This window comes from Magnolia sinica, chromosome 3, assembly GCF_029962835.1.
Source record: "Magnolia sinica isolate HGM2019 chromosome 3, MsV1, whole genome shotgun sequence".
NCBI lineage: Eukaryota > Viridiplantae > Streptophyta > Magnoliopsida > Magnoliales > Magnoliaceae > Magnolia > Magnolia sinica.
In genome coordinates this window covers 87,826,721-87,898,809 of record NC_080575.1, presented here as the reverse complement: position 1 = coordinate 87,898,809, position 72,089 = coordinate 87,826,721, and the positions used below count along the sequence as shown (strand labels likewise).

Below are 72,089 nucleotides of genomic sequence, written 5' to 3'. Positions count from 1 at the left end.
TAATGGTGTTAACACTAAGGGACAGGTTACCAGTGCACAACGTGTCTTTAAAAGACTCATACGAGGCTGGGAGTGAATTCAATAAGATACAAGTCTGATCTTCATCCTTAATCACTTCCTTCATATCCAGTAATTTATAGATCTTGTTAAAATTGTTGATGTGGGTCTTAACATCTCATCCCTCTGCCATCTTGAAGCTAAATAACTATAGCTTCAAGTGTAGGTAATTTTTAAGGGACTTCTTCGCATAAACGTCCTTTAACTTCGCCCACAAATCCGCTGCAATTTTCTCCCTCTTGACATTGTAGAGAACTTCATCTGTTAAACATAACTAGATTGATGATTTTACTTTCTTATCTAATTTCTTTCATTTATCATTATCCATAGATTTTGGTCGCTTCTCAAGGACGTCATCCAATCCTTACTGAACCAAAAGGCCAATCATCTTGACCTTCCATGTAAGGCCCATATCCTAGACCATACCGTTCCTCTAACTCCCGCGATCCTCCTCGTTGAATTTCGATAACCCGCGACCTATAGTCAGCATTTGCGCGCAACCCTAAGTCGCATCCCATATATCTAAGTCGACTTGACCCGAAACTTGTATTATTGCACCCGCGCTGTCATCGTGGTCCCAATGCCGTGTCTTGCGCACCAATGCGATACTCAGCCTAGGAGTAGTTGGCTCGCGTATATTTTGAAGAAACACCACACGTTGCGAATCTCGAAAGAGGAATCTTTACCAACCTATCACATTAATTAATCAAATACAAACAATCTCAACCCATACCTAGCTCATCCCTCTCTTACCAACAAGGCATGACACCCATCCCTCTCTCACCAAAAGTTAACCCTCATCTCATCTTTCCTTACACCACCATACCTCTCATCCCATCCCTCTTAGAGACCCATCCGTCTCTCCTTATATCTCCCATCTTTCACCCATTCTCTACCATTTTTTCCTCGCAACCAAGAGAGAAAAAGACTAAGGAGAGAAAAGAGAAAGAACCCAAGATCAAGGCCCACTTTCCTACCCCAAATCTCACCATCCAACCTTTAATCTTCATCATCCTCTATCAAAGAGACAGCTTAGGAGGCACAGATTCCAATGAGCTAAGAAAGAGGACCATAGGTGGGTGTTTATAGGACTAGATGTGTGTTTTTTATGATCGGCCAAGTGGGGCCTACCAATTGATGGTATGGATCTTACATTGGACCCTAGGTGTGGCCGATGGCCTACCATGATTCATATGTTCATTCCATGATGGGGCCATTCTCCGTGACCCCCATCATGATGTTTATTTTTCCATTGTGAGAAGGTCATCTAAACCTTACATTTTTTGTGGAAAAAGGTTTCCACCGTTGATTTTTATTGGTGGGCCCACGAATATTGGGACCCATTTGATGTATGATTTATAATGCATGGAAGGGAGGGCTTATAGTGGCGGAGCCCTCCATTGCACGTCTATCTCTCTCTCTATCATGCTCTCTCTCTCTCTCTCTTCCCTATTAATGGCCCACCCACCTTGATGATGTATATGTTTTACTCCGCTGTCCCATTGTGGGACGCACCTTGCTGCACAAACCGAGGCCCACCTCGCCACCTTGTCCAGCTGACCCTTGTTGCCTGTTTTCGGGCCGGCCTGGACGAAGGAAATCACAAATATCAATTTAGTGCAGATTGTGTGGCCCACCCTAAGGCCTCCATCATGATGTATCTAATCCACATTGTCTAGCCCATCAAGGGCCAGTGGCTAGCTGGGCTAGCCGTCTAGTGGGCAGGGCCCACTGGGCTGTCTGTTTTAAATAGACCTGGATAAAGGAAATCCCAAATATCAGCTTGTATCCAGAGTTGTGGGCCACATGTGTAGACCCACCTTGGTTTCACATGTGGTGACTCCATCATCTAGCAGAGGATGGTGGGTCCCACCTGAGATATATGTTGTATCCACCCTGTCCATCCAGACCATGGGTCCCACGTGAGGTATGTGTTATACTCATACCATCCAGGTCATGGGTCCCCACCATGATATTTGTTTCATATCCACATTGGCCACCGCCCAGCATCCTGGACGGTGGGACCCACCTCGATATATATGTCTACCCACGCCGTCCATCTGGACGTGGGATCCACCTTGATATATATGTTTGTCCACACCGTCCATTTGGACATGGGACCCACCCTGATATATATGTCTGTCCACGCCATCCAAGCTGGGATGGTGGGGCCGACCATGACATGTGTATTCTATTTGTGTCGTTCAGCAGCAGTGGGGCCCACCTGATGTGTTTCATCCATGCCGTCTAGTGCCAACGGCCCCACTATGACGTATTTTATCCACGTTACCCAACAGATGTGGACCCCACCATGATGTGTTTTATCTACACCTTTTATCTGCAGGACACCTGGGCCAGGCTAGCAACCAGTTGGGCTGACCGCCTAGCCAACAAGCCCACCTGCCATATACAAGGCCTACTTGCTGTATGTGGGGCCCACTCACTGATGTGAGGCCCACCTGATGATGTGTAGGCCCACTTTGTGTTGCATAAGGCCCACCTTGATGTGTGTATTGTAAGCACACTGTCCATCTATTTGCTGGATCATGGGCTACCCCACGAGGCCCAATGTGATGTATATGAGGCCCTTGAATGAGGCCCATTGTGATGTATATGCAGCTCGTGTATGAGGCCCATTGTGATGTACATGCGGCCCGTGTATATGGCCCAATGTGATGTGTGTGAGGCCCATTATGATGTGTATGAGGCCCGTTGTGATGTGTTTGAGGCCCATAGATGTGGCCCATTGTGATGTATTTGAGGCCCATGGGATGTGGCCCATTGTGATGTATTTAAGGTTCATTGACGTGGCCCATTGTGATGTATGTGAGGCCCTTGTGTTCACTACAAGAAAAACGGACAAAGGCTACGGCCAAAAACCATAGCAAAATCCCTTTTGCTACGGATATGATCCGTAGCACGTCCATCGCTATTGGTGGGGTAGCTAAAGGTGTAGCTACAGATTATATCGGTAGCAATAGATACCAATAGCTACGGATTATATCCGTAGCAATAGATACCAATAGCTACAGACAATATCCGTAGCAATAGATACCAACATCTACGGATTACATCCATAGCAATAGATACCAATAGCTATAGATTAGATCCATAGCAATAGATACCAATAGCTACGGATTATAGCCATAGTAATAGATACCAATAGCTACTAATAACATCCGTAGCAATAAATACAAATAGCTACAGATTATATCCGTAGTAATAGATACCAATACCTACGGACAATATCCGTAGCAATTAGATACCAATAGCTACGGATTATATTCGTAGCTATTTTTAAAAAAATTGTAATAATATGACCTGTTTCCATTGTAAGAACCTGCTGTGATTGATAACTCATCTAAGCTTAATGCTGATAGAAATAGTACATAAAATGTAATCAGAAAAAAAACGATGCATTTATTGCAAATAGCAATCAAATCATATAATGCATCATACATTCACATTTCTAAATAAACAATACTTCACTTTGCTCAAGCTATTATAATAATTACGACTAAGGCATACCCTTATGTGTAAGAAACAAATACACTCCAACACAGTAAACACTCTCCATATGCATTCAATAATGCTCACGTTTTTACAGAATTTTCTTCCTTCAGACAGTCAATTTCAGCAAATGCAGAAGATAGAGCTTCTTCTTTCCTTGAAACTGCAGATGTAACTTCTGTGAACTTCGACACAAGATCACTTTCAAGTTCTGAAACCCTTCCCTTGAGAAAATGAATTTCATCCTCCACTGACTTCTTTAGCTTGTCAGCCTGTATAAAACAACATTTGTAGACACAATCAAACAAGCATGCCTTTGTACACATCTCAAAAGGAAGAAAGATAAAAAAAAACACTTATATATGAAGAAATCAAAAATATATCTACAAATCTTCTAAACTATGGTAAAATCCAACATGAGTAATGTGTTCAAACCTAGATTTAGGTTAAGGTTATAGGTTTAGGTTTAGGTTTAGGTTTTAGGTTTAGGTTAAGGTTATAGGTTTAGGTTAGGTTTAGGTTATAGGTTATAGGTTATAGCTTTAGGGAATTGAGAATAGGTTAAGGTTTAGGTTTAAGAAATCGGGTTCGGGTTCGGGATCGGGTTTAGGTTTGAGTTTTCAAGTTTAGGTTAGGGAGTTGAGATTAGGATTAGGTGTAGGTTTAGGTTTAGGGATTTAAGAATACATTTAGGTTTTAGGTTTAGGTTTAGGTTATAGGTTATAGGTTTTAGGTTTTAGGTTTAGGTTTAGGTTAAGGTTAGGTAATAGGTTATAAGTTTAGGTTATAGGTTATAGGTTTTGGTTTAGGTTAAGGTTATAGGCTATAGGTTAAAGCTTTAGGGAATTGAGAATAGATTAAGGTTTAGGTTTAGGAAATCGGGTTCGGGTTTGAGATCGGGTTTAGTTTGGATTTTCAAGTTTAAGTATAGGTTAAGGAGTTGAGATTAGGATTAGGTGTATATTTAGGTTTAAGGATTTGAGAATACATTTAGGTTTTAGGTTTAGGTTAAGGTTTTAGGTTTAGGTTTAGGTTAAGGTTAGTTTTGGTTAGGTTTAGGTGTAGGTTATAGGTTATAGGTTATGGGTTATAACTTTAGGGAATTGAGAATAGGTTAAGATTTAGGTTTAGGAAATTAGGTTCAGGTTCGAGATCGGGTTTAGGTTTGGATTTTCAAGTTTAGGTTTAGGTTTAGGTTAGGGAGTTGAGATTAGGATTAGGTGTAGGTTTAGGTTTAGGGATTTGAGAATACATATAGGTTTTAGGTTATAGGTTTAGGTTAAGGTTTTAGGTTTAGGTTAAGGTTAGGTTATAGGTTATCGGTTATAGGTTTAGGTTTAAGTTATAGGTTTTGGTTTAGATTAAGGTTATAGGTTTAAGTTTAAGTTAAGGTTTAGGTTTAGGTTATAGGTTTAGGTTTAGGTTTAGGTTATAGGTTATAGGTTAAAGCTTTAGGGAATTGAGAATAGGTTAAGGTGAATTGAGAATAGGTTAAGGTTTAGGTTTAGGTTTAGGAAATCGGGTTCGGGTTTGAGATCAAGTTTAGTTTGGATTTTCAAGTTTAGGTATAGGTTAAGGAGTTAAGATTAGGATTAGGTATAGGTTTAGGTTTAAGGATTTGAGAATACTTTTAGGTTTTAGGTTTAGGTTTAGGTTTTAGGTTTAGGTTAAGGTTAGTTTAGGTTAGGTTTAGGTGTAGTTATAAGTTATAGTTTATAGGTTATAGTTTTAGGGAATTGAGAATAGGTTAAAGTTTAGGTTTAGGAAATTAGGCTCGGGTTCGGGATCGAGTTTAGGTTTGGGTTTTCAAGTTTAGGTTTAGGTTTAGGTTAGGGAGTTGAGATTAGGATTAGGTATAGGTTTAGGTTTAGGGATTTGAGAATACATTTAGGTTATAGGTTTAGGTTTAAGTTTAGGTTATAGGTTATAGGTTTAGGTTTAGGTTTTAGGTTTAAGTTATGGTTAGGTTATAGGTTATAGGTTATAGGTTAAGGTTATAGGTTTAGGTTAAGGTTAAGGTTAAGGTTTAGGTTATAGGTTTAGGTTAAGGTTTAGGTTATAGGTTAAGCTTTAGGGAATTGAGAATAAGTTAAGGTTTAGGTTTAGGAAATCGGGTTCGGGTTTGAGATCAGATTTAGTTTGGATTTTCAAGTTTAGGTATAGGTTAAGGAGTTGAGATTAGGATTAAGTGTAGGTTTAGGTTTAAGGATTTGAGAATACATTTAGGTTTTAGGTTTAGGTTTAAGTTTTAGGTTTAGGTTAAGGTTATCGGTTTAGGTGTAGGTTATAGGTTATAGGTTATAGGTTATAGTTTTAGGGAATTGAGAATAGGTTAAGGTTTAGGTTTAGGAAATCAGATTCAGGTTCGGGATCGGGTTTAAGTTTGGGTTTTCAAGTTTAGGTTTAGGTTTGGGTTAAGGAATTGAGATTAGAATTAGGTGTAGGTTTAGGTTTAGGGATTTGAGAATACATTTATGTTTTAGGTTTAGGTTTAGGTTTTAGGTTTAGATTAAGGTTAGGTTATTGGTTATAAGTTTAGGTTATAGGTTATAGGTTAATGTTTAGTTTATAGGTTTTGGTTTAGGTTAAGGTTATAGATTTAGGTTTAGGTTAAGGTTTAGGTTTAGGTTATAGGTTTAAGTTAAGATTTAAGTTTAGGTTATATGTTATAGATTATAGGTTATAGCTTTAAGGAATTGAGAATAGGTTAATGTTTAGGTTTAGGAAATCGGGTTCGGGTTCGGGATCGGGTTTAGGTTTGAGTTTTCAAGTTTAGGTTTAGGTTTAGATTAGAGAGTTGAGATGAAGATTAGGTGTAGGTTTAGATTTAGGGATTTGAGAATACGTTTAGGTTTTAGGTTTAGGTTTAGGTTTTAGTTTATATGTTTAGGTTATATGTTTAGGTTTAGGTTTTAGGTTTAGGTTAAGATTAGGTTATAGGTTATAAGTTTAGGTTATAGGTTATAGGTTATAGGTTTTGGTTTAGGTTAAGGTTATAGGTTTTGGTTTTGGTTTAGGTTTAGGTTTTAAGTTTAGGTTAGGTTTAGGTTAGGTTTAGGTTTAGGTTATAGGTTATAGCTTTAAGGAATTGAAAATAGGTTAAGGTTCAGGTTTATAAAATCGGGTTCAGGTTTAGGTTTGAGTTTTTAAGTTTAGGTTTTGGTTAAGTAGTTGAGATTAGGATTAGGTGTAGGTTTAGGTTTAGGGATTTGAGAATACATTTACGTTTTATGTTATAAGTTATAAGTTAAGGTTATAGGTTTAGGTTTAGGTTTAGGTTTAGGTTTAGGTTTAGGTTAATGTTATAGGTTTAGGTTATAGGTTTAGGTTATAGGTTATAAGTTATAGGTTATAGCTTTAGGAAATTGAGAATAGGTCAAGGTTTAGGTTTAGGAAATCGGGTTTGGGTTCCGGATCGGGTTTAGGATCAGGTTTTGGTTATAGGTTATAGGTTTAGGTTACAGGTTTAGGTTTAGGTTTAGGTTATAGGTTATAGGTTATAGGTTAAAGTTTAGGTTATAGGTTAAGGTTTAGGTTTAGGTTATAGGTTTAGGGTGTGGTTTAGGTTAAGGGTGTGGTCCCTGCAAATATAGATATAAACACGGCCTGTCCAAATGGCCAAGCCCCTCCAATGCTGTTCATAGGAAATGGACAGCTTCATCATGGTCATAACAACAGTTCCCACCTTCCAGGGACCCCCGCTCAACATCCGGATATCTCCGACGCACATCCGGATCTGCTTCATCAATTTCGAGATAATATATAAACATGGGCCTGTCCAAATGGCTAGGCCACCCATATTGCATAGAAAATGGACAGCTTCATCATGGTCATAACAGCGGTTCTCACCTTTCAGGGACCCTCGCTCAACATCTGGATAGCTCCAACGCACATCTGGATCTACTTCATCAATTTCGAGATAATATATAAACATAAGCTTGTCCAAATGGGCAAGCCACTTCATCAATGAATCATATAGTATGAAGGAAAGAAGACTCACCAATTTAGCAAGCAAGGAGAGAAAGTGTGAGTGCTTAGAATGTCGCACTTTCTTTGAATAATGGATGCATATTCCACAATGCAATTTGAGAATGAGTAAGTTTTTTAGTTTCTCTGACAATGCATATGGGCACAGATTTACAAATAAATAAAATAATAAATAAAATTTAAATCTGCCTTCTAAATTGTACGTACCAATTGTTGGAATTGTGGTAACAATCTCCCCCAGCTTGAGCTTGAGTCTGTTTTCTATTACAATTAGCGAAATCAATACGAACTTACAACAATAGGTATTGGGTCTTTGGTCCAGGGGTGATCCACAATAAAAGGTACCATTTACCATGAACTAAAACCATATATTATCCATACCTTAATGTGGACTACATAAGATGAAACAATGATTATTGAACGCCCATTCATTTTTGGGCTCATGACCCGCGATGATATGGAAAAATTGACATCTACACCCGATATTGCGAGATTATATCAATAAATGAACATGCAAAATCAAAGGAGGAACTGGATCTGCTTCAAAGTTGGTTGACTCAAGAGGACAATTAAGTGACAGGAGTGTGATTTTTGACGACCTTTCCAAGCTCATGTCACTCCTAAACTTGACTGTAGATTCTCATTCATTCACATGTTTCTATGGGTTTGTGTTTTTCATTTGCCGTGAAAATGGGCAAAAGAACATCGGTGTAAGAAGGGCTATAGCTGTGTGGAGATTAGTTTTGACAGGAAGGTTTTGACTTCTTAACCAATGGTGTGAATTTGTCGAGAAACATCATCGGCATAATATTTCTGAGGACACTTGGCAACAACTTCTACCATTTAGCAGATGCATACATGAGGATCTTGAAGGATATGACCCTAAAGGTGATTGGCCTCTTCTCATTGATGAATTTGTTGAGCATATGTACAGAATAACTCAATCCAATAGTTGCAGCACACGGAACATTTCTAGTGATTGTGGTGAAATGGAAACACAACCATGCATGCTTGGTTCATATGCTGGACTGAGAGTGCTTCCTTGTATGAAGAGGAAATCTCTTCCCACTGTCGATGGAAATGAAGCACTAAACTCTTGGAACTCGATGAAATCAGAGCAATTCTCAAAATGCCAGCGTAGCACACAGATTCCTATTTTTGATAAACAGGCCTTCCAGGAGACCAACTCATCAGATGATCATGTGGAAGTGAACAAACACAGTTAGCTAGGTCGCTCAAATAGTTTGTCGACAAATATCAAAGATGGGTGAGTGAACAGTTCTTGCTTAAAAAGGTTGGAGTTTTGTAGAAAGTTCAGCAGCATCAAATAAAATCAAATCAAATTAAATTCATCAGGGAATGGGTTTTATAGAATTCAACTTATAGGCATGGTACAAGTGGATGAGATCTGGAAATCATTCAAATGAACAACAGTAAATCATTCAAATGCAGTGGAACTGAGCCACAATACAACAACAGTAAATTTTGTTAGTGAAACTGAGCCACAATACAACAACAGTAAATTTTGTTAGTGAAACTGAGCCACAATACAACAATAAATCATTCAAATGTAGTGAAAATTTAAAACCCTACTTAAATCCACACTGCATTTTCTTAAACTTGGAAATCACATAATAAAATTTGTTATTTCTATGATCTTTTTAAAATTTTCCCATCAAAACAAATAAAACAGTAAAGATTCACATATGCTACCCTAAAAAAAGATTGAAAAATCAAAATATTCCATCAAAGAAGATCTAAAGCAAAATTCCAAGCTGAAACAGAGAAAAAGTACCCTAATTCCAGTGTGTAAATCAGATATTTTTGAACACAATCCTCTAAACTTGAATATAGATAAGTGGAGCTCACATGGACTGCATCAGAATTTAAGCTAAACCAGAATAGAGACGACAGTACTTGGCACTTCCTCCCAATCTCGATCCTCAAGATAAGTGGGGCTCACATGGACTGCATCAGAATTTTAGCTAAACCAAAAGAGAGAATACAAGCAAGAGATTACTACCTTGCCATGCATAACTTCTCCATTGATCCCACTAATGTTAATTCTAGTATAAAGGCATGCTTTGTAGTGAGAATCAACAATGTCTCATCCAAATGCCTTGTCAGCTCCGACACCACAATAGTATGACCCCTGCAGAAACTGACACACAGAGCCTCGGCTCTGGTAATATGAGAGATATCTAGATAGCAAAGATACACATTGGATGAGATCTTTTTTTAAAAAAAAAAAAACTATGGTTTGTGAAGTCAATGACATTTGGGACCATTTATGCAGATCCTGTTTCTCAAAAAACAAGAGACATGCTACTATTAAAGAACAAAAAATGAACCACATCTGATTGAAATGTGTTCTCCTATCCCCAATAAAATCCAATTAACAGAATAAGATGTAACTGTGTAGCCAAACCAGCAGATAAGACAAACATACCACCCCAGGCTGGAAAAGCATGAGCCTGTAAAAAGTAAAATGACAAATACACTTGCCTGTATCTATTTTCCATGCAAAGTAGCTAATTGCTCTAGTACCTTATCACGACATCTTCCACTAATTATTGCCATTGGGAAATAGTTTGCAACATCCCGCACGACTTCACGCATCTGTCAACAAGTTGCAACTAATTATGATGTGAAGAAAGCCTTTTAGCCCAACTTCAGCATAGAAAACTACCAAATGCAAGCTTTTTGAAAATGGCAGTCACAAATGTGTTAAAAGGAGAACAATAGCAAAATGTAGTTTGAGCATCCAAGTGTGGAATTCTTGTTGCACTGTGAAGTGCACCATATTTAGAATGCCTAATTGCACATGAAAATTTGTAGCCAAGTTCCCAGGGGGACACATGGCAGATAGGCACACGATTTGGACTGCCCATCATGTGCACTCCACTATTTGTGTACTAATAGCATTCCTCTATAATAAGATGCTTGTAAAGAGACCTAGCTGTAATTTTAACAATTTATTCTAACAAGCTGAAGGCATGGTGCTTGTGTCAAAGCACAAAAAGGAAAAGTAAGAAGGCATGACCGCTTCTGCATTAACCATGATCCCCGGATCTGAAGCTATCCATAGCATGTAGCGTCAAAATAGGTAGAAGTACAACTGGGCTACTGCGAACAAGTAGACCAAGGATGATCGGGCCAACCAAAGCATTCATGGATTGATGGACTATTTCTACCCATTGGAAATTCTCTTGGATACCGCAAGTCCTCTCCCAAACCTAAAGAAGGCTACTACAGAGGTGAAGGGTAGCTACTAGACAATTTGCCATTGCTGCCTCTAAAAAATAAAAATTTGTGGCCAGTCAATCAAAGACTCATGCCACAACCAAGTCCACATAACAACCCACTGGGCACTCTCACAAATAAAGACCTAGAAATTTGTTGCAGAAGAAAACATTCAAAGCAATTGCAGTCGTTCCAAGGTTCTCCAAGTCATGAAGATTTTGTTCAGGAAGTTGATCCAGAAGTCACCACTTCTCCAAAGTAGGATGAGTGTGAGACGATAATAACATTCAGAACCATGCCCCTTATCACCTTTAGTTGCAACATGGTGTTCATTCTCCCCATAGAATTCCAAGCATGAACAAGACAACCGGATCATATTGAGGGAGATATAGAAGAAACAAGGAAAGCATCCATAATATTTGATGTGGAAGCCTATGCACTCACCTAGTACAAGGAATGCAATGACCAATCTTTCGTCGCATAAGAGGAGAATTAGAAGGAATCGGATGTTACAACTCGGGATTCCTTTGACAAACAAGCATCATATGGCCCAAGGCTCCATCTACATCGAAGTTACTAGAGTGGAGAGAGTGGTATTCACTAGACCCCCCAAATAAGCTATCGAAACACCTTAAATCTTTGTACATTTCCATGCATGTTGATGGGTATCCTGTATCCTAGGTAATGATGACCAACAACGTCGTTATAAACATCATGCCAATGGTCATGGTTAAGAAGCTTAACAAGACGACCGATGACCTATTACCAAACGAAATCATAGTTTGTGGATTTGTAGGGGTAATTACAAACACTAAAGGGATACTCAAAATTGAGTTGCAGGTAGGCGATACCGAAGTCAAGGTGGCATTCTTCATTATCGCCATCCACAACACACTCCTCGAAAGGAATTAGATTTATGCCAATTGGTGTGTCCCATCTTCACTCCATCAATCCATAATCTCATGGGGAGAACTTAAAGTGAAAATTATTTTGGCTAACAAATTTAAAGTTGATTTAGATTTAGTTAAGGCGAAGTTTTACAATAAAAGGGTTGGCCCATTACGCCACATCGGGCGGGACAAGAATGGCCAACCAATAGGAGTGACTACTGTTGTAGAACCCATGGAGTAACTAGAGGCTCTCATCGCTACTAGTCCCACCCACGAATGGGATTCTCTCACAACAAAGGCTAATATGCTGGAACTAAGGCCGAATCAGATGCCCACGTAGGTAGAATCACCACCACACTGAAGGATCTCACTAGGACCAATTCTGATGCCAATTCTGAATTGGTCCCATCCTCCAGTCATAACAATATTGGAAGGTTGAATCTCAGAGCCAACCATTGTGGCCTTTGAGGAATCACCCAAAATTGTTGAGTTGTCGAATGCAATTACCCCATATTGGCTACAACCTCATTATTTTGTTGAAAATGTTCCTTAATTGAGTACAATAGTGAAGAAAAAAAGAAAGGCTAAAATCACAGCCATAATCAGTAGGCTCGAGGAATATATTACCACTATAGCCGAATGCCTCACCAAGAAGGATATAATGGCAGATGATGAAATAACATTTCATGAGCTTGAGCTGGCTCCTACCAAGATGGATGATGCCAAAGCTGATGTACAAGATTAAGGCTTACAACCAGAAGGTAAAGGAAAAGAGCTTTGTCGAGTAAGAGCTTGTATGGAAGGCAATTTCTAATTGGTGCAATAGATAGAGTATATGGAAAATGGAAGGCGACATGGGAAGGACCATTAAAAGCATTAAAAAAAGGGTCTTACACAATGGTGTTTATTTACTAGAAGATGTAAATGGTAGCGTAAGTAAAACTTCAATTAACGGCTGATATCTAAAAAAGCATCATCGAACCCTATGGGGATCTATAACTGAAGAATCAATTGTTAATCAAGCGACCCTAATCGAGGAATAAAATGGTAATAAAGATCGGCCCCATAAAATTCAGTGGTTGAGAAAGAGGCCGATCACAATTATAATATTCCGTCTTAATAATAGTAGCAAAGCTATTGAGCATAGTTTGTCAGCCATTGTGGGTGAAATAATTTATGTAAGGCCCGTATCCTAGTCTGTACCGTTCCGTTGGCTTCCATGGTCATTCCTTTCGAATTTTGACAATCCTTGACCCATATCTGACGTTTGTGCGAGATCCTAAGCCGGGTCCCACATACCAACGTCAGCTCGATTCAAAACTTGTACCTTAGCGATCGCACCGTCACCACGGTTTCAACGCCGTGACTCGCGCACCCAACCGATGCCCAGGCCAGGAGATGTGGGCTAGCGTTCGTTTCAAAGGAATGCCGCGTGTTGCGAATTTCAACGGAATCTCTACGTCATGTCCCATCAATTAATCAATATCAAGTACAACCATACCTCAAGTATAACCAACCCATCCCTCCTTTTCCCTTAAGTCAACTCTCTCTCCCCTCACCATCCCTCTTTTACAATTTTTCAAACAAACCCATCCTCTTTTTACAAAAAATTCAAACTCACCCATACTTCTTCATTACAACCACCAAATTACCCATCCCTTGAATATTTTTTTCTCTCTTTCCCTCATTCTATCTCTATTCTCCCAAGCTCCATACGTCCGAGCCTTCCCAAGTAATTCCAAGAGCAATAAGTGTGGCCCATTTTCCCACCCTCTCATCTCTCATCCCCACCATCAAAACCCATTAACCTCCATCAAAGAAGAAGGCAAGGAGCTTAAGAGCCTAAGGGAGCAAGGAGAAGGCCTAGAGGTGGGTGATCTTTGAGTTTCTACTGTTGATTTCATGATTTGAGGGCCCACTTATTGATGGGACCCATTTTGATGTATGTGTTGTATTAATGGAGGGCCTATAGTGGCGGGGTCCCTCCTCTCCATCACCGTCTCTCTCTATTACTCTCTCTCTCTCTCTCACTTTCATTGTTGATGGCCCACCCGATGATATATATATTGTATCCATGTTGTCCATTTAGTGGACCACACTACAACCCTCTGGTGGAGCCCACCTTGCTGTCCAAGCATGGATGAAGGAAAATACAAACATCAGTTGATCCAAACCTTGGTGGGCCGCCACGTGGACCCCACCATGGCAGTGCGTGGAGCCCACCATGATGCTTGTTTTATATCCATGCAGTCCAGCGTCTCTGGACGCTGGACGGGCGTGGCTAACATGGGGTGCATGTACTGACAGGGGTGTGTACTTACAAGCTAACAAAAAAAGGGTACATTTGGGGTGGGCCACATATGTAGGCCCCACCTTGATGTTTGTACATAATCCAAGCCGTTCATTCCATTCCCCAGCTTATTTTAGGCGTTGAGCCTAAAATTGAAGCTGATCCCATTTTTTGGCGGGCCATACCATAGGAAATAGTGGAGTCTACTGTTGAAAACCACTTGGATCTTTTTTCTCGCCAAAAACAGGCCGCATATTGGACTCCTTTGGTCGGTCTTAAGCCGCACGATTCAATGGTTGGGCTGGATTTCCTTGATGCGAGATCCACCTGTGAAAAACCACAGGAAAACGTGATTTAAAAAAAATAAAAGAAGGCAGCGCTGACGCTGCTGCTGCAGAACGCAGGCAGCACCTACGCCTAGCGGACGGACGGCCTGGCAGGGACCCATGGTCCCAACCATGGGCCCCACCATGATGAGTGTCAATCATCGACATCGTGCATTTGATAGGTCCCCTTCGGGATAATGGGCCTCCCAAAAATCAACCCCTCCAAGGACTCAGGTGGCGCATGCCACTGGGAACAGTGAGGATTGATGCCTACCATTGAGACCCTTTTTGGGGTCAGACGTTTTGGATCAATACGAAATTTGTTTTTTTCCTCCTCAATCCAGGTCCACGTGACCTTATGAATAGTTTAGATGGCCTATAAACATTATGGTGGGCCCCACGTGGAGCCACAGTGATGCACGTGTTTTCTTCATACATGATGGTGGGCCCCACGTGGAGCCACACTGCTGTGGACGGTGGAGCCCACCTAGATGTATGTGTTTTATCTATGCCGTCCAGCCGTTTTAGATGGCTGCTGGACTGCAGGGAGACCCCACCATGAGGTATATGTTTCATCCATGTCGTCCATCTATATGGGACCCACCCCCCACGTGTGGGGGGCTGCTCCTTGTGTGTGTGTGCACGTATATATATGTATATGTATATATATATATATATTATATTATATATAATATTATATATATATATTACATATTATATTATATATATACATATATATATATATATGATGGTGGGCCTTTATGGGCCCTACCATGATGCATGTGTTGCATCCAAGCTGTCCAACCATTTGGAAAGCTCATTTTATGGCATGAGCTAAAGACTGAGCCGAATCTAGGATCAAGTGGACCACCCAGTAAAAGGCAGTGGGGATTGAGCTTCTGCCATTAAAATCCTTGTTGTCATACGAGTTTGGATCATTAAGAAATTTATTTTCCTCTTAATCCAAGTCTGTGTGACCTCACGACTAGATTAGATAGAAAATAAATGTTATGGTGGGCCTTAAGAATTTTCATGGTGGAAATCATGGTCACCACTGTTATTTGGAGTGTGGTCCAGTTGATCCTTTGATATAGATACATATGAGGCCCATGTGATTAGGCCCATCTTGGTGTAGTTGTGGCCCGTTGCTGAGGCCCACTTTGATACATATCAGACCTATGGTATGAGGCCCATTTGACGTATTGGAGGCCCATGGGTCGTGGCCCAATGAGATATACATAAGGCCCATTGCAATGTGCGATTCCACCATGGTTTATGTGATGATGCCCTGGGAGTAATGTTGGTTTGACGTCCACATTGTAGGATGATGCTGGTTAGATGTCCGCATTGTCACTCTCCCTAGGGCCCATTGTTAGGCCCATACTGGTAGTGTAGGCCGTCTAGGCCCATCTTCGTTATGCACAGAGCCCATCACTATATAACATGCTTAGTATAGATCCATGATTCATGATCATACGCATCATATGTATGCTTGATATGAGGAGTGACTGATCATAGCATATGCCCTCGGGCAGATTATTTATGGGCTCCCTGATATGCAGAGTTGCCCTTCATGAGCGTACAGTATGCACAGGATTTGTTGCATGTCTATTAGAGTGATTCATGTACTTGCATTTGTGTGATTATGATTATTGTATGCCTTAGCGACATCAGGGCCATAGCCTCCACAGACACATCGTGGATGGTTGGAATGGATACCGAAAATACTGTTCCTAGCATTGGGGCGTCATAGATGTCCCTGGGTGAAATACCTAAACCCGATGGTACCAGAGGATGACTCCAACGTCGAGACCGAGTGGATGCACGAGCACGCAAGGGTAGTATACCAGTAGGCCGCATCTCCCACTGTGTCGTGGTCGGTTGAAAAGGGGTGTGACCTTACCCGCCTGCGTGAGGGGGCAATTTTTAGGTTGAGTTTGACCAGCTTGAGGAATCCGTCAGCTATCGACAAGTCGGGCCTGATATTGACAGGCAGATAGTAAGGTCTCTTTCACTCTCCCAGTTGTGGGTCCGGATAGGGGCGACAAGCTGGCGTAAAGTGTACTATACCCCGGTGATTATCCAGAATGAGAACTGTACTGATACATGATAAGGATTGGCATGCTTGAGTTGCATCTCGCATCGCATGGCCGTGATATGGCCGATAGCACTCATATCTTACATCGCATAGCCATGGTATGACTGATTGCATTCATGTACTCATCACCATGATTCCTCATTACTGTGACCTTGCATTCTAAACACGCTTATATTACGCACACACTTACACCACCCTCTAAGCTTTCTATAAGCTTATGCACGATTGATGCATACAGGTGACGTTAGGATGCAGCCGTAGCCTCGTCAGAGTTGGAGCATGTAGTCGAGCTTTTGGAGTTCCTATTATTATCAGCATCTTGTATTTTCCTTTTATACGCACTGTATTCAAAGTTTTTGATCATAGTAAATTTTGTGATGGTGTTCTTGTGGTTATTGTTCATGGGTTATGTTTTGGTTATGCTTATTATGAATCAAATTGATATTAGGAATCCTCCTTGTAGGATCCCAGGATCGGAACCTGGTAAATGGGTGTCGAGAGCCAAGAATGGGGTTCTACGGAGGTTATCGGCGCCAGATTCGGCGATTGAGAATTTTGTGAGCCTGGTTTCCAAGTTCAGGGCGTGACAGAAGTTAGTATCAGAGCATAACTTGGAAATAACCGAGAACAACATCAAATGTTTGTTATGAGTCTAGGTTCTGAGTGCATAACCTTTCGGTTGAATTTCCTAACGTACGATTCTCAAGATTGATTGGCATCCTTATTTCTTCCTATAGGACATGCTGAGCAGGAGAGTGACCCGATCGACTCCCGCTCCACCACCTGAGGCTCCAGCTTTACCACCTGCACCTCCCGTTCCACCGCCAGAGATCCCTGCTCCCCAGCTTGAGGATGACGTTCCTCCACCTGATGCCGGTGCGGATCTGACCAAGCCTATGAGTGCCTTGCAGTTACAGCAGATGCTGCAGGCTATGACTGCTGCGCTTCAGGGACAGGGCAGGCGCCCAGTTGTTTCGCTAGCACAGGCAGAGCAGAAGCGCGTGAGCACCCTTCTTCGTGAGTTCAGACAGCTCGATCTTCCGCGTTTCTAGGGCGAGCCAGATCCGACTACAGCTGAGAGATGGCACTCCGATGTGGAGAAGATTTTTGATACTATGTCATGTACGACCCAGCAGCGAGTCTGGTTGGCTGTATTCCTTCTCCAGGGTGAGGCAGAGCATTGGTGGACCTCTGTCACCCGCGTTGTAGGACCTGATTATGTATAGACATGGGAGAACTTTATCGACCGATTCGAGGAGCAGTACTTCCCTGACTACATTCGACGTCAGAGAGCACTGGAGTTTTAGACTTTGGTGTGGGGGGACATGACCGTGATGCAGTACACAGCCTGTTTTGTAGCGCTATCGAGGTTCATGCCATATATGATTGATGATGAGGGACGGAAGGCCCACCGTTTCGAGAACGGCTTACATTATGGCCTTTGAGGCCATGTGATTGGGCACAAGCTCCCCACTTTTTAGGCAGTAGTGCAGAGCGCCCAGATTTATGAGGCCGAGTGGACCGGCACGCAAGCCAATCGAGATCAGAGGAGGGGACGAAAGAGGCAGGCTTCCTCTAGTAGTTCCTAACAGCATCAACGATTGCAGAGGTACAGGAGCCACCCATCCGCCAGGGCACCAGCAGCCCCATTGGCACCTCCAGCCGCACCACCTCAGAGACAGCTTTCTGATACCTGTTATGGATGTGGTGGAATAGGACACCATAGGTGGGAGTGTCCTCGACCGCAGTAGCAGTAGCCGAGAGTACCACAGCAGCCTCCGCAGCAGTCGAGAGCACCGCAGCAGCAGCGACAGCAGATTCCACCATCGAGGCCCCCTTAGCAGTAGCATCAGCACTAGTCTCCGAGACTGTAGTAGGAGAGGGAGCAGTTTCAAGCGCCTCATCGACATCAGCAGCAACAGCATCCTCCGAGGGGACTGGCACCACCCCAGCCAGCTCAGGCTAGATTATATGCAGCTCAGCAGAACTCGCAGTCATCCGGAGTAGTCGTTGAGGGTATACTTCCAGTCTCTACATGCATCGCCCGAGTATTATTTGATTCTAGTGCTTCGCACTCATTCATGTCTAAGGATTTCTACAGGTCGACTGGTTTGCCGACAGAGTCTACTAGTAAGGGATTAACCGTATTGACGCCCTTGAGGACTGCAGTATTAGGCCATTTTTATTCGTCTTGCCCTGTTCTGGTCGGTGAGATCTTTTTGCCCGCTGACTTATTCGTGTTGCCGATGTCAGATTTTGACGTTATCTTGGGCATGGATTGGCTTGCCCGAGTATCACACCATCTTGGACTGTTCCGTGAGGACAGTCACATTCTGCAGACCTAGCTTGCCACAGTTTCAGTTTGTCACCGAGCCTAGAGGAGAGCCGTTGTCATGTTTAATGTCCTGCGTAGTCGAGGAGCCCGTTGCCTTGTGTACCGATCAATTGCCGGTGGTTTGTGATTTTCCCGACGTGTTTCAGGAGATTCTGGGATTGCCGCCGCATCGGCATATTGAGTTCCAGATTGATCTTGTGCCCGCTACCGTGTCTATCTTGAAGGCCCCGTATCGTATGGCACCGATGGAGCTGCATGAGCTGCAGCGGCAGTTGGACGAGTTACGTGAGTTGGGATTCATTTGTATGAGCAGTTCACCTTGGGGAGCGGCGGTACTCTTCGTTAGGAAGAAAGATGGCTCATTGAGGCTATACGTGGACTACTGCGAGCTCAACCGGGTCACGATCAATAACAAGTACCCGCTCCCGAGGATAGATAACTTATTTGATCAGTTACAGGGTGCACAGTTCTTTTTAAAAATTGACCCGCGTTTCGGTTATCATCAGATTCGAGTTCGAGAGGAGGACATCCCAAAGACAGCTTTCAGGACGCGTTATGGTCATTTTGAGTTTCAGGTCATGTCCTTCGGATTGACCAATGCACCCGCGATCTTCATGCAGCTGATGAACGAGGTCTTCCGTCCGTATCTCGATCAGTTTGTCATGGTATTGATCGACGATATTCTGATCTATTCGAGGACCCGTGAGGAGCATGAACAACATCTGGAGATCACTTTGCAGACCCTCTGTGCCCACCAGTTGTATATGAAGCTGGAGAAGTATGAGTTTTGGCAGAATGAGGTGAAGTTCCTCGGTCACATGGTGACGAGGGAGGGTGTCACAGTGGACCCCTCGAAGGTTGAGGTAGTGCGTCAGTGGGGTCAGCCCACCACTGCATCCGAGATTCATAGTTTCCTTGGTTTAGTGGGATACTATCGGTATTTTATTTAGGGCTTCTCCCATATTGCAGCCCCGTTGACCAGGTTGACTCGGAAGGGCATAGATTTTGTTTGGACTGACGCATGTGAGCAGGCATTTATGGAGCTGAAGGACCGTCTGACATCCACTCCTGTCCTCACTCTTCCCTCTGGGAGTGATGGATTTGTTATATTTACCGATGTCTCACGTATTGGTTTAGGTATTGTCCTGATGCAGCACGGCAGGCCTGTAGCCTTCGCGTCTCGTCAGCTCAAGGTTCATAAGCTGAACTACCCCACGCATGATTTGGAGCTGGCGCCAGTTGTCTTCGCACTGAAGGTGTGGAGACACTATCTCTATGGGGTTAGGTTCGAGCTCTTCTCCGACCACAAGAGCTTGAAGTATCTATTTCTCAGTCTGAGCTGAACATGAGGCAGAGACGCTGGATTGAGCTTCTGAAGGACTATGATTTTGACCTCCAGTACCACACAAGTAAGGCGAATGTGGTGGCGAATGCCCTCAGCGGTCAGCCACGAGGACTTGTGGCACATATGATGATTCAGGAGTGGAGGATGCTAAAGGAAATAGCACAGTATGACTTCGATTTTGGTCTGTAGTCTTCTATTGTTCAGCTATCGAGCATGTCGATTCAACCCTCTCTTGTCGCAAGGGTGATCGAGGCTCAGCAGACAGATGAGTCGTTATAAGATTATTGAACAGAGGCAACATCTGAGAGATTGACAGATTGACAGATTGGTGCTGATTGTGGACTTCGCTTCAGAGGCCGATTGTGTGTCCCGGATATTCCTGAGTTGCACAGAGAACTTATGACTGAGGCACATCGATCGCGATTTTCTATCCACCCTGGCTCGACGAAGATGTATCGTGATATGAGGAGACAGTATTTTTGGGCGGGGATGAAGCACCAGATCGTCAGTTTTGTGGCTGAGTGTGACACATGCCAGCGTGTCAAGGCCGATCATCAGAGACCCCCTGGTCTATTGCAGCCATTGAGTGTCTTGACGTGGAAGTGGGAGCACGTATATACCAATTTTATCATGAATTTACCGAGGACTCAGCGTGGTCATGACGCCATCTGGGTTGTCGTGGACCGTCTGACGGAGTTGGTACATTTCCTTGTGATTCGTGCGACTTGGCCTTTAGACCGGCTTGCGTGGTTATTTATTGAGGAGATTGCGAGACTGCACGGCGTTCTAGTCTCGATCGTTTCTGACCGAGACTCAAGGTTCATGTTTCAGTTCTGAAAGAGCTTTCAGAGAGCTATGGGCACTGATTTGCAGCTGAGCATCGCGTACCATCCACAAACCGATGGCCAAACCGAGAGGGTCAACCAGATCCTTGAGGATATGCTTCGGGCCTGTGTGATTGACTTCGGGGGTAGCTGGGATGAGCATCTGTGATTGGCTGAGTTCGCATACAACAACAGCTATCAGGCGACCATTGGCATGGCTCCTTTTGAGGCATTGTATGGCAGACCGTGTAGATCTTCAAGTTGTTGGACTGTGGTCGGAGAGCGGCGTCTCCTAGGTCCCGAGCTTGTGCAACAGACGTCAGAGGTTATCGAATCATCAGGAAGATGATGCGCACAGCTCAGAGCCGACAGAAGAGTTTTGCTGATCGCCGACGTCGTCCCTTGGAGTTTGATGTAAGAGACCACGTGTATCTCAAGGTCTCTCCCATGAATGGCGTAGTTTGATTTGGAGTGAAGGACAAGCTTGCTCCGAGATTCATAAGACATTTCGAGATCACTGAGCGCATTGGTGCTATGGCTTATCGGCTTGCCTTGCCATCTCAGTTGTCTAGCATCCACAAAATCTTCCACGTCTCTATATTGAGGAAGTGTGGGTCAAACATCGTTCCTGTTATTGATTGGCAGCCGTTGGAGGTTCATGAGGACGCTTCTTATATTGAGCAGCCAGTTCGTATCCTTGATCAAAAGAAGCAGGTCCTGGACCAAGATCATTCCCTTGGTGAAAGTTCAGTGGGGTCATCATTCTGTTGATGAGGCATCATGGGAGTGCGAGGCTGAGATTCGAGAGCGTTATCCGCATCTCTTTGATGATTGATGATATGTTGTATCTTGTATGTTGTCTCCAGTTTTATATGATGATACCATATTTTCTCTTTCTTTTTGAGTTATGTTTGCTTGCAATAAGTGTGTAAATTTCGAGGATAAAATTTTTATTTAGAGGGGAGAGTTGTAAGGCCCGTATCCTAGTCCGTACCATTCGGTTAGCTTCCTCGGTCCTTCCGGTCGAATTTCAACAATCATCGACCCATATCCGATGTTTGCGCACGATCTTAAGATGGGTCCCACATACCTACGTCGGCTAGATTCAAAACTTGTACCTTAGCGACCGCGCCGTCGCCGCAGTTCCAACGTCGTGACTCACCCACCGAACCGATGCCCAGGCTAGGAGATGTGGGCCAGCGTTCGTTCCGAAGAAACGTCGCTTGTTGCGAACTTCGACAGAATCTCTACGTCATGTCCCATCAATCAATCAATCAATCAATGTCAAGTACAACCATACCTTAAGTACAACCAACCCATCCCTCCTTTTCTCTTAAGTCAACTCTCTATCCCCTCACCATCCCTCTTTTACAATTTTTCAAACAAACCCATCTCCTTTTTACAAAAAATTCAAACTCACCCATACTTCTTTATTACAACCACCACATCACCCATCCCTTTAATATATATTTTCTCTCTTTCCCTCATTCTATCTCTATTTTCCCAAGCTCCATACATCCAAGTCTTCCCAAGCAATTCCAAGAGCAACAAGTGTGGCCCATTTTCTCACCCTCTCATCTCTCATCCCCACCGTCAAAACCCCATCAACCTCCATAAAAAATGAAGGCAAGGAGCTTAAGAGCCTAAGGGAGCAAGGAAAAGGCCTAGAGGTGGGTGATCTTTGAGTTTCTACCGTTGATTTCATAATTTGAGGGCCCACTTGTTGATGGGACCCATTTTGATGTATGTGTTGTATTAATAGAGGGCCCATAGTGGTGGTGTCCCTCCTCTCCATCACCGTCTCTCTCTATTACTCTCTCTCTCTCACTCTCACTTTCATTATTGATGGCCCACCCGATAATATATATATATTGTATCCATGCTGTCCATTTAGTGGACCACACCACAACCCTCTGGTGGAGCCCACCTTGCTGTCCAAGCATAGATGAAGGAAAATACAAACATCAGTTGATCCAAACCTTGGTGGGCCGCCACGTGGACCCCACCATGGCAGTGCGTGGAGCCCACCATGATGCTTATTTTATATCCATGCAGTCCAGCATCTCTGGACGCTGGACGAGCATGGCTAACATGGGGTGCGTATACTGACAGGGGTGTGTACTTACAAGGTAACAAAAAAAGGGTACTTTTGGGGTGGGCCACTCATGTAGGCCCCACCTTGATGTTTGTATATAATCCAAGCCGTCCATTCCGTTCCTCAGCTTATTTTAGGCGTTGAGCCTAAAAATGAAGCTGATCCCATTTTTTGGCAGGCCATACCATAGGAAATAGTGGTGTCTACTGTTGAAAACCACCTGGATCTTTTTTCTCGCCAAAAATAGGCCGCATATTATTGGACTCCTTTGGTCAGTCTTAAGCTGCACGATTCAATGGTTGGGCCGGATTTCCTTGATGCGGGACCCACCTGTGAAAAACCACAGGAAAACGTGATTTAAAAAAAAAGAAGGCAGTGCTGACGCTGCTGCTGCAGAACGCAGGTAGCGCCTACAACTGGCGGACGGACGGCCTGGCAGGGACCCACGGTCACTGTGCATTTGATAGGTCCCTTTCGGGACATGGGCCCCCCAAAAATCAGCCCCTCCAAGAACTCAGGTGGCCCACGCCACTGGGAACAATGAGGATTGACGCCTACCATTGAGACCCTTTTTGGGGTCAGAAGTTTTGGATCAATACGAAATTTGTTTTTTTCCTCCTCAATCCAGGTCCACGTGACCTTATGAACAGTTTGGAGGGCTTATAAACATTATGGTGGGCCCCACGTGGAGCCACAGTGATGCACATGTTTTCTTCATACCGTCCACTGCCGTGGACAGTGGAGCCCACCTAGATGTATGTGTTTTATCTATGCCGTCCAGCCGTTTCAGATGGCTGCTGGACTGCAGGGAGACCCCACCATGAGGTATATGTTTCATCCATGTGTCCATCTATATGGGACCCACCCCCCACGTGCCCACCCCCCACTTGTGGGAGGCTGCTCCTCATGTGTGTGTGCACTGCTATATCTATATATATATATATATATATATATATATATATATATATATATATATGATGGTGGGCCTTTATGGGCCCTACCATGATGCATGTGTGGCATCCAAGCTGTCCAACCATTTTGGAAGCCCATTTTATGGCATGAGCTAAAGACTAAGCCGGATCTAGGATCAAGTGGACCACCTAGCAAAAGGTAGTGGGGATTAAGCTTCTGCCATTGAAACTCCTTGTTGTCACAAGAGTTTGGATCATTAAGAAATTTGTTTTCCTCTCAATCCAAGTCTGTGTGACGTCACGAGTAGATTGGATAGAAAATAAATGTTACGATGGGCCTTAAGAATTTTCATGGTGGAAATCATGGTCACCACTGTTATTTGGAGTGTGGTCCAGTTGATCCTTTGATATAGATACAAATGACGCCCATGTGATTAGGCCCATCTTGGTGTAGTTGTGGCCCGTTGCTGAGGCCCACTTTGATACATATGAGACCCAGGGTATGAGGCCCATTTGACGTATTGGAGGCCCAATGAGATGTACATAAGGCCCATTGCAATGTGTGATTCCACCATCGTTTATGTGATGATGCCCTAGGAGTAATGTTGGTTTGACGTCCACATTGTAGGATGATGTTGGTTAAATGTCCGCATTGTCACTCTCCCTAAGGCGCATTGTTAGGCCCATACTGGTAGTGTAGGCCGTCTAGGCCCATCTTCGTTATGCACAGAGCTCATCACTATTAACATGCTTATTATAGATCCATGATTCATGATCATACTCATCATATGTATGCTTAATATGAGGAGTGACTGATCATAGCATATGCCCTCGGGCAGATTATTTATGGGCTCCCTGATATGCGCAGTTGCCCTTCATGAGCCCGCGATATGCACAGGATTTATTACATGTCTAGTGGAGTGATTCATGTACTTGCATTTGTGTGATTATGATTATTGTATGCCCTAGCGACATCAGGGCCATAGCCTCCACAGACACATCGTGGATGGCTGGAATGGATACCGAAAATACTGTTCCTAGCATCGGGGCGCCATAGATGTCTCTGGGTGAAAATTTCTAAATTCGATGGTACTAGAGGATGACTCCAACGTCGAGACCGAGTGAATGCACGAGCACGCGAGGGCTGTATACCAGTAGGCCGCATCTCCCACTGTGTCGTGGTCGGTTGAAAAGGGGTGTGACCTTACCCGCCTGAGTGAGGGGGTAATTTCTAGGTTGAGTTTGACCAGCTTGAGGAATCGGTCCACTATCGACGAGCCGGGCCCGATATTGGTAGGCAACTAGTAAGGTCTCTTCCACTCTCCTAGTTGTGCGTCCGGATAGGAGCGGCAAGCTGGCGTAACGTGTACTAGACCCCAGTGATTATCCAGAATGAAAACTGTACTGATACATGATGAGGATTGGCATGCTTAAGTTGCATCTTGCATCGCAGGGCCGTGTTATGGCCGATAACACTCATATCTTGCACTGCATGGCCTTGGTATGGCTGATTGCATTCATGTACTCATCACCATGATTCTGCATTACTGTAACCTTGCATTCTGAGCATGCTTATATTGTGCATACACTTACACCATCCTCTAAGCTTTCTATAAGCTTATGCATGATTGATGCGTACAGGTGATGCTAGGATGCAGCTGTAGCCTCGTCAGAGTTGGAGCATGCAGTCGAGCTTTAGGAGTTCCTGTTATTATCATCATCTTGTATTTTCCTTTTATACGCACTATATTCAAAATTTTTGATCATAGTGGATTTTGTGATGGTGTTCTTGTGGTTATTGTTCGTGGGTTATGCTTTGGTTATGCTCATTAGGGGTTCTACGGAGGTTGTAGGATCCCAGGATTGGAACCTGGTAAATGGGTACCGGGAGCCGAGAATGGGGTTCTACGGAGGTTGTCGGCGCCAGATTCGGCGATAGGAAATTTTGTGAGCCCGGTTTCCGAGTTCGGGGCATGACAATTTACGCATCTTCATTAAACCTCAATGTTAAATACTAATGTAGTCATACTAGGTGCCTAGATATTGAAGTGGTCGCGAAATTCTGACTATCTTGTGTCCCATTACATCTCCCTATACAAAGGGACATGGGGGCATTGTTTACACTCATTTTCAATGCCTTGACTTGGCCCAATGAGAAAATGCCACGTGGTACCACTACCACTTGGAGTACACCAAAAGCATACTTGCATCCCAAGAGATATTCAGTTGATTTCTCTTTAGCATTATGTATTCCATTATTAATGCAGTGGCATAAATCCTTACAAATGCCTTTGGAAAGGTGAATTGAAACAAGCCATGTGGTCACCATTGACACACCATTTATGAGGAAACATGTCCAGTATGTCTATAAGAGACCCACCGAAGACCAAATCTATCATGAATTCAGCGATGATATTCTCAACGAGGTCGTTTCTCGCAGTCCTTCCAAAATGTGAGAGTTTTTTTAAAGACGTTTGGAAATGCAGTAGCAATCGACAAGGTTCAAACATCAGAGGGTTAAACTCGTGTTCAAGCCAACCTATTTTTGGTTTAAACTTAAGTTGGGGGAGATATTTTCATCAGGCAATCCTTGGCTGTCCATTGATTGGAACAAAGGCAGTGAGAGATTTGGATGAGAAGGCAAGAGTTAGTATTCCCAACAATTTGGAGATAGGAAGAGACAGCCAAATGCCCTATGAGTCACATCTCAGTTAGGAAATCGAGCAGTCGAGGTTCGATGGGTCATGTCAATCAATTGTTCCCAGCATCCAAAACTACACGAAAGTGAATGGTGAAAATGTTAGAGGAAGCTTGATTTAGACTATCCAATTCCTCTTGGTGACCTCTAGCTAAGACCATTCACCAAAACACCATTAGGGATGTGGAGTAGCCAAAATAGGTTTAGGTTCAGTCCTATACTTGGCAATCCTAATCAGAGGAATTTTGACAGATCTGTGCACATTCCATGATGGACCAAGGACACTCCATGACAGTTATGAGAGGCCAGGAAGTCCATATCTAACCAGGGTCCTTTCCCTCAATTCAATTTGACAGTTCTGGAGCAATTAAAGGGATTCCCATCTCCATAAGAGAGACGTGGGTGTGAAGGATTCATAAGCAACAAGGAAACCCTAACAAGGGTTTCACCGCCTCGACAATCCATAAAATGAACAATTGTAGAAGAGCTCAAAGACCTACGCCAAACACATCAGTCTATCTTTTATTTTTCTTTTCTTTTCTTAGCTTTGTTTAGCTACTGCTTGCAGTACCTTAAGAGTAAAACTAGTCTAGATCGCAATTCTTTCAAGTTCTGATTTGGTTAATCATGAAGTTGTATGGATAGTCTGATACAACACCAAACACTATGCGCGAAAGCTTGGCAGAGCTTAGAATTATGTTTAAGTCCTATAGGGGGGTAAATAGGACCACTTAAAAATGTGTCAATTAAAAATAATAAACACTTAGGCTTTCAAGCCAAGTGGGTCTAATACATAGACTACAAATTATTCAACTAATTGAGCAACTAGTCTATGAGAGAGATGTGAAAATACTAATTGTGTGGGTGTGTTCGATCAAGTGCATAGCATATAATCTATTCATGCATACATGTGAATTAAACAAATCCAATTAGAAGCATAATAGAATTGTAAACATCAACAATCACAAACACAATAATGTATAGTAGTTCGGCTACTTGCATACTCCACTGCCGACGGATGCACTCTCCTTGAGTGTACTAGATTTCACTATCTTAGGAGTTTTCAATAGATCCGCCCCTAACATTTATAACCTTACACAATAACCTAATGTATACTCTCATCGGAGCCTCCCTCAGAGACTTCAAAGGTTTTCTATTGGCTAATCAATAATCTCGGTCCTAATCCAAGGACCTACGTTTACTCCCACCAAAGGCTCCCACAAAGACTAACATGTACACACCCATGTTCAGTGAATTCAGTCCTTAATAAGAACCTGGGTCCTATAAAAGAACATATTCGTGTTCATATCACATACTCTATACTCATTCCTACACAATGAGATAGTATATGGACTCTAAAATAACAACCTTATATGTCGGATTGAGCCATGTTAATGCGCCTTGCTTGAGAGTGTTTTCACTTCTTGAATATGTTTCTCTTGTTCTCCCTCAAACTTTGATAACGATCGGCTTCAAATTATCAACTATCTTGAGGATGTACCTATGAAGTGCTAAGGTAGTAGGAGTTGAGTTGAATCTCCTACAACTAATGATATTAGTTGGTTCCTAGTAGGGATTCACCTAAATGGGTATTCTAGAAAATGTTTAGACAAGAATTTATCCATAGGTTTGTGTTTAATCATTAGAAAAGAGAAAAGTTCATCCACACCTTCATAACGGATCTTGGAATGCTCATTAGAGTGATTAATTATAAATAAATAAATAAATAAGTGATATGTATCTCTTTGGTTTAAAGTCTATGGATGGCTAATGAGTAGGGAATCACCTAGGCTTTACTTGAACCAAAAACTCATCATATTGCCCAAAGTCTGAATGCCATTTTATATAGAAAAAATTTGCAATTACTATAAAATGACTAGTTCAATGACAATGTCGATAGGATCGAAGGTCCTTCAATAAGATAAAATTGGCCTTTGATCCAATCAAGAAAATTCATAAATATGCATTTTGGTTTCTAGACGTTTTCTAACCATCATTCGATCAAATCGAGGTGACCTTCGATACTATCGAGTCCCATCGATGACATATCGATAGTATTGATATCCTATCGAAAATGCCCAGAGTTCTATTGTTTTGGGCTATGTGTTTTATAGCAGCTCTGCACCTCTGAAGTCTAACTTGTCATGATCAATAAAGACTCTTAAGGCTATGGGATGATCAAACAAATGTTTACCTATTAATAAATGGATTATCTAGAAGCTAAAATTATTTTGGACTTAATAGAGTCTAAGGTTAGGGTCACCAAGACACCTCAATTTACTTATTTATTTAAGCCTTGGTGCCTCAAGTCTTTGAGTCTTTAGTCTTCAATGTCTTCTTATGGAGGCTTAACTGACTCAAGATGCCCTAACACACGTAATTGATGAACAAGTGCATTAACAGACCACACCTGCCTCAATTCGACTATTCTAATAAGCGTTTTAGTTTTTTATTCCTTTTCATTTTATTCATTCATTTGGTTGTCTCAATAATTGTCGGTTGTAATAAACATTATTTAATAATATTTAGTGAAATTGACAACATTTAGCCTTTATTTAACTTGAATGTGTATTTTTGTTCATTTGAAAAGTGTTTTGGACTTTAAAATGTTTGTGAAAGAACGAGTCCTTAAGGTCATAGACCCAAATCTATTATCACAAGGCAAAAAAAAAAAAACTCATCCTGAAAAATTAGGCTCATTTCCTTTTACTAAACGTTTAAGCAGAGTGCAATTATGGTGGCCAAGAGGATTATGGACCTTTGATCCTATTGTCTAATATGTCCATCTTAGTGGAAGGGACAATAACAATTCAATCAACCCTTGAGTTAAGCTGAATCTGGCATACAGAGTGATTTAATTTGATTGAATTGGAGTGCAACAATATTAAAATGAAAAATGCATTACCCCAAGAGAAATGATTAGATGAGGCATGGGTAATTGTTTGATGGGTGAGGCCCCAACCATGGGGCCTACCTTGATGTATGTGTTGCGCATCAACACCATCCATCAAAAATTTTAGCTCATTTTATGACATGGTCCCAAAAGATGAAGCGAATTCAAGTCTTAATCGGATAACACCACAGGAAAGTGGTTGTTGATTTCCCACCATTAAAATTTTCCTAAAGCCCACCATAATGTTTATTTCTCATCCAACCTGTCGATAAGGTTACACAGACATAAACGAAGAGAAAACAAAAATATCAACCTGATTATATGGATTTTTTCACGTCCTTGTATACAGTTAGCCCACTAGATCGCTTCTCTTAAAATTCTCTAAATTTGACCAATCAATAATTTAAATAAGACACCATCATCATCTTTTAAACGGCTAGCATAGATATACCGATGCAATCTAGACTACCCCTCACAGTGGAAATGCTCACAGCGATCTAAAAATCCTAACCATTCAATTGTTGTTGACTTGAACAAGTGGTTAAAAAAGAGATCATAGTCAATAGAATTCAAAAAACACCAAATCAGATGTTTGAGATCATCAAATCAATGCTACAATATCAATGCATCATGTTTAGTTCTTTGAATGCATCTCTACGAAGAAGAGAATATCAGATTCAGTGCCTAAGAGCCTTCAGTTTTTCGTGCCAACACAATCTTCCATCATCCATAAACATAGTGGACCCATCTGTGGATGAGTGTAGATTAAAAGTCTAGTTGAAATATTATCTTAACCGTATGATCGGTTACCCAAAAATAAACAGTTCTGAGTGGAAAACTATCAAAGTCTAATTTCACATTCGTCCTCTCAGCTCGTTTTTCAGGATTAGCCATTTCCACGCATATATATTGTGGTACCGTCAATGAGATGGACATACCTTGGAATGTGCACTGTCCACACGTGTGTGGCTAGCCCATTTTGTCATACGACCTATTGAGAGGGTGTGGGACCCACCCACGTCTGATGTCGATGGAGTCCCACCACCCCGTTTTATAGCATTGGACGGTTAATGAGATATCACGTCCAACCAATTTTTGGCCCACTTTCGTCTCCTTTCAAGACATGAACCGTTCATCTTATAGCACTCGTGGATAACAGTTTGATTTTGTGGCCGATTTTTCGAGGTATTAATGGCCTTCTTTGAGAGATCTGAACCATCCATGATGTCTAACGCTTAAAGCTCTATAAAATAGTGGGGCCGTTCATTCAGATTGGGGCACAGATCGTGACAGAAGCAGACATTCAAGATTGACCATTCATTGACCGAACAATATCTCTTAATCTGTGGTCGGATGTGGATGAAATTCTATCTAAGTGGATTTTTCGATGTGCTCTTCAAGATGGTCTGGCCCGATTGGACAATTCCTATCCAGATGAGAACGTAGCAACTCAATCTTATTTTTAACGGATCTGATTCAATTCAGGTCAGATTAGACTGGAAATTGCTACCTAGTCAAATGGATACCCATCTAAGACATCTGACGGTTTATATTGACCAGATGACAGCCTAATCAAGAAGATCCAAGTTGTGAACATCCTAATCTATTGTACGACGATGGTTGATCTTAATTAGACGTCCATGCTTGTAGAACATGTGGGACCCACGTATTCTTAATGGATGGTGGCATCGTATGATCAGGCACGTGTCTTGTGTGATCCTCACTGTGTGAGCGTGCCTGTACGTAACACTTATCTAGATTAATGAGTGTGGTTTGATTGCTGACCCTATCTTCCAGTCGTTATAAGTCTGATTGGCCTGATATTACACAAGTGTTATTCCATCTAATATTCCTAGTTGATGGATGTGATTGACCATAGGTAGTCTAATCAGCCCATGATTAATCCGGAGCCGCTAAATCCACTTGGGATAGATCTTGTCCATTGGAGATCAAAGTGTACTGGAAATTGGCATATAACATCATGGTGATGTGTTAATCACATATAACGGTCCAGATTATCTAGTGGAAAGTCAAATCATGAGTTTTTGCTAGGTCAGACCCTGTAGTTTTTGCTAGGCATGATTACTTCACCCATTATTGCTTTGGGGCAGTGTGAGTCCTAAGCCGTAATAGGGACATTTCTCGGAGGACTTTACATCTTTGTGCCTAAAATATATTTCCTAGCACGAGACAGAAGATATTTCCTAGCAGGGGACAGAAGAGACACCTATACATCTAAAGAAAGAATTATGGCCATGCATATGTTGAAACTGAATGTTATTTATCTAGTTCTAAGCAGAGGTGGGCAGGATCCGACCCAACTCGTCGGATCCAACTCGACTGAACCGGTCAGATCCGATCCGACCCAAACCGAAAGCCAAGGTCGGGTCAGATTGAGTAGACCCACTCGGATCTGACACCAAACTGAGTCGAGTTCGGGTCATGTAGTAACTCGATCCGATTTGGTCGGATCCAGTCTAATCCGATCCGATTCGGACCAGAATCGAGTAGTATAAAATTGAATTTTACTCTCTTTTTTTACCTTTACCCTTCTTCTACCCGAACCCTAACCCTACCTACAGCCTGAGACGACTTCTTTTCCTTCCCTCCTTTCTCTCCTCCTCTCTCCCTCTTTTTCTCCTGATTTCCCTCCTCTCCTTCTCTCTCCTCCTTTCTCTCCCTCTCTCTCCCAATTTCTCTCCTCTCCTTCTTTCTCTACTCCTTTCTCTCCCTCTCCCTCTCGATTTCCCTCATGTTTCCTTCCTAACACCAGAGTCTCCGGCATAGCATGACTCAGCCCAGTCCGAATCGATCAAACAAACACAACTCGACCCAACTCAGTTTCCCTGACCGAGTCGGACTCGGTTCGGGTCAAGCCAGTAAGGAATCGGTTCGGATCGAGTCAGCCCTGCTGGACTCGGACCCGAATCAGATCGAGTTCGGGTCAGGTACTTGCAAAAACTGGATCGAGTCAAGTTGGACCTAATCCGGTCCGACTCAACTCGATGCCCACCTCTAGTTCTAAGACTATCACATCTGAAAAGCTCACTAGGAAAATCTTTATCAACTGATCACATTAGATCAAGTTCTCTATGCCATTCTCTAACAGCCTTCATTGCCCATGACCATAAGTATGATGATGAATCTCTGCCTGTCTTTACCGAGTATTTTAGATGGGTGAACAGACCCTAAAATGTACATTTTAGCCACCATATTTGATGTGCTCCACAATCAAATGATAAGCATGTTACTTGCTAGGACATCCACCTTTACCTAAAAAGAGTGTTAATGCCCAGGTAACTGCCCTTGAAGAAGAAGAAAAAAATTGTACAGTACAAGGCTTGGAGGTGGGTGCCTCTGTGAGTGAGCATATATTGAAAATGCTCAAGATTACTAGTGAACTAAAATACTCAAATATGGATGAAGCATGCATGTGTGTATTTGTGTCATTATGCATGAATATGTAACTTACTCCCTCCTGAAATTTCAGTGAAAAATTCCACCATCTTCCCTAATGTTTACATCAACCAGCGATACATTTTCAGGCATCACTGTAACATCAGTGATATTGATGCATGTTTCAATATCCCCAGCCAATGATACATGTTCCAATATTGAGATAATGAACACAATGTATAAGACATCAAAGACTAAAGCAATGAAAATAAAACAGCCTTTTTTCCACATTTCTTTGACACAATCTCTACATATAAGCACCTTAAAAGACCCAACCTGAAAACAAACTCAAATGTCCTAGTTGCACTAATAGTCAACTAGAAAGCTGTTGCCAGTTAAACCCAACTGTTAGTGGTCAGTTTTCAAAGTGCTTCAATGGATATAGTTCTTTCTTTTTTTCTTTCTTTTTAAAACAAAACAGTTACTTCCATTCCAGCTAGATTTTAAGGTGACCTGCCCCATTCTGGAGGCTGGTTCTGCTTCAAACATAGGGTCTGGTCCCGGCATTAAATCATTGTATAAATGAAATTAAATTAACTTCCTAGTAAAGCATTTAAATCAATTTCAAACTCAACTAACTAAACTATAACTCCATCTATTGCCATGAATATGGGCATGCAAATTAAAGGTTTAGATAGATTATAAACAACATAGAAAGGTGTTAGGAACAACTACAGTATGACTTTAGCTATTACCACAAATGCACAGAAATCCAAGTTTAGATGGGTTTTTAACATACATAAAAATAATAATAATAATAAGAGTTGAAAGCAACAGTCCAGATTTTCAAATCAATGGAATTTTCACCACATAGGCAGATGACTGGCCAGCTACTGCAGAGCTTCATTTTCAACAGTCAAAAAGGCGTCGCTAAGAGCTGTCTGGGACAGTAAAGAAGCCTTCAGAAGATTCAAAGCCTGCAACCCACAAAAATAATATGATAAGCATATGGTAATTCTACTTCTATAAATGCTTAGGTTCCAAGTTCAAATCCACCACCCGAAAATGAAAGATGGGGCTAAAGACTCAAGTTCTGAACAAGTTACTAATCATGTCATGGTTAAAAAAAGGAAAGTGTCCGTTTTGCATATGTCGCTACTTAGGATGACCAGCACCGTCCACATGCTAAAACAGTTTGGATGCTACTACACAGACCACCATAAGAAACAAACATTCTGGCCTACTACATACATATGTATGAGAAGTGCTCACAAACAAGTAGTTGTATATCCAACTAGTTGCCGTGTGGGGCCCACCATGGTGTTTGCATGGCATCTCACCTATCCAATAAGGTTGTCCCACCATTTTCATGGGATACCCCAAAAGTCAGATCAATCCAACTATCAAGTGGAGCACACCATAGAAAACAATGAACAGCCACCCAAAAGCTCATGAGGATGGTTTTGCTAATGTCCCCACCTTCATGGGGATGTTGGCAACATCTAAAGACATTATAAGCAGCACCTACGATGACCTATGCTGATCTGAACAATTCATTCATTCATACAACTAAGAGCAAACTATGGTGCACAGATCAACCCGATTGGGTAAAATCCCAACCCTTTGAATGGGGCCAGTTTCTTAAATCATCCATTATTTACGAGCCACAAATGACATGGTTAGAATCATCAAATCAAATTGTTACTATACAATCATAAGGAATACAAATCGGGATCTATCATTTTGGTGTTTTAAGATGATGATTGGACCTACTTTGTTTCTCTGGTCAATCTTAGTTATCCATATTCATGCTAATCATTGGAAGCTTAAGATCACCTAATTGGCATGATTTTTGCACCATTGCTTGCACATGATTGTATGAATGAATAAATGGTGGGGATCAACAATAGGTCATCCCGTGTGCCATTTAAAAGGTTTAGGATATTGCTATCATTCCCATTAGTAAAACCCACCCACCCAAACACACAGGGAAAAGGTACTATGAGATCAACTCCCATGAGGTCGAGCTTTGTGGGCCCCACCATGATGTGTCTAAGTTTTGGAATGGACTAGAATTTGGTGACCCCTCATCCAAGTGGGACACACATTATGAACAGTATGATGTCTGAGTGTGGACCACACCATAGACAGCAGTTGAGAGTGGATACCCATCCATAGAAACCTTCATGATCATTTATAAGGCCCACAAAGTTTGACATCATGGGAAGCTTCCCATGAGGTCAACCTCATTGTACCTTTTCCCTATGTACACACACAATGTTTTCAATGGCTTATGTTGACTCCAAAAATCAAAGATGAGGATTCTTCCTAAAGTCTGACTACTGAACCATACAAAGGGCTCCATTCATTGGACTATCTTTGCAAGTGGGCCCCCACAAGCTGACACATGTTGTCGATCTTGAGTAGCAGCATAGGCAAAACGAACTTAAAAGGAAATGTCATAACAGCCCTTATTAGGGCCTTTATAACAGCCTCTATGGTAAGTAAATCTATGCCAAAATTTCCATTTTCAAGCGAAAAATTGGAAACCAAAATTATGAAGGCATTAAAAAAAATAAATAGAGAACTGATCCTGTATGACTGACTGTATCCTAGACTCTTTTTTTTTTTTTCCTAATCTCTCGTTCAAAAGTTGGGCTGTCAACAGGCCGGGCCTAGTGTTGTCTTAGACCCAAATTATGGAATGTTCAGGCCGGTCTCTCGGGCCAAGCCTACTCCAACATTTTGCATTTGCTGAGCCCAAGCCTGGCCTTTTGACAGCCCCATGCAAAAGATGGAATGTTTTCAAAAGGGCAAAATGCTTGTAGAAAAGGTTTGGAGGTTTGAGTTCACCTACAACTGGTTCTAGGTAATGACTTTCTTTCTTTGCTGAAATCATTTATGGAATTTGAAAATCAATGATGGTGTAAATTGCAATGATGGTGTAAATTGCAAAGAGAGAGAGAGAGAGAGAGAGGAGAAGATGATGATGATTTGTTATGTTTATAAAATATAAACCATTACTTGGGGTATAGCTAATCACATCACCATCTATTCCAAGGATCTTGAGATGGTAATGCAGGGGCATTTTCACACCGGGCTCGAGTGAGGTTGCCTGTGGGATGCACGGGCACACTCGAGGTGGGCGGCCTCTGGGATGCAGGTAGCTCGTGTGAAGTAGGCCCCACCCGTGTGAGGCGGGTGGCTCGTGTGAAGCGGAACCCATGTGAAGTGGGGCTCAAGAGGGGGGTTCAGCCGAGGTCCTAAGCCATGCGATGTGGGGCCTGGGCTATGAGATAAAAGGATTGATTCGCCATGCTCTATCAGTTCGAGCTTTTAGAGCAAGCGGTTAATTGTCCTGCATCATATGGGATACGCCACCCCATAACTATATCATGGCGCTTCCTCTTGGGACGACGATATGTGACCGAATCGGTGTATCAAGAGGCAATACTTTCAATGGAATATAATGCTAGCTATATACCCTGAAATTGAAATAACCCACTTTACCTCTTCCTCCCCCACGTTTACAAATTGCTCCTTTAAGTCACTCATCGGCAAGTTGAATCTGTTGACAATGGAGATGCCTGCAATAACTGAAAGCGGCTCCACATGCAAATCATCTGTAACCATGAACCTTGTGGGTCCCTTCACAAACCCTCCACTCTTTATTTTGCCATCAAGATGCACTGGATTCATGGCACGTAATTGTACCGTCTCTCTCCCATGTGGGCATTTTCCAAAGTCAGGAGCTGTGCCAACAACAAAGCATCTATGACAATAGGAAATCAAGGGCTGAAATGGGGCCACTTCTGAAATCCGTAGTAGCTGGTTCTTGCAACCAAAGTAAGGGGGGAGCTTGGGGTCAAGTAGTAGGGCCTTGCACTGGTCAGATTTCATGTGATCCTTCAAATTTCCCACGCTCTTGTACAACTTATCTACACAACCCATGGAAGTATGCCCATTGAAGAATTTTGCAATGGATCCAAGAGGAAATGTGAGGAAGCTGAACAGAAGGTTGATGAAGTCTTCCCCGACTTCTGCATAAACTACCTTCTCCTTGGATTTGCGTCGCAGAAGCTTTATGCTTATCTTCTTACCATAAGTGTTCAACACATTCTTCATGTTGCTACACAATAGCTCTGTAACGGATCCAAGAAGAATGGCGAGGAAGGTAACGCAATCTTCCTGGTCTTTTGCATGAGATACCTTGTTGGATTTTCTCTGTTGAAGCTTCATACACATCTTCTCACCACCGGTGGTCATCTCTCTTTCACCTGGAGCTAGTACTTTTGGCTCCAAATCTACTTGGTCACCCTTGCCTCTCTCCGGTAAGAACACGTCGCTCAAAGGGGTCTTGGACAGTAACGACTGCTTGAGCAGATGCAGAACCTAAGTAAAGAAAGGCACAGAAAGAATCATTTATGTATGAGATGGCATTCCAAGGCAAGGTGGGCTAGACCCAATTGAGCTATGGGTTCAAGCCCTGTGTACTATGTGGGTGTGTAATTCTTCATAAAAAACAATCCTATAATATAAAATCTCAACAAGCAGATTATCCCCATTATCATGTCAAGAAATTATAGGAACCTCAGCCCAAGGCATTGCACATTTTTACTTGTGGAAAGCATGGTTTGGTAATTCAGACAATGTCTGATTCTCCTACCCTGCATGGAAGGTGTTTCAAAAGCCGCCCAGGTTGGATGGATCACATAATTAGTTCTTTTTCTTCTAAAATATCTAATTTCTGGGATATTTTTCAATAGAATGTGGACCATGTTGTATTTCTTTTCTAACCTTCTTTCTGTTGGTCACAAATCAAAAGGCTAGAATTTTCATATCAGGAGATTTTTGGGGCATGGTCCACTCATGACAGATGTGACAGGCCAGTTGTCTGGACTAACAAACCGTGGGTCCCACTTGTTGAACTAAAAACCGAAGTATAAGGTCAAAAGCCTTGGACAGGATCCTATTATTCCTCTTAATGATATCATGGATTTGCACCTTAATTAACTTTTCTTTTTTCGAAGACGCTGAATTTTATTAAAGAAAAAGGCATTCAAATTACAAGAGACGATGCCAAAGCAACTCATTCATTACTTCCCCATCAGCCACCATTGACATGTAGCACATGCAGCTTAAGATCAAATGAGATTCTTTCTTTAGATCTATTTAAAGATTCTCTTGCTGTACTTTTTAAATGAGAGATTCCCTCTTGGTTCATATCTCTCACGAGTCTATAGTTAGTAGAGAATATTTCCTTTCTTAAAATGTTACAACCTAAAATTAGCAAAACCACTTGGTATCACTTTGAGGAGTCCTTAATTAGTAAGTATTTTTGTTGAGAGATTTTCTTTTTCTTTTTTAGTTGAGCTTAGATTGAGGATATTATTATATTTGTTGTGGAAAAACACCCACACACAATCAATGCAAGCGAAGCAAAACTACAAAAGAAAAGGACCAAACCAAAATCCAAAAGCTAAAAAACAAGAATCCAGCCACAGAGATTTATGTAGTTCAACAGTATGCCTACATCCATATGGCAACAAAACAAAGCTTTCTACTTCACTAAAACAAGAGAAATCAAGAGTACAAGGCTTTCCTCTCTCTCCCACTCTTCCACTGTAGGATCTCTCACTAAGGAATCAAACTTCAAGAAGATCACCCTCACTCTACATGTGTTCCCCTTCTATTGACAGAGAGAGCATTCTTAAAGCCTAAGAAACTAGGCTTCATATGTATGAAAGGAGAGAGAATGGACATTTCCTACTAGGAATGTGTTCAACGTGTGATAGCAGCACTGCATTCTTAATTGTTTTTTGTTTTCCTCTTAAAACATGAGTTTTATCTCCATTCCAGCCTTCGGTTAAAGGTATTAATTCGATCTTTGAACAGGCGTGGATCGCCCGTTTTTTAAGGTATTTGCTCCATTGTTGCAGGATCCTTCTAACTAGGTGTTGCTCTTACTTCAAATCATGTTGCTCCCACTTCCTAGCTATTTATACTTTATAACGTTTTGAAATAGAAGCTTCCCCACCCCAAAAATTTGTTGTTGCTTCACTTGACGCTTTTGTGCAACTATATTTCGGTCACTCATTGTTTGTGTCGCTCGCAAGGGAGGAAACCTGATTGTCCCGCATTGAAGCTGGTCAAGGATTCTGGTCTTCTTCATGTCGTTTTTCCCACAACCATGCTCATCACGGATTAGTTGTCACTCGTTGGCAGATCTGCATCACTAATGCTCCGCACACACCACAACACTCCCACCATCTTGAAATATTCCAAGACCTTTTCATCCTTTGCCACCGCAACAAAAAATAAAGCATGATATGAAGACGCCAAACGAACATCATCCAGCCATGCACACAGCCAGAAGTGAACTGCAATTGGTGGTGTTAGGGAGAGGAATTCGGCTCTCCAGAGTGAATGATGGTGGAGGTTTGGGGAGGAGCCAAGTACACTCTGGAAGAAAGTTATTGGTGAAAAACATGGAATCTTTGAGGGAGGATGGATCAAGAGCATTTGTGGTAGATCAAATGGGTTTGTCAGTGGGCAATGCTAAAAGGGATATCAGAAGCATACTTGGAATGGAACTTGGTCAAGGCATTCGTTATCTACTTGATAAGGGTGATAATTAACTTTCTCACAAAGAAATGAGGATAGAAGATTCATGACACGAGCTGACTCGTAAAAATGTGCAAGAAAGCGGCTATGCTGATACACCAGGTGTCACCCACCATGAACACACCATGAATCAGATGCGCCAACATGTACATTGAATACATACCTTTGGTCATTTTTCCTTGTTCTGTCTATTTTGTTCAAACATCTAGCCAACCCAATGAGTAGTCCACCCCACTTGATAGATAGCATGGATCTAACTTACATTTACCAATGATATGGCATGCAGCCAACACATGGAAATCCAGTTGCAGGCCTTTCTCTACTGTAAGCCTAACATTCATATGGGGTGATTTCGACCACTCAAAATTTTGGCCCACAACCTCTATTCCATTGCAGCCTCCAAACAGACAGTTAAGAAATGAAATAGGCATTGGCCACATGCAACTTGTGAAGATCCACTGGTAGTCCCATTTAAATCATTCACTTGCACACTCATTGTTCATATATGGGCCGCATATTATGTAATTATGAAAAAGGAGACACGAACAGCACAAACAGCATTCATGTTCCTGCTATACACATGGCAAACATAATGATTGTGACCATTGATATGATGAGCCACCCCACACAAAATGCTAACTCCACAAGTCAGTGATCGAACAATCCTAAGCTTCTGACTATTTTGAGTTTTGCCCACTGAGCAATGGAACTCTTTCAATCTCTGAATAACATTTTGTAAACCAACAATTAAAAGCAACATCTTAGAGAGAAGTAAATGATCCGAGCACAGGCAAAGCAAAATTAAAATTTTGAGTGGGGCTGGCTTAGCATGCCTTTCCTGATCAGTTCCGGATCCAGGCACCCAAAAAAAAAAAAAGGATCAGCCCAGCCCATTAACAGCTCTAATACCACCAGCAAAAGGTCATGCAGTAGAAACGTTATACAGCAAAATAACAGAAAAGTTCACATTTAATACGGTTCGCGATACAAAATATAGTCAATTTTACAGTACAGAAACAGAGAGGTCAGTAATTTTTTGAAGGGGAAAAAAATAAGTGAAAAGAACAGGTACATTTTGCGTGCTCATACATGTGTAAATAGAAGGTTGAGAAATCCAAACATTGTAGTTGGGCTCCCCCAGATAAGGACCATGCTTGAAAAACGTTGACATATTTGGGCCATTCTCTTTACTTGGGCCTGACAAAGGCCACGAGCCTCTTATTTCTCTTTTATGAGTTCTCTTTTATTTTTGTTCATTGTTTACCCTTTTCTCCAAGGATAGTTTATGTAATTTTGCCATTCACTTAATATATAAAGAGAGAAGGCTGGACATCCAAGTTTCTCTCTAAGTTTCTTTTCTTCCCAAGTTCTTTCTTTCCTCTGACATAGCATCAAAGCCAGAAGGTCCATAAGGTTTCTTATATCTTGATTTCTTCCCCTTTTCTTCTAATCTCCTCTTCTTTCGACGTGATGTCTTGGAGATCTTGTTGAGTTTTTTTGCCGGAAATTTTAGACGGATTTGTCCCCTTCAGTTGGATCAAAAACAGGTTTGATTGATTTTGATTTTCTGAACTTTCATATTTCTTCAGATTTTTTTATTGTTTTTCTTCCCGGTTTACTAAAATTGGATTGTAGCAATAAGGGTTTGCTGGTCATTATTGTTTGGATTTCTTTTTTCTTTTTTTTTTGGTCATCTTTCTTCCAGATTTATAAGAATCTCCTCATGGTAACCCTAGATTTTCCCAAAAAATTTCAATTTGAAATTAACTTTAATTTGTGGCCACATGGTAAAGAAGAGAAATATACCAACACATTGAACTAAACAATGGCCAAGATGATAGCTATGATCTTCGAATTTGGAAACTTTTCAGGGATATGGTCCATCAACACCATGGAACAACAAAGTAGTGATTTGCATCATTGAACCATGAACCACAATTGTACAACCTCAAACTGCATGGTACAATTGTGTTTATCCTGGCGTTGATTATCATAGAATTGCTTAGATGTGGAGTGAATTTAATAGAAGAAGTTTAGGGTTCTCACCTAAAGCTTTACATACTATACTCGATTTCAGTCCTGATTAGTGGGACCCATGATTTGGTAGTCTATAAGGTCAATTGTGTCTCATTATGGATAGATCTTACCTTAGAGATCGACAACCCTAACCTTTTCCCCACAATTAGACAATTTAGAGAGAGAGAGAGAGAGAGAGAGAGAGAGAGAGAGAGAGTGTAATCCAAATGGTCAATTGTATCCCACTCTGGATGGATCTTGCCTAGAAAACCCTTCAATAGGATGTACCCTAACTTTTTCTAAAACCATCTTGCCTTTGTTGCGACCTAGGATCCAAGCATGTGACGTCTCACTATAGCCTACATGCTGGGATGGACCAATGATCAGAACCATTGTTTGAAGTATCCTCAATATTATTCATATCTCTAGCTTAGCGATATCAACAACATTGTTAGTGACACCGATAACACTGATAGTATCAAAAATTACAAGTATCAGCCATGTATTATTAAGTATCGCCAATGTATCGCCAATATTTTCGATTATGTAAATTCCAAGTGTTACTTGTATTGCTAATGTTTCAATATCACCAATGTATCGCCAATATTTTTTACTATGTAAATTCCAAGTGTTGCTTGTATTGCTAATGTATCGATATCACCAATGTATCGCCAATATTTCGACCGTGTAAATTCCAGGTATCGCTTGTATCGCCAATATTTTGATAATATCGCCAATGTATCGATATAGCCAAAATTTTGTTTATTAAAAAAAATCATTTCAAAATTTTTTATGGGCACATGGCCGTATGCAGTGTTCAATTTGTCTACGATAACAACGATAATATATGGGCGATATCAAGACCACAATCTTTCATTTCTTTTCCAGTTATCGACGATTTCTCAGCAAAATTGTAATCGATATTATGAAATATCGACGGATGTTTGCATGGATAGAAGGGATGGTTGGATAGATAGATGAGATGGATGAGATGGTTGGACTGATTTCTTACAACAACACATGCTTTTAGGCCCCCATTAAATAGAAACTTATTATATATGCTTTTTTTTTTTGTAATTTTTTGTTCCTAAATATACAAATACATGTATTTTAGCCTCTCCTAAAGTTTTACTAAAAAATTTCACCATTTTTGCCATATTTCACTAATGTTTCCATGCATTTTTTGTTATTGGCGATATCGATATTACTTGCGTATCCCCGTCCAACGAAACTTGTAACGATACCGATACATCAAACACTAATCAGAACCATCCATGTTTTGAATTTTGTCCTTTATAATCCACCATAAGAAAATCATGCAGATTGGATGGCACCGTCTGTCATTACCTATAGATGAACCTAAATCATTAAAAAGAATTTTCAATGGCTCACATTCAACTCCAAAAATTAATGGTCTAATCATCATTGAGGCAAGATTTTGAAATGATAGGTTGTTTATAGAACTACAGAGAAAATGGATAATCCAAATCATTGGACAATCACGCTATGTCGGCCCCAATGGAGCAATGCATGGAACTCCCCCATTAGAAATTGATAGTGGAGAGAGAGAGAGAGGGAGAGAGGGAGAGAGAGAGAGAGAGAGAGCATCCCTGGTGACAGTAACCAGCTCAAGCTTATGCCCAGGCCTAGGCCCAAGAGTTAGACCTAGGTCCAGGCCCATAACTTGCATGTAGCACAAATTCCTATGGACTATGAGATATCAAAGTCATTAAAGAGGCTGATTAGTTTGAGAAAGGTGAATGCATTAGAACTTATGTAGGAAGTTTTCCAATAACAAAGTAGCATTGCAAATTAATATAGTTGCATAGGATATTGAATTCATAACATAAGAAATAAGATTTTTCAAGAAAAATAACATAAAAAACAGAAAATAGTATATTTGGTAGATTACTATCAATTGTATGTACCTTCTTTACCAAGTTTTCTCTCCTATAAAATCCATGTACCAGCATGAAAATAAAAATTTTAGTGCTTGATTACTTCATGGTGTGAGTCCATCAATCCCTTTCAGAGATGTGATATCTCTAATCAATTGGTGTGTGCGTGGATCATAGCTCAGGTTGTGTTATTGAACCCATTATCCTTCTTTCTTATTCTTGACCTTTCCTTGACCTTTTATTTTCATTATAATGAACACCACAGAAACCCATCTTTACTTTTCCTTTACCAGTCCTAGAACCTTTTTTTTTTTTGGATGACATCAAGGTGTCCCCGCCCCATTTTGAGGCAAGACTATTCCTTGTTGATGCACGCAATCGCCTGCAAACCACGTGCAAACCAATCCTAGACCTTATCTAACCCCTAAAACCTAAAACTTCAACCACCCTCTAAATCTTTCATACATCCCCTGGACTCCTCCGTGAAATGCACAAGAAAAAAAGGGGGGGCACCTCCACAATGGAATCACATGCGATGGCCACATGTGTTGGAAATAGAATTATTTTTTTAAAGATATGACTGCATGCCTTCAGGGGTCGCTTGGAGATAGGAGTGGCAATGGTCAGTTTGGGTCATACCAAGCCCGACCTGTTTAGTAAACAGTCCAACAAGTCTAGCTCAAATCTAACCCATGACCCAACACCCTATGGCCCAGCCCAACCCACTTAAAATTCACATAACAAAAGCCCAACATGACCCAACCCATCTAACTGTACCAGCATAGGGTCGACTGACATGGCACGGCCCAACTCATGTTTAAGAAGGGAATACAGAGCAAAAGGTATGCCTAGCTCATTACACTACAATACGACATACATACATCATATCTATTTGTCTATACTAATCGACCATTTCCATTTTGGGCTGGGTAGGGTTGGGACGTCGGTTGGTCATTTGGCCCAGCCCATCGATAACCTATACGAGCAGGTCAGGCCGGGTAGCTTTGTGTTAGTCATCTGTCCCAGCCCATTGATAACCTACACAAGCGGGTCAGGTTTGGTAGGGTAGGGTTCAACCAAAGCCCAACACATTTACTTAAATAGGCCACATTTTCTAGCTCGAACCCATCCCACTACCCATTTAGCTTGGCCTGAACCCTTGTAAGTGTATCAAGCTAGTTGACCAACAGGCTCACCCAACCCACTGCCACCCCTATTTGGATGCAAGAAACTGAAAAGGGCCTAAAGTATTTGTTTCCAAGAAACAAAGACAATGAGAAGGAGATTATGTATGTTGTGTTTGGGTACTGGGAATGTAATTCTATATAAACCCGAATTTCAGTTGGGTACTAGGAAAGAATTGAAGCTATGTTATGCATATTCAAATAAGAGGGAATTTGAAAATATACCATCAGCAGTGCATTTGTTACCCTGGAATTTGCAAGTTTGCTCCTCCAAAGGAATTTCACAACATCACTTCCACTTTGGTGGAAACAGAGTCCAACAGGGAACCAATTCCAAGTACTTATCGGCCCAAATGCAACAATATGCATGTACTTATGGATTTCATTTTCATAAGTGTTTTAAATAGCTTCGCTATGTAGTGCATAATTCATGCTACGTAGCTCATGAAAATAGCTTAAGTCACACGTAGCCTACAATACATGCTAATTATGCAACGCTACATGCTATATAACCTATGGTGCATGCCAATGCATGCCAAGTATGACCTTAATTAAAAATCTAGAAGTAACATGTAATTTATGGTGCATGCTATATAGCTTAAGCCTCATGCTTCAAAGGAGTGAACACTACGCTACATGCAATTGCTATTTAAAACACTGTTCATAACCACATTCTACCCCTTAACAAAACTCCAACAGGCTCATAACTTCAAATTGCATAATATTTGACAGCATAATATTTGACAGGTGATGTACAATAAATATTCTTGGGTTTTTAAATTGACAAATGGGACCAATTATATAGTGATCCAAACCATTGATATGTGGATGCCAAAACTTGACGACAGTAATAAACAAGCCATCAAATCTTTGGCCTCTTTTGATTGAATGTTGGCTCATTGTTAATTTCTCTTCATAACAATCTATTTTCTGGCACCAAATTAAAGGGTTAGGATTTTCCCATCCAAGATATTGTTTTGTTGAATACCACTCATGTTGGGCCCAACCAAATCAACAGTTTGGATCACTGCACCACTAACCCCACCTGTACAAACCAAAAACCTGGGAAAGTTATATAATATATAATTATATATTAAAAAATATATATACTATAACATTGTTAGATAACCATGACTTACCACCACATCATTGACATACACCACCCTCTCTTCAAGTGCAATCCCCTCACTGATCCCAAGCTTCTTAAACAACGACAGACATGCCCTTGTAGAAAGGACCGATATCTTCAAATCATCACTTATCATGAACTTATGGCTTCCCTTAACAAACACTCCATCGGCAGCATCATCAGTGGCAACCCTGCTACATTTTGGCACTTCTTCTATCATTGGCCCCTCACATCTACATTTTGCATTTTTAACGGTGGTGATCAAGCGATGATTGTGGGTGGAACACTGGTACGTACGACATCTGTAGTACCTGGTGATCTCAGTGTCATCAATTACTACCGCCAGATTTTTGCATTCTTCTTCAGATGCACTTGTCGGATGCGTCAACATGTTCTTGCATGTCTCTGACTGGAGATGCATGATGTCGAGATCCTTTACACTCTTGTATAACATATCCATGCATCCAAGATCTGATTCCTTTGATTCCTTGCCAACAAGCCGAACAATAGTAGCCACCGGCATTGTTAGAAAGCTAAAGAGAATGTCGATGAAATCTTTATCAGATTCAGCAAAGACAATCCGATTTCTCTCATTGTCCACCAGGAGCTTCACCGTAACCTGTTTGGCAGCCATGATTCTGTTAGACAGATGCCTTTAAACAGCAATTCCTGCAACCACAAGACTGTGGGGCACACCTTTTTTTTTTTTGTTATATCCACTTTGTCCATCTATTTCACCAGCTCATTTTCCGGCATAAGCCCAAATAAGAAGGAGATCCAAAACTCAAGTGGGCCACACCATAGGAAACAGCGAGGATGGAAACGCTAGCCATTTGAAACCTTCTTGTGGGCCACAGAAGTTTTGAATCAGGCTGATATTTTTGTTTCCCCTTCATCCAGGCGGGAATCACCTGGTAAAGTGTTGGTGGCATATAAACATAAAGATGGGCCCCACAAAGGTTAACAATGGATCCCTGCTGGTTCCTAGGTGTGGCCCACTCCCTCTTCTTTGGGCTCATGTCCTAAACTGAGCTGACATAATACAAATGTCGCCTGGGCCCATAGTGCTTGGAGTTGCAGGAATCTCTGTAACGACAGTTGCAGGCGGTCACAGATTTCCTGTCAAAGCCTTTCCCAGGAAGTTCCTGCGCTGGGATGCTAGTTGGGGCCCGATGTGATGATTAGGTGAAATCCACCCCGTTCATCTATTTTTCGAACTCATTATAGGACATTCGACCAAAAATGAGATGGATCGAAAACTCAAATGGGCCACATGAGAGGAAACAGCGGGGATTCAATTACCACCATTGAAACATTTGTATGGCCATAAAAGTTTTGTAACAGGCTGAGTTTTTTGTGTTTTCACTTCATCCCAGTGGGAATGACCTTATAAACGGTTTGGATGGCATCTTTCCCCAGTTTCTCCTCTCGTGTGGCCCACTTGAGTTTTGAAGCGGCCTCATTTTTTCCTCGTCCTAAATTGAGAGGATGCGGATTGCGTTGTGAGTAGAGTAAACTCTATGAGGTCTACCATGTATTCTATCCGATTTGTCCATCCATTTTACCAGATAATTTTAGGGCTTGAGCCCAAAAAATGAGGCATATAAAATGTTCAAATGGACCACACCACAGGAAAGAGTTGAATTGAACGTCTGCCATTGAAAAATTCTTGGGGGCCACATAAGTTTTGGATCAAACTTATATTTGTGTTTTCCGTTCATCCATGTCTGTATGATCTTATGAACAGGTTGGATGACAAATAAACATCACTGTGGGGCCTAGAAAGGCTTCAACGGTGGAAATCATTATCCCTACTGTTTCCACTGTTATCTTCAATTTTGGGCTCAATCCCTTAAATTAGATGGAAAAGCGGATGGACGGCGTGGATAGACCACATACATTCAAGGTGCGGCCAACTGAGTTTACTCAGTACGATAAATTAGATGGAAAAGCGGATGGACGGCGTGGATAGACCACATACATTCAAGGTGGGCCCAACTGAGTTTACTCAGTACGCAATCCGATTTCAAATTGAGAGAACACAAACGTCGCGTGGGCCCACAGTTCCTGTAGTTGCAGGAATCTCTGCAACCGAGGTTGCAGGCAATCCGCGTCCTTACCGTTCAAAAAAAAAAAAAAAACAAAAATCAAAGTCTTTATCAACATGCAAAACGAAATAGGTGGAAGATCGTAACCATCGATTTCTTCGAACGACCCATCCTGTTTGTGCTTTTCCCCTTCATCGTGATCAGATCTCCGCCGTCAGTTTCTGTCGATCCGTCTCTCTTTGTAAATCGAGAATACCGGTTACTAAATCAATCTTCCTCGCTATTGAAGAAGACAAGCTGAGATCGGCTGTCCATTTTTCTTTCCAACGGATTGTTGAGAAGTCGCCATTAGAGGGAGCTGGCATGGAGTTTCCATCGCAAAAAGGAAAACGCCCGGGTACCTGGCGCTAGTACCTGCCGGGTTACTTCCTCTGCGGAGAAACGACTTAAAGTGCATGAAATCCACACCGTCCATCAGGTGTACCATCCACCTTTTGGTCTCGATGCCAAAAGTCAGGCGGATTCATCACTCATGTGGGCCACCCTGTAGAATCTCTACTGTTTAATGCCAGGAGTAATGGACATTTTTGCCCATGGAAATTTATTAGGGCATTAAATGAGATTTTCATTGTTACGTAGTTGTATTAATGAAATTTCGAAAATCTGCGTGTTTGTATTTTACTCATGTTTATCCGGACGCAGATTAGCTACTGCCAGGTTGACTAGTGAGACTGTCTACTTAAGTGACGTCACTAAGTTATGTGGGTCCCACCATAATGTATGTATTGTATCGGCACTGTCCATCCATTTGGAGAAATTATTTTAGGGCATGATCCAAAGAATGAGGCATATCCAAAGCTTTAGTGGACCCCACCACAGAAAACAGTGGGGAGAGTGATGCCACCGTTAAAAACTTCTAAAGGCCACACAAGTTTTCGATCAAACTGATATTTACGTTTTCCCTTCTTTAATGTCTTTGTTAACTTTTGAAGAAAGTGAATTTCTAAAAAAAAGTCATGGTGAACCTTAGGAAGATTTCAACGGTGGATATCAATCTCCCGGCTGATTTCTGTGGTGGGTCCACTAAAGCTTTGGATCCGCTCATTCTTTTGTTCATGCCTTAAAATAATATCTCTAAATGTACGGACGTTGTGGATACAACACATACATTACAGTGATGCCCACATAACTTGGTGACCTCACTTCAGTTGCCAGTCTCGCTGTCAATATCTAATCTGCGTCGTTTACTCATGTTTATCCAGCTTAGTTTCTAAGCATTGGCTCTGATTTGTAGGGGCGGATTAGGTGAGACACCGGATCCACCGAGGTAGGTAAGACCCCTGACTGTAGGGCCTTCTGTGATGTATGCCACTATATCTAGGTGGCCCATCCGTATTGAAAGCTCATTTTAAGACATGATCTGAAAAACTTTGTGGGCCAATTGACAGTTAAAAACTTCTTCTAGGCCACAAAAGCTCCGCATCAAGATGATATTTGTGTGATCTCTTCAATTGGGTTTTTGTGTAATTTATTTTCTTTTTTTCTTTATGCACGCACACACACCCTACGCACTCACGCCTTAGTGGAATTTCACTGCCTATGCGTACTCGAACCCTTGACCCGGTGTTGAAACTCCTGTTAGTCTACCACCCGAGCAAAAGTAAGGACTCAAGTTTGTGGCCTTATCAAGTGGTTGGATGGCAAATAAAGATTTCCGTGGAATAAATGAGGTGGAATCCATGAAGTTTTTAATGGTGGGGATTTAATCACCACTATTTCTTGTGGTGTGGACAATCTTAGATTTGAGTCATCTTCATTTTTGGGACCATGACATAAAATGAGCTTTCAAAATGGTTGGACGGTGTGACGGTGTGGATTTAAGGCACATACATCACTATGAACCCCATAGTCAGGGTCCCACTCACCTCCGTGGACGGGACTCACTTAATCCGCTCCCCTGCAACATCCATGTTTGTTTGCGTTTGTGGGTAGCCGCAAGATGATTATATATTATATATTATATAGTAAAAAGCTCCGTTTTAATGTACATGTGTTTCTACTTAATGTTAGGCAGTCAACCCAAACAAGTGTCATCTAAAGCTTGTGTGAGCTACAAAAAAGGAAAAGTGGGCTGGATTGACGACCGTCTTCTCACACTACGGCCTGTTTGATTTTTCAAATCCTCTATAGATACCATGTAAATAAGGAATTACTATTCTATCATCCGGTTTAAAAAGTAGCATGTATTTCTGCTTTGGAAATCGGTCAAAAAAACTTTTTTAAATGTGTAAGCACCACCATGATATATATGATATATCCGTTCCGTCCATCTATTTTAGTATGACATTTTGAGACATGAGTAGAAAAATTAGGCAAATCCAACACTCAAGTGGTCCGCACCAAAGGAAATAGGCAAATCCAAACTTGTTTAACTGTGTCGGTGTTTGATTCCCTTTTTCTTGTAGCGTGGTCCACTTGAGCTTTGGATTTTTCTTATTACCTAAATTCAGCTAGCATAATGAATGGACGGCATGGATAAGCCACTTACATTATGGTGGGCCCCACATATATTCTACTGTGCCATCCGTTTTAGCATTTAGAAAAGAAAGGGTCAAACCAAGCACGGGGAGCAATGTAGGAATTACTTGAGGAAATAATTATTACTCATTTACTATTTATTTACAAGAGATTTGGAAAATCAAACAGCCCTTGCATGTATCTACATTATTTCCATTCATTTTTCTCTCTTTTACATCTCCCCATCTAAAGAAATCTCTCACCATTTTTTCTCAAACATTCACATTGCACATGCCATTTCCCTTAATTATATCTAATAACTAAGTAATTGGATGGCATATATGTTAGAAAATATGGATAGCATGTGATAGAAACCAAAATAAAAGAAGACACATGAGCAAACTTTAAATCAGGCTCGGAAGCAAATATTGGATGTGCTTTACTTGAAGTGTCATTCGCCCACTCTTGACAATATGAAATCGTTGTTGGGTTGCCAGCGAGCCACTTTCAGAATACGACAAGTCTCGATGGTTTTGTGCACGGTAATCACGAAGAAACCACAATAGAAACTGATACACAGTTTTACAATTTTGGTAAATTGTATTTTCTGAAAAAATAACCCACTTTAAAAACTTGTAAAGAGAAAATGATAGAGAATATAAGTAGAGGATTTCAATCTTTAGAAAAAGCAATACAAGATGTGTTTAATCTTCAATTTTTACTGAGTTTTAGAGAAAGTGAAGGGTTATGGGCGTTTGTAAAAATGTACTTCTGAACTATTATTTCTGTAACTGTTCAAAACAATCATGTCTACTGAATTTGAATGAAGAGACACGACCCAATTCAACCGTTTCTATTAGCCAAATGATACAATGGTTGAATTTAGTCAGCCAAACATCATAATTGTTGATTTTTGCCGGCTGGTTGGTGCAATGGCTATTTTCTGTTAGCCGATCTCTGCAAAGATTGATCTCTTGATGGAGTTACTCGCGATGATGCATTACTCACTGTCCACACAATACATGTGAACTATGGTGTTCTCCACTGAAACACGTAAGCTAGCTTACTTCTCTCTATAAAAATTAAGCAAGAATACTAAGATCTCAAAGTTTATAAACTCTTTTAACTTTCTCTTCAAAAAATATGAGACTTAAAAATTTCAAAAAATTTCACTTTTACGGACCAAGTTTACAAGGAAAAATGAAATTCAAACATTTTTTTAATAAAACAAAAAAAGTACAAGTAGATGGACTTTAAAAGAACATTTCTATTATATTAATTTAACCAATCACAATTAAGAAAAAATTTCAACAATATTACACCGCGGTGTGCACTACACAAAATTAATGGTGGTGTTCCATCCCAACTCTTTGTCAAGGTTGGCCTACTTGAGTTTTGGATGATCCTAGTTTCAGCTTCCAAGTTCAGCATGAGGCAATGCACCTAGTGGATATAGTGGATCTCACGAAAGTTCCTGACTCTAATTGTGTGAGTTCTAATAGCGCCACTCAATTATGAAAAGAGAAAAAAAATAAAATAAAATAAATCATTCATTTGGCTGGAAGTCATTTTAAATTTGAGAGAGAGAGAGAGAGAGAGAGAGAGAGAGAGAGAGAGAGAGAGAAAGAGAGATCCTATAGGCCTGTTCTACGCAGCCTAGTAAAATGCTGAAGCTTTGTGAGTCACTATATTATTTTAGTAACATTCGCTCTATAAAAAATCAGCCAATCCACAACTCAGGTGTGCCATAAGATGTCGAAAATTAGGGATGTAATGTCAACTATAAGTTCTTATGTGGGGCCACCATGATGTGTATCGATCTTCATCAAAGCCATCCATCTGGTGCGAATCACTGGGTTGAAGGATGAAGAGAATGAGACAATAATTAATCCATCTCAAAACTCAAGATGCCACATTGCGTGAACTTAGGTTGGTTTAAGCCATATTAGTTTTTCGAAGGAGCTTCATGTAAACTGAAGATAAGGGTTCTTACTTGATGGACATTTCACATCTACAATAAAGAACATGGTGGACCCCAGTAGACTATTATGGCTGAGAAAGAGAGGTACCTATTACTTTATTATTTTATTATTATTTAAGAGAAGGTCTCAAGTCGAACCAGTTGGACCATAAGTTATAGTCTACTAAGTAGATAACTTCCAACTTTTCATATGAGTGAGACATCAAATTCATACAATAAGGTTATTCCACTGTAACAATCACCCAAAGCAAAAAATTCAGCCACATCCACTCATTAATTGAACCACACTTGTCTTTTGCAATTTATCAATGGCTATTAAAATAATTTTATATGGCAGGGCCTGCCTGATGCGTAGATGAGTTTGAGTTTTTGCATTGGGTGTCTTGATGGTGGGGTAAATCTATTGGAGGGTTTTGGATGTTGCATTTACTCAAAATATTGGAAGTTATAAGCTAGGTGGATCGTAACTTGTGGGCCAACTGATTGGACCAGAGGTCTCTTTAAAGGGTTTGAAGTGCCTACCAATTACTTTTTTAAAGATGTTTGATAGAATACACTCCAACATATTGCAATATAATGCCTTAGGAATTTATTCTTGGATTTAGATTCATTTCATTTACCCAGACCGTTTATGTGATAGGGCTCCTCATGGATGCAAGATTTCGAAGAAAAAACTTTTGAATTGGGTATTTTAACCCTTTGATCATACAAAGGTTATAATAATCATACAGCAAAAAAACCAAATTATCAAAGGTTGAAATTATCATATTTAATAGTTTTTATTTGACTATATCCTTTGTGGAAACTGACACCCAGGGAATACTCCAGATCATTAGGATAAAAACACCTTTAAAAAAGTAAAGTGATTATTACTTCGAAAGAGGGAGAATTCCACTATAGATCCTCAGTTGGGACTTGGATCAAGTAGTGATCCCTCCACCACCCAACTTGGTAGTGGAAAAGCTCCATGGGTCACTATAGTGGATGAGTTTTATCCACACCATCCACCCAATTTGCCAACTCATTTTAGGGCATGAACCCAAAATGAGACAGATCCAAAGCTTTAAGTGGACAAAGACATAAGAAATAATGGTGATTGAACGTCTACCATTGAAAATTTCTTGACGGCGGACCTGTTCATAAAATCATAAAACCTGGATGATGAGAAAATACAAATAATAAATTTGATTCAAAACTTTTGTGGTCCCAAGAAATTTTCAACCATAGGTGTTCAATCGCCATTGTTTCCAATGATGCGGTCCACTTAAGCTTTGGATCTACCTCTTTTTTGCATTCATGCCTTAAAATGAGTTTGCAAAATGCATGGATGTTATGGATGAAACCCATGCATAATGGGTGGGGACCTAAAATGCTTTTCCACCATGACGGGACAATGAAGGGGTCACTCCATCATCCGAGTCCCCCAAATCACAGGTCAGGTGAGGAATAACGCTTGGGTTATGATAAGAAAAGTTTACATTCCATGCCTTTTTCAAAAATATTTCCAACAAATTATTAATTTCAAAAATATTTTCAATAAGCTATCACTTATCATCCTAGTACCTTGAGGTGTATTTCCTTTAGAGCGAATGGTTTATGGCTCAGATAGGTTCCACCGTGATGTTTATGTGAAGCGGATAAGTTACACTATGATGTTTATGTGAAATTCACTATGACCATGAGGGACTTCACCCCATGTTAGGCTCAAGACTCAAAACTCAACCATATATGAGATTTATGTAGACCACACAACTGGAAATAACACAAGGTCAACATTCACCCTTTAAATTATTTTCCTTAGTGTGGCGCACCTGAATCACCAATGGGCCTGATTTTTTACCCATAAACTTAAATTTTGGTGTGACATCTAATAGTTAGAATGAATTTTGAAATTACATGGAATAGCCTACCTTGGTGTGCATAAGCTTGGTAGAGCTAATGGATGAAGGTGATGTCCTAGAGGAAGGGGTAATTAGGACCAAATACAGTTTGTCAATTAAAACTCAATTATGCAATTAAACCAATATGCCAAATTAAACTAAATAAGAAAACTAACTCTAAGGTTTTCAAGCCAATAGAGGGTCCAATCACATAAACTACAAAAGATATACTAATTAAAAAATAGTTTATAAGCGATAATGTACATGTGTGTGGATGTGTTAACCATTCAAATCCTAACATTCATCTAATCATGCATACATATAATTCGCTAATCAATCACATTAACATAATTAAAAAAGTACTCAAATGACAATCCGAAACACAAGCATGTATAGTAATTCAGTTTCCCTACTCTCCCGGTGGATGCACTCTCCCTGTGTGTATTGGATTTCATTATCGCGGGTTTTAAATAAGTGTTACCTCTAACATTTACAACCCTACACAAGGACCGCAATCATACACAAGAATCTATCTAGTTTACACTCCTGTCGGAGGCTCCTACAAGAAACTTTAGTTGATTTTCTATTGGCTAATCAACAACCTTAATCGTAGTCCAAGGACCTACGTTTATTCCCATCGGAGGCTCCGACGGAAACTAACACGAATGCACCCGTGTCTGGTGTATTCGGCCCTACAGAAGAGCATAGGTCCCACGTAAGAACCTATCGAGTTTGGGTTACAAACTCTTACCATCAATCCTATATAAGGAAATAGAGTATTGACTCATACATGACACTTATCGAATTGAGATCTGTTGATGCGTCATGCTTGAGTTGCTTCTTTAAAGCTCTCATGTTCTTGAATTTGCTTCTCAATAGCTCCTCGGATCGTTGATATTGATACTTGTCAGTGCTTCGATTCTACGATCAAATACCTTGCATATAATGCTCCATTTGAGGTGATGAAGGTGATGGGATGTGGTGGAATCTCTTACAACTAATGGGATAATTAAAATCATAAGAGATTCACCTAGCATGGTCTTCTAAAGAATCTAGATTAGGAGTATGCCAATTTGATTGGGTTTAAGCTCTATAAAATGGTGGAGTTCAAGTTCATATTCTCATTGTAGACTGAAATCCACATTAGAGTGTTAAAGCTCATGAAGATGACTTGAAACTAATGGAATTAGAAGTTTAGGATATGGGATATCAATATGGAATAACCTAACCTTTTATTACACTAAAATCTCTTCATTTTGCCCAAGAACTAAATGCCCTTTTATAAGAAACCAATTTGCAACGGCTATAAAATGACTAATTAATAGCACTATCGATCCGATCAAAAGGTCATTCGATGGAATTGAAGGTCCTTCGATAGGATCGAACAGTCCATCAATCCCATCAAGAAAATTCAGGAATTTATTTGATGAGTTGTTGGATTGATTCTTCGATCGGATCGAGTGGTCTTCAATTCCATTGTGTCTCATTGACAGCCTGTCGATGGGATCAAGGACTGCTCGAAAACTATTGTTTTGGGCATATGATTTCACAGCGGCTTTGCACATCTTTTAACCTTACTTGACATGTTCCAATTAAGCTTCTAACGCTATAAGATGATCAACAAAAGTTTACCTATTAGCATTACACCAAAATCACTATTTAAGGACGGTTGAAAATCGTTTAGGAATCCTTTAGGAACAGTTCCTAGCTATTTACTAAGAATGGTTGAAAATTGTTATGGGGACTGGAAGCAACGACTACGGACTAGATCCCTAGCTATTTACTATTAAAAACAGAAAAAAAAAAGTTTAAAAAATCATATTTATAATATTACAATAATAAAATTTACATCCAGAAGCAAATGTACCCCTCAAAAGGAATTTACATCAACAAGTAGTTCCAAAATTTATAAAAAGAAAGAAGATTTAAAAATAAAAATAAAAAATCCAAACTCTACCTAAATCACTGCACAACTTGCAATGGCTTCATCAATTTAGATGCTTAAAGCCAAGTCTATAATATTAGAAAAGAAATTACACTTTCAAAAGATAGAGCATGGCAAACAGTTTTAGTGGTCCATATTGATAGTGCAAGAGCTTGCTCAGCAGTTGTTAACTTCACGTTAACCTTTTCAACGAAATAACATTTTCAATAATAAATCACTCATAAGTTATTAATGTCAATGAATTGAATAACACTATCAATAGCCATTGATTTACCTCAACAACTTCTAAAGAACAACCAAATACTTCAGAGTAACTTCCACTTAAGCCTAAAGCAGATAGGCTTGGTCAAATATACTTAATCGGCTGCAAATGGTCTAAAGGCTTAAAGGCTACTTCAGCTCTGCATGATGGTAGAGGCCAAGCATGGTAGCTACAGACTATCTATAATGACTCATTTTTGTGTTCCTATTGCAAACTAACAAACTTCGATGATAAAAAGAAAATGCACAAACCACTCAAGAGTAATGAAAGTTTAAGCATGGAAGTGAGATGAATACACCTTAGCCTATTCCATTACTCATTCATTTGTAGCAGTCTTTTTATGCTCAGAATTGATTTTATCAATATCATCATCCTTTAAACCCATGCTTCTTACTAAACTGTCCAAAGCTGATAATGTATTTAATCAACTCACATAGGAAAAAAAAAATTTGCGTGAACAATGGTGAAGAAGCTATTGATCATATCTAAAAATTTAAACTGCTGAAGAACAATGAATTAAAAAAATAAGGATGGAAGCTTAACAATTTGCTAAAGTTTTGAAGAAGCCATTCAATAATTTAGATGAAGAAGCCACAGTAAGACCTAATACACTGTTGGTAGGTATTGCAGAAGCCATCCAATCAGTTGAACTTAGCTTTTAAGGGGTTTCAAGAGTCATTCATTTGATCTTGTGTGCTAACCAGTTGTAGAACACAATATGTGAGGGTCATTTCACTGACAAAGTGTGTGATCCTCTCAAGACGCTCCTCTGCTATTACACTGCATACATGAATGGAAGTTGTAATATATTAAATACAAAAATGCCTTACCAAGAAAGCAAGCTGTCAAAATTAATAACACTGATTCAAACCTATTTATTCCAACTCAACAGCATAAATGAGACTTAACTCACTATCTTCATTGACTGCCATGGAATTTATGATAGTTTTCTGCTGGGAGCTGTAGATAGAAAATGATATTAGAGTCCTAGGTAGATGCATAATAAGTTGTTGATAATTAACATAAACTTCTGACGAATATTATATTGGAGAGAGCACATTAAAGGAAGGGATAAAGAGTCCTACATATAAAACTAATATTGTCAAACCGTCTTGTTTAGGGTGTCGTTTTCATTTACTTCTTATGGCACATGCACAACTTTGAACATCGAAAAAGATCAAACAGTTTATCATGCCCATCATCATTTGGAGAATAGATAAGGCAAACTGATATGTGTAGAGTTAGGATTCAGAAATGCATTTGTCCTGGACTAATATCAGGATATATATATATATATATATATATATAGAACCTCATAAAATCAGGCTTGTCCACTCATATATATCAACTTGATATACCAGAAACTTTGCAAAAAAAAAAAAAAATCATTATAGAAACTATATAAAGAAGAAAGAAAAAACTACATGGAATCAATAGTAAAGCAACATAAGAAGGAAAAAAATTACCTTTGTTTCATGTATAAAATCTTCCTGATTGTCCAATTCAAGCTTGAATACCATCTCCTGCACTCAAATAGAACAAATAAAAATAAGGTTAAATACATATTTACAAAATCATTCAAACACAAGTATCATTCAAAACAATCTAATGTTGAAACCAAACAAAAACTATTAGGAATGAATTTAGCACAAAGTTATAACAGAATTATTTCTACAAAGATTACCTTAATCCCCTTCGTTCATTATTTCTACAGAAATTACCTCAATCCACTTCGTTGATTCTCAACATTAATAGGTATAAATATTAGAGAAGTATCAGGTACATATCAATAACTTGGACTATATAACTTGATAACACAACTCTTAACAGAATAATGCGAGTCGCTAACATCAAGTGCATGCAAAATAAAGCCAATAAGAAATATATTAGCTGATAAAAATAAAATCATGCCTTAGATTATTCCTAATGAAACAAATAAATTTCATAACGGGAAGATAAGGACATAGAAAGAATCCCTAAACATTACAAAGCAAAAGGCATGATAATAGGATAACGAAAAAGTAATTCAGAGAAAATAATTTTTAAGCATACATAAAAATGAACAATCAACACTTCTCAATCCTATAGCTAGTCAAATTCAAATCTTCAACATATTATTGTAAAAGCTTTCATGTGTATTCTTTTCAACACAGGCATGCAAATCTTTAACAAGATTTTTATACAATAATACCTGTAACGTCCTGAAAATTGGGGGGTCGAGCAGGAGCCCAACTCCCGAGTTCCAACGCATCACTTATGCAACATGGAAAGTGATGATTTAATGTTATCCATGTTAGTGCATTAGACATGAGTGAGATTATACCAAAACAACATATCACACTCCAGAGACAGTTAAATTTCGCAAGCGAAAGACTGTGATAGATATATATAAAGCATATAAGTGGTAGTGCGTCTCCGGAGCATAATCATGTTCCAGGTTAAACAATTACATGTATCATTTCAAATTACAAAATATTAAAGGTGTAGGTCCGTCTACATCATGAAATCCCTGTAGCCCCGACATCAGAATGCGGCCTACATGAACCCGCCTGAATACTGCATATACGAGAACTCCTCCTCATCGACATCAAAATTAGGCTCCGCTTTATAAGCCGCATCGTCATTAACAACTAAGACAGAGTTTGGTTAGTGTTTTAAAACACTGTCCCAGAGTGGGAGTGAGTGATCAACTCAGTAGAACTATAAGGCAAAGGTTAACAAGTTATCAATTCAATCAAGCAGTAATGATAACGCAGTACAGCAATCATGTCTTATATTATTCTTGTGTATGCAAGCATGGTATGTGATAATGATGCATGCCCTCACCTACACTCTCTCAGCGACTTCATCTCACGTTCGCGCATGGCATCCTCCTAAAATGTGCGCTTCCTCGCCAAAGTACATGCAATGCGGTGCATGATCGTGTTAGCCAATACTTAATTAGGTTTATTCATACAGGAGGATTAGGAAGCTAAGGTACTTTCCTTATATCATTTTCCAAACAATGATCCATTTAGGGTCGTCAATCCTAGTTAGTATCATACGATAGGCAGTTCCAGGTCGCTACGAAGCAACTCGTCACCTCAGCGCAGGCCTGGTTTATACTCGAGGTTACTGCGGAAAGACTCGTCACCTTAACGTAGTCCTAATGTATGCTCGAGGTCACTACGGGCTCGTCACCTAATCGTAGGCCAACAGCTCGAATATAGTGTCATATACCACCATATTCAGCTCACGAGTTTGGGTTGCTCATTGGTCACTACGGGAAGGCTCGTCACCCCAGCATAGGGTCGACAGCTCGACCATAGTGTCCCATACTACCATGCCCAGCTTATGAGTCTAAGAGGATAGAGGTACCAAGGTTAAACAGGCTTTTCACTGGTGAGTTTGGTACCATAGATTCAAGCAGTAGCGTCCATAAATGGTGAACATACATTGGGCCAATCGGGTTACTTGACAAGCTCGACTAGTACGAGCATACATTGTATTAATCGACATGGAGTGCATATGCACCTTTTGTGGGCTAACCACTGTCGATAATCACCGTACGACTCGAATTCCTCGAACGTATCCGTCGTGGCTAAACCATTTCTGTTGCCGATCATAAGCCATTACCGATTGCTTGGAGTACGTTGTAGCCCCAAATCACACTCCAAACAAAAGACATTCATATGTGCTAGTCCAGATCGCAAGTAGCAACTAATTTAAAGCACATAGAGTACACGTTAACATACATAAGCATTTCATCAACAAATCACATAGTAGTAAGATAGATTACATAAAGGAAATTGTAACCATAGATAAGGAAATTGAGAATCCTACTTCAACACCCTCATTATATACATTTAAACAAGCATTTTCTCATTCAAGTATTTTATCAAACACTTAGACTACACAAATTAACATACACGTAATATAGTAGTTATAACAGGTATTATAGCAAATCCTTTCACAAGGGAGTTACCACACGTACAACAATCATGCATACCCAAACAACAATCATGGCAAGCACAAATCATAATTTCATATTTATTCAGACATTTAAACAAACACTCGGAATGCATTCAAATCAATATAGTATACATATATATAAAATATACGGAAGACATTGTATCTAGGCATATGTGATAGCAATCAAGTCAGATATAAATCATTACTGATATTGAAGGCCTTAAAAACCATAAACTAAACATTTATAGTCCGCACCTTACGCCGGTAGACTCGTAACGAACTCAGTTCGAACACTAACTCGTCGTCTATGGCACAACGGCAACCTATAGTATGAAATAGGTTAGCTATTTCATCACATACTCTATTTGGATCCCTAAAATAGATTAGGGTTAGGATTTCTTACCCAAGTACGGAGTCAGAATCGCCGAAATAGCGATACGGTAACGGTGGTTAAGCACATGGAGTGGCAAGGGAGAATCCCAGGAACAATCTCCCACTTTCTCACACACTTTCTATCTCTTTCCTTCTCTCTTTGCTCTCTCCTCTCTCTTAGGGTTTGCAAATTCGTATGTGAAGGGAGAGAGAGGGTTTAAGGCTCTTATATAGGCCCAAAACTAATGGAGATGGCCCCAGGGCCATGATATACTTAGGTTATAGCCAAATAGTGGCTGTTTCGGTCCAACGGAGCACATCTGGAGGCCTCTTTTCTATATACGGTCAGGAATAAGTTCACTGACATGGGATCCAGGTCAAGTTAAGTTTTCAGTCTGATCGGATTTGTGGATCGCCGTGGCGAACTAGTTTCAGTTTAACGGTCGTCGGCACTCAATCAGGGCCACAAGTACACTGACCTATGTAGGGAATTTTTCATGATCCAAGGGTGTAATTGAGTTAGATTCTGACGGTCTAAAACCTTAGATTTAACCTACAAGCGAACAACTCAATTCACTAAGTTTCAGTTCATTTTCTAAAGATATTCGCGTTTCTCACACACTTCGCTCTGGGCTCAAGTTGTGCGTTTGTGGATATTATTAGGACTTGATTTCTTAGATGGTCGTCAAGCCCAACAAGGCGGTCATAACCTTATAGTCTTGGGGTAATCGAACTTTCGACGCGCGGTCCAGGGCTGATACGGAGTTTTGCGATGCTTTCGAGAGCAACTGGGTTTTGAGATTGATCGTAGATTTCAGGGTAATATAGCGTAAATGACTCTTCAAGTTTTAGATCTTGCAGATCGTATTTAAAGTGATCTAAGCTAATTTCACAGATAATCTCGTTTAACACTTAGTTAATTCTCGTCTAATTTCTAAAGGATTTGGTCCTTAGTGATTTCTGCTTGAGGTGGTACTCAGATCTTGGTACAGATTTTTTCCGAGACGTTACAATCTACCCCCCTTAAAGAAAAAATTTTATCCTCGAAATTAGTACCTTTTCATACTCCTCGAGAATCTGAGGGTAGTTCTTAAGGACCTTAGCCTCTGTCTCCCAAGTAGCCTCTTCATCAGTGTGATGTGTCCATAATACCTTCACCTGCGGAATAGCCTTACTGCACAACACCTGCTCCTTCTTATCTAAGATACGCATCAATCGTAGTACATAAGTAGCGTCCTCACTCAACTGTACCTGCTCTCATTTGATAATGTGGGAAGAGTCAAGAACGTATTTCTTCAGCATAGATACATGAAATACGTTGTGTACGCCTACGAGTGGTGTGGGCAAAGCAAGGCGGTAGGCCACCACACCCACTCAGTCTAGTATTTGGAATGGGCCAATAAATCTTGGCGTAAGCTTCCCCTTCTTTCCAAACCGAAGGACTCCCTTCATGGGGGAAACTTTCAGAAACATATGGTCCCCGACCTCAAATTCTAGTAGTCGCCATTTCATATCGGCGAATTCTTCTGTCTGCTCTGCGCTGCAAGAAGTCGATGCCTAATAATGTCAATCTTCTCTGAGGTCGCCTGTACTAACTCTGGGCCAATCAAACTCTTCTTGTCAACCTCTGCCCAGTAATGCGATGCTCTATACAGATGCCCATACAGCAGCTTATAGGGGGCCATGCCAATGCTTGCCTGAAAGCTGTTGTTATAGGCGAACTCTGCATAAGGAAAATAGTCATCCCAGTTATCCTTGAAATTAAGCACACAAGCTCGCAGCATATCTTCCAACACCTGATTCATCCGTTCCATCTGCCCATCAGTCTGTGGGTAGAACACGGTACTGAACTTCAACGTCACACCCATTGCTTCCTGGATACGAGTCCAAAAGATAGATGTGAATCGCGTGTCTCCGTCTAACACGATCTCCATAGGAACTCCATGCAAACGCACTATCTCCTTGATGTACGGCCTGGCCAAATCGTCTGCTGAGTTCGAAAGTCTAATAGGGAGGAAATGGGCTGATTTCGTCAACCAGTCCACGATCACTCAAATGGAATCATGTCCCTTCCTCATCTTCGGTAGCCTTGAGTTGAAATCCATAGAAATGAAATTCCATTTCTATTTTGCTATGGGCATGGGCTGAAGTAAACCAGGAGGTCGGTGATGCTCGGCCTTGATCTGCTGACATGTGAGACAACGGGATACAAAGTCGGCTATGTGGGCCTTCATGTTGTCCCACCAGTATGAACGCTTCATATCTCGATACATCTTCGTACTACCAGAATGCATTGCCATCCTCGAATTGTGTGCAGCCTTGAGAACTTCCTTCCTCAAGTCATGAAGATTTGGGACGCACAGGCGGCCACGATAACGCAAACCTCCATCTAAGCCAACCCTCCATTCGAAGTCTTCATTGTCACTCACCTGCTCTCTCATCTCAGCCAAGCGCTCATCATCCTTCTGAGCTGCTACGATCTTATCATCAATAAGTGGCCGCACTCGAACATGTGCGACGCTCTCAAATGGCTCCTCCATCATGAGCTTCTACTCAAAATTTTGCACGAACTCTAGCATATCCCACACGGTTATCATCAGCGGAGCTGCAAATGCTATATAGCCTTCTTGTGGCTCAACACGTCTGCCACAAGGTTAGGAGACCTCGAACTTGAAGTCCTTCAAGGTTTCCATCTATCGCCGCTGCCTCATATTCAGGTCCCTCTGCATGATTATGTATCTGAGGCTCTTGTGGTTACAAAAGAGCTCGAACTCCTCTCCGTAGAGGTAATGTCTCTAGAGCTTCAGTGTGAAGATGACGGCCGCTAATTCCAAGTCATGTGTAGGGTATTTTCCTTGTGTTTCCTCAACTGCCGTGATGTATAGGCAAACACCATGTCCTTCTTCATAAGGACGCAACCCAAACCAACACAAGATGCGTCAGTATATGTCGTATACTTAACCCCTTGCTCTGGCAATACTAGCACAGGGGCAGACGTCAACTTGTCCTTCAGCTCCTTGAAAGCTGCTTCTGCCTTCTCATCCTAAGTAAACTTGAGATCCTTTTAAGTTAGCTGAGACAACAGTCTGACTATCTTAGAAAAATTCCTAATAAAGTATTGATAGTAACCTGCCAGGCCAAGAAAACTCCTCACTTCAGTAACCAAACCGAGCTGCTCCCAGTATTGGACTGCGGCTACCTTTGCAAGGTCTACAGCTATGCCTTCCTTGGACACCACATGTCCCAAGAACTTGACTTCTTCCTTCCAGAAGTCGCACTTCTTATACCGCGCAAACAACTGGTTCTTTCTGAGCATATCGAAGACTACTCACAGGTGCTCCTCGTGATCTTCCTGACTCTTGGAGTATATCAGGATGTCATCTATAAATACGATGACGAATTGGAATAGATACGGCCGAAACACCCTGTTCATCAGGTCCATGAACACGGCCGGTGCGTTTGTGAGTCCAAACGACATCACTAAAAACTCGTAGTGCCCAAAACTGGTCCTGAAAGCCGTCTTCTGCACGTCCTCATCCTTGACGCGCAACTGGTGATACCTTGACTGTAAGTCAATCTTCGAGAAATATTGTGCCCCCTTCAACTGATTGAACAGATCATCTATCCTAGGCAAGGGATACTCATTCTTCACTGTTGCTTGGTTCAGCCTGCGATAATCAATACACAATCGCAGAGATCTATCCTTCTTCTTCACAAACAACACGGGTGCTTCCCAAGGAGACACGCTCGGTCGTATGAAGCTCGACTCCAACAGATCATTAATCTGTCTCCTCAGTTCCTCCATCTCACATGGAGGCATGTGATATGTCGATAATGAAATGGGTGTCACACCAGGCACCAGGTCGATAGTAAAATTGATCTCACGCCGGGGAGGCAATTCAGGAATACACATCCTGAAAATCCTGAATACTACCATGTTCCCCAATGTCGGACCATCCACATGCTCTAACAAGGTAGCGTAGCAACTGATGCAGTAGTACCAACTGACCTACACTGGGAATGTAAAGGTCGTGCCTTTGGGTCCATGTGCTGTCACCACCCTAGCATTACAATCGATCTCTGCCTTCACCTCTGTGAGCCAATCCATACCGAGAATCACATCGTAATGACAAAGCAGTGCGACCATTAGGTCAACGAGCACTGTTCTGCTTCCTAGGTCTATTGAACAACCCCTAAACATCTTGGTAGAATCTGAGAAAGTCCCAGTGGCGGTAAGGAGTCTCAACCCAACCATAGGACTAGTTTTCAACCCTAGTCACTTAACTACAGCCCATGATACTATAGAGATAGTAGACCCAGTGTCCACCATTAAAAAGACTGGAGTACCTTAGATGTGAGCTGTGACCTCGAAAGCCATAGGTGTTGTAGGTGTTGTCTCGGATGCCTCAGCTGCAAGTGAGTGCACACAAGCCTGCTGAGAATAGTTCGGTTGCGGCATCATAGGCTGTTATGGTGGCTTAAATTGAGGCGCAGGTGGCCGAAATGATGGATGTGCTGGTGCTGACCGTAGAGGTGGGGCTGAAATAGCTTGAGGAAGCTGGTGGTCAATCCTCTGAGGTGGCGAGAAACCGCTGTCCCTCATCCTGCTAAAACAATATCTATCTGTGTGGCCCGACCTCCCATAGTAGGTGCACCGCAAGTCTACTCGCCCAAGCTGAGCCGGTGGTGCCGCAAGCTTAGGAGGAGAATCCGCACGTGGCCTCTTACCTAGGAACGGTCTGCTCGGCAGATCTGGTCGGGGCCTCTGACCCATCGGTGCTCGCATACGGGACTGCCTGTCCCCGTCCCGCTTAGCTCGGTACAGAAAGTCTACCATCTGGCGCGTGCACTTGCTGCGATTGCTCCACCTGGGGTATACGTTGTATGTGAAGATGTGGTAGAGCAGACAGAAGTCATCGGTCATATTGGATGCTAAGAGGCTATTGTTTAGATTCCAGTGGGTCAGTTGGCCACAAAGGAATCGCGTACGGCGATCCCTTTCACATGCACTCTTAAGACTCTTCTCACTAGCATGGACTTCGCCAAGTGGTATCCCCATGAGTCGGGCTATTAAGCCAACATCAACCGTGGCCTCCCGCCTTCCCACGGGAATCTTGAATTGCAAAGGCTCCAGCATTCGCTCTCGAATATGGGCATAGAAGGCTCGGACGGTGCCCACATTCGCACAAGACTTGCCCTCAAATATGGGACCCCACCTGGCATCCACCAGGCGGTCCATTACCAGATATTCTCCAAAGAGCCTCTCGTCCACGTGTGCTTCAAAAAGGACCACCCTCAAATCTTCTATGGGATAGATCCGTCAGTAGAGCTCTCTCGAGGGGAGCCTGGGGATCGAGGTCCCGCTTTGTCCTTATCTCTCGATCGGTGCTTGTATCTGTGGCAGCGCTTTTTAACCTCCTTGAACGAGTAGGGCGGCTAGGCCCGGCTTCATCCATGGAAGTCCTCTTCTTCCCCATGAGAGAAAGAAGCATGGAGATGGAGAAAATAGCCGTTACAAGCTCGAAAAGAGCCATTGGAGTGAAATAATGTTGAGGGATAGGATGAGTTGTTAGACTTTGAGATTTTTGAGACACAAGGAGTGTTTGTGTACTCAAATGAGAGGGATTAAGGGAGATAGGTAGTTGTGGAAGATGGATTTGAGAGAAATGCTGGAAGGTGGGTATACAATCAAGAAGATATGAGGATGGAGGGGTGGATTTGAGAGAGAAGAAATGGGTTTTTGAGAAAAAGGAAAGCTTGGCGTTAGGTGAGGGGTTAGAATGAAGCAAATGAAAGAAATAAAAGGGGTCCTACGTGATTTCGTGAGTCCCACAACAACACATAATTGTCGGCTCGACAGGCCCAGACGACCCCACCGGCGATGTCATCGCCAGTCCCTGGACAATCCGACAATAGCTCGCCCTAAGGGCGATGCCATCCCCCCCTCCCCCCCCGGGGGGGGTGCTGGAAATGTGCGGGGTCCACTTCGGCCCCCTTCGATTTGCACTATTTGGGCCCCCAACTCCGTTTGAGTCATTTTGGGTTCCATCTCACGTATATTCATGCTTTTTGGTTTGTTCGAGTATGAGATCTATCAATTCATCATTTAAACCCATCGGTTGATGGTCTAGGAAAGATCTGAGGTCACCACGCATGATCTCGAATGCGTACGGGCCCCGATTTCAACGGTCAGTTTCACCTGACGGTGTAAATGAAAATCATATGACTGTTTCTACGTTTCATCACACCCTCCTAAGTCAAAGTACATCAATGTGTGTCATGTTACCATAACCCAGGTTCAGTTTAATCCAAATCATGCTCTGATACTAACTTATAACGCCTTGAAAGTCAAGGGGTTGAGCAGGAGCTCAACTCCCGAGTTCCAACGCATCACTATGCAACATAGAAAGTTATGATTTAATGTTGTCCATATTAGTGCATTAGACATGAGTGGGATTATATTAAAACAGCATATCACAGTCCAGAGATAATTAAATTTCACAAGCAGAAGACTGTGATAAATATATATATAAAGCATATAAGTGGTAGTGCGTCTCCGGAGTATAATCATGTTCCAGGTTAAACAATTACATGTATCATTTCAAATTACAAAATATCAAAGGTGTAGGTCCGTCTACTTCATTAAATCCCTGTAGCCCTGATGATCAGAATGCGGCCTACATGAACCCGCCTAAATATTGCATATATGAGAACTCCTCCTCATCGACATCAAAATCAAGCTCCGCTTCATAAGTCGTGTCATCATCTGCAACTAAGACAGAGTCTGGTTGGTGTTTTAAAATATCGTCCCAGAGTGGGAGTGAGTGATCAACTCAGTGGAACTATAAGGCAAAGGTTAACATGTTATCAATTCAGTCAAGCAGTAATGATAACGCAATACAGCAATCATGTCCTATATTACTCTTGTTAATGCAAGCATGGTATGTGATAATGATGCATGCCCTCGCTTACACTCCCTTAGTGACTTCATCTCACATTCGTGCATAGCATCCTCCCGAAACGTGTGCTTCCTCGCCAAAGTACATGCAATGCAGTGCATGATCATGTCAGTCAATACTTAATTAAGTTTATTCATATAGCAGGATTAGGAAGCTAAGGTACCTCCCTTATATCATTTCCCAAACAATGATCCATCTAGGGTCGTCAATACTAGTTAGTTTCATATGATAGGCAGTTCCATGTCGCTACGGAGCAGCTCGTCACCTCAGCGCGAGCCTGGTTTATACTCGAGGCTACTGCAGAAAAGCTCGTCACCTTAATGTAATCCTAGTGTATGCTCTAGGTCACTACGGGCTCATCACTTGATCATAGGCCAACAGCTTGAATACAGTGTCCTGTACCACCATATTCGGCTCACGAAGCTAAGTTGCTCACTAGTCACTACGGGGAGGTTCGTCACCCCAACGTAGGCCAACAGCTTGACCACTGTCACACCCCGAACTCGAAAATCAGGCTCACAAAATTTTTAATTGCCAAATCCGGCGCCGACAGCCTCCGTAGTACCCCATTCCCGGCTCCTAGCATCTATACACCAGGTTCCAATCCTGGGATCCTACAAGGAGGATTTCAAATATGATTTTGATTTAGTATAAGCATAACCATAAGCATAACCCATGAACAATAACCACAAGAACACCATCACAAAATCCACTATGATCGAAAACTTTGAATACAGTGCATATGAAGGGAAATACAAGATAATGATACAGAAACTCCAAAAGCTCGGCTCCACACTCCAACTGCGACAAGGCTACGGCTGCGACCTGGCGTCACCTACACGTATTAATCATGCATAAGCTTATAGAAAGCTTAGAAGGTGGTGTAAGTATGTGCGCAATATAAGCGTGCTCAGAATGCAAGGTCAGAGAAATGCGGAATCATGCTGATGAGTACATGAATGCAATCAACCGTACCAAGGTTATACAGTGCAAGATATGAATGTTATCGGCCATGTTAAGACCATGCGATACGAGATGCAGCTCAAACATGTTAATCCTCATCATATATCAGTACAGCTCTCATTCTGGATAATCACCGGGATTCGGTACACTCCAAATGGCACTGCCACTCTCCTAGCCGCACAGTCCAAGTAAGCGTAAGAAACCTCACTATCCGCCTGGCCGATAGTCTGCCAATACCTATCCGGCACGTCGATAGCGAACCCATTCACGAGCTGGTCAAACTCAGCCTAGTATTGCCCCTACTCTCGGATGAGTAAGGCCACACCCCTTTCCAACCGACCACGATACAGTAGGAGACGCGGCCTCCTGATATTTGGCCCTCGTGCGCTCATATATCCACTTGGTCTCGACGTTGGAGTCTTCCTCTGGTACCATCGGGTTTAGGAATTTTCACCCAGGGACATCTATGGCGCCCTGATGCTTAGTAACAATATTTTCGGTATCCAATTTAGCCACCGACAATGTGTCTGTGGAGGCTATGGCCCTGATGTTGCTAGGGCATACAATAATCACAACTACACAAATGCAAGTGCATGAATCACACTACCAGACATGCAACAATCATGCGCATACCGTGTGCTCATGTAGGGCAACTCTGCCTATCAGGGAGCCCATAAAAGATCTGCCTGAAGGCATATGCTATGATCAATCACTTCTCATATTAGGCTTACATATGTTGCTTATGATCATGGATTATGGATCTATATTAAGCATGTTATGTGGTGATGGGCTCTGCTCAAAACAAAGATGGGCCTAGATGGCCTGCGCACTGCAGGTATGGGCCTATTAATGGGCCCTAGGGAGAGTGACAATGCGGACATTTAACCAACATCATCCTTACAATGTGGACATTAAACCATCATTGCTCCCAAGGCATAGCCTGCTATAAAGGTCAACCCATAAACCAGGGGGGATCATATTACAATGGGCCTTATGTACATCCTATTGGGCCTCGACCCATGGGCCTCATATATATCAAAGTGGGCCTCGACAATGAGCCACAATTACATCAAGATGGGCCTAGTCACATGGGCCTCATATATATCATGAATCGTATCAAAAGATTAATTGGACCATGTTCTAAATAACAGTGGTGATAATGATTTCGATCATTAAAATTCTTAAGGCCCACCATAGCATTTATTTTCTACAATCTGATCATGGGGCCACACAAACTTGGATTAAGGGAAAAACAATTTCCTAACAATCCAAACTTTTGTGACTACAAAAGTATTTCAATGGTAGAAGCTCAATCCCCACTACCTTTGTACTGGGTGGTCCACTTGATCCTATATCTTCTCATTTTTAGTCTCAAGTCATGAGACGGGCTATCAAAATGGTTGGACAGTTGGGATGCAACACATGCATCATGGTAGGTCCCATAGGGATGGACGGCATAGATAAATCACATACCACATGGTGGGGGTCCCCATTGATGAGAGGTGTGGGTACAATACATACATTAGTGGGTCCCATGTGGGGCCCACCACAATGTCTATTTTCCACCCAAACTGTGGATAAGATCACACAGACATGGAGGCCCACCGAAATGTTTATTTTCCACCCAATCTATTGATAAGGCCACACGTACCTAGGGCCCACCATAATGTTTGCTTTCCACCCAACCAGTTGATAAGGTCATGTGGACCTGGGGTGGGCCTGGGGCCCATCGAAATGTTTAATTGCCACCCAAACTGTTCATAAGGTCACGTGGACCTGGGGTGGGCCTGGCGCCCACCGAAATGTTTATTTGCCTCCCAAACCGTTGATAAGGCCACACGTACCTGGGGCCCACCGTACTGTCTATATGCCATCCAACCTGTGGATGAGGTCACGCAGACCGAATGAAGAGGAAAAACAAATATCATATCTGATCCAAAACTTTTGCAACCCAAAAGGGTTTCAATGGTAGGCGTCCAATCCAACTGTTCCCTGTGATGTGGGCCACCTGAGCGCCACATGTGGCTAATTTTTGAGCGGCCCACAGCTGGGAGGAGGGCCCACCAAATGCAAGGTGTTGATGGTCGACACGCATCATGGTGGGGTCCACAGCTGGGGCCGTGGGTCCCTGGCCACCGTCACCAGGCAGAGGACGCTGCTGCGCCAGCAGGGGCAGCGTCTGATGCTGTTTTCTTTTTTTTTAAAAAAAATAAGTTTTTCTGTGGTTTTCCCTAGGTGGGGCCCGCATACGAAAAATCTAACCCGACCACTGAATTCTACGGTTCATGATCGACCAAATGAGACCAATATGCGACGTATTCTTGGCGAATAGAAGATTCAAGGTGGGTTTTAACGGTATTGCCGCTATTTCCTATAGTATGGCCCGCCTGAGAATCGGATTGGTCCCAAAATTTGGCTCAATGCCTAAAATGATCTGGGAAATAGGATGGACAGCTTGGATTATATACAAACATCAAGGTGGGCCTACATGAGTGGCCCACCCCAAAGGCACCTTTTTTTTGTTAGCTTGTTAGTACACACCCATGTCAGTACACGTACTCCATGTTAGCCACGCCCGCTCAGCATCCAGAGACATTGGACGGCATGGATATAAAACAAGCATCATGGTGGGCTCCGCACACTGCCATGGTGGGGTCCACGTTAAGAGAATGAACGGTGTGGATCTTTTACACCATTTAGTGGGCCACATGATCCGTTAACACATGACATAGCAGCTAAGTAGCTACGTGGTAGCCAAACTGCATCCAGTGTCCATGGATTGGACGGACGACTGGATGTACACTGACATCATGGTGGACCACACATCAAAGATAGAGAGAGGGAGAGAGGTAGAGAGAGAGAGGAACGAGGAGGGGAGGGACCCCACCACTATTGGACCCTCCCTTGCACATTTCATACATCGAGTGGGTCCCATGACAAGTGCACCCTTAAAAATCAAAATTTAACGGTGGACCACCTACCTATCTTCCTTCTTCTTGCTCCCCTAGCCTCCTTAGCTCCTTGCCTTCGAGTTTGATGGAGGTAGATGATGGATGGATGGTTGAGATGTGAGATGAGAGGGTGGGGAAAGTGGGTCACACTTGTTGCTTGGGAGAGAGGAGCTTGGACGTAGGAATTTTTTGCTTGGGAGAGATTTTTTTTTGAGAAATGAGGGAGAGAGAGAAGTGATGGGTTGATAAGAGGTGATGGAGTGATGTGTGATGGGTGATGGGTGAAGTGATGGGTGGAGAGAGAGAGAGAGTTGACTTTGGGAATGGGAAGGGATGGGTTGATGTACTTCGGGTATGGAGAGACTTGACTTATACTTGACATTGATTGATTGATTGATTGATGAGACATGTTGTAGAGATTCTCTTGAAATTTACACGCGCGGCATTTTTCTCGAAATGAACGTGGGCCCACATCTTCTTGCCTAGGTATCGGATCGGTGCGCAAGTCACG

At 41.5% G+C, this 72,089-nt stretch overlaps 1 protein-coding gene across 1 annotated transcript; it reads right to left on the bottom strand.

Annotated features, from left to right (window-relative positions):
• Positions 1–33,568: 33,568 nt before the first annotated feature.
• On the bottom strand, positions 33,569–48,268 carry LOC131240152 (uncharacterized). The gene is made up of 4 exons (XM_058238222.1): positions 47,945–48,268; positions 45,760–46,368; positions 36,409–37,290; positions 33,569–33,875 (listed from the first exon to the last, which is right to left on the bottom strand). Exons 1-4 carry the CDS (start codon positions 47,990–47,992, stop codon positions 33,789–33,791), a joined length of 1,626 nt encoding a protein of 541 aa, XP_058094205.1. The 5' UTR covers positions 47,993–48,268; the 3' UTR covers positions 33,569–33,788.
• Between the last annotated feature and the right edge of the window lie 23,821 nt (positions 48,269–72,089).

Bases quoted from the DNA above. Each gene is read 5' to 3' on its own strand.
- LOC131240152 (XM_058238222.1), bottom strand. From the start codon at position 47,992: ATGAAGGGGAAAAGCACAAACAGGATGGGTCGTTCGAAGAAATCGATG. The intron at 37,291-45,759 runs GTAAGTCATGGT...TTCTTTACTTAG, and splicing joins TGTATGTCAATGATGTGGTG to GTTCTGCATCTGCTCAAGCA. The intron at 33,876-36,408 runs GTAAAGTGGGTT...TGTGGGTTGCAG, and splicing joins TAAACGTGGGGGAGGAAGAG to GCTTTGAATCTTCTGAAGGC.